This window comes from Nicotiana tabacum, chromosome 22 (assembly GCF_000715075.1).
Source record: "Nicotiana tabacum cultivar K326 chromosome 22, ASM71507v2, whole genome shotgun sequence".
NCBI lineage: Eukaryota > Viridiplantae > Streptophyta > Magnoliopsida > Solanales > Solanaceae > Nicotiana > Nicotiana tabacum.
The window spans coordinates 119,242,369-119,314,457 of NC_134101.1; positions in this window are offsets into that span (position 1 = coordinate 119,242,369).

Here is a 72,089-nt window from a genome sequence, read left to right on the forward strand (position 1 = left end):
CATATTCAACGAGATGATTCACAAGAGATGGGTAACCAGTTCCCAGTGTGTCATAGCTCACAGGAGTCTCATGTGGACCCTAAGCAATGCTCACACTGGGGTGGTTGAGAACCTAAGGGACTAAGAGTGAGGTTTTAAAAATCAGCATATAAAAGGGAGTAGGGGCAAATTTCAAAACAGTTTGATTTCAGAAGAAACAAGGTTTAGAACACAAAATTACATTCAGAAAACAGCAAAGTTTGCAAAGTACATAGTTTCAAACAAGTTAATTCAGAAGAGAGACTTAATTACACTTTGGGAGCATGCTGACATTTAAGACAACCATTGCTTAATCACAGAAATAACTTAGGCAAAGCAGTCAATCATCACATGACATATTAACAGACATGGCACATGAGTTAAGCAACAAATTAGGACAAATTAACTAATTACATGCTTGTAGTATCCTAAGAATGCAAGGTTCAAAACAGGTGCAGGATTCACAAACAGTGTGCCCGGACAAATTTGAATATTAAGGTAACTTATAAGAGGATTCATAGTATTCAAAATATCTAATCTTAAACTAACAGTATTAAGCATAATATTAGAAGAGAATCATAGGAGCATAAAAAGTAGAATCATGCTAAAAGTAAGGTTCAAGACATGCTATTCAAGTAACACTGATTATGAAAAACATGAAAAATGAAACAACAAGGGATTAGGGTTTACCAGTTAAGTAAGAAAGAAAGTAGGTATGCTACAGTAGTAAAGTTCCAGAATCACTTTGCCTTGGCTTTTAGCCGGCCAAGACCAGAAATAATAAGCACAGAATCAGAGTAAAAGAACTAATTTTTAGTGAGAGTATGAGAGTTTGATTCTGTCCTAAAGGGAAGAGGGGAAAAGGTTTAAATAGTGTTCAATTAGGCAGACAAATAAGGAAATAAATCAAACATACACAAATAAGGAAAGAAAATAAATCCAGAATCAATTGAAGTCAGAGTTCAGTCAATTAACGAGTAATCAAACAAGTACTACTTAAAATAAGGCAAGTATCATATAGAATCAATTATCAATCAGCACATAAGGTAAAGAAGTAAAGGAACAAGGTAGGGTGAACAAAATATGAAAAATATCAGTACTATACGAGAAAGAAAAGAGTAAACGGAAGTCAGTAAAAGGTTTCAACTCTAATTTTCAAGTAAAACCATAAAATCAACAGAGATAAAAGGCAAGAGTCTCATGCTTCATAGGATGAACATAGACGGGAACATGTTTATAGAATACACAATCGAAACAGATCTGGCCTAAAAATAAAAAAGTTTGAAATCCTAATTTTAGGTAAGTCATAAAATTGATAAAAACAAAGGTAAAGAATCAAGTATTTTAGTAAAATGAACATAGACAGAGGTTATTCATAGAATCGAACCAGGTCTAGTTCGATTAAAGAAGATTTGAAACTCTAAATTGGGGTAACTAAAAGATTTGACAAAAAATAAGTAGTTTTATACGGAATAACATAAAAAAATGTTAAAACCAATTTTGGGTTTGAATCGGAAAGATCTGAAAACCCTAACCTTAGGGTTAAGTAAGAATCCATAAGATATATGAAAATATTCGTACTTACAAAGGTTAGAGTGAACACATATGGAAATAATCAACAGGTTAGAGATTTTGAACCTGATTTGGTTCGGATCTCTCCAGATTTGCTTGCCATTTTAGGAAAACCATTATAGATTTTAAATACTCAATTAAATCAGTAAATAATTTATAAAAATAATTAATAAATAGTAAAAATGTCGTTTTGTGCACGAAAATAATTTAAAATAATTACTTAACATTATAAAAATATAAAAAGTCATTTTTCGTATAAAAAATATAGAAAGTTATTTTCCGTATAAATAATGTAATTATGCATATATATGTGTTATTATTGCAAAATATGCAATTTTAGCCTAAGGGTGCAAAATACAATTATAATAAGTTTATATAAAAATATTCAAAGCTTAATATGAATATAAATGATAAAAAATTAAATAATAAATCATTATAAAATTATTTGTGATGCAATTAATAATTATTTATGCAAGAATAAATTTATTAAACCCCCTTAAAAATTATGGAAAAATACTTGATGATGCTCATGCACTATTTTAAAGGTATATATGTATATTTAAAAATATATGAGGGAAAAATTGGGTATCAACAGTGATGCCTCAGGTTTGTGCTAAGGAATGATGAAAGAGTTGTTGGGTAAAGACATGATGACCAATTTTGATCGAATAAGGTGATTTGAAAGATATAGGCCGCACTCTGGTTTCTGAGCTGCCTACATATCCCTGGTTTTACAGAAATCAGGCCATGTGTAGTTCTGGATCCAGTGATGAAGTAAACCAATGAATTCGTTGCAAGGATGGACAAAATGTTCCAAGTAGGGTTAATTGGGTTTTGAAACGGTTATGGGTAAATGAGGTTGGGTAACGGATGATGAATGGTTATGTTTGAAACAATTTGAAAGATGTGAATGGGAACTGGAGCAGGATTGCTCCTGTTGGGATAACGGTTGCTTTCTGGATACCTGCAAATTTACAAAAATATACTGCAAGCACATATGTAAAGACATGATTCTAGCGGCAATCAACGGTGAGATAAAGTCCTCAGACCATGATGTCCCGGAACATGAATTGAATGGTAAGGGATTCGCAGGCCATGAAATGATGTTCTCGGGCCATGAAGATAGTGCCTCCAAACCATGATGCCTTTAAATAATAATGTGCAAGATCGAGAAGTCCTCAGGCCATGGCATGATGTCTTCCGTCTATGAGGATGATGCCTTTAGACTATGACGCCTTCAGACAAGTTGACTATATTTCAACCCCATGAAGTGCAAAGACATGATGCTAGTGGCAATCAACAAGACAAGGCTTAGTCTTGGGGGCAGAGCTTGGCTTCGAGAGAAAAGAGAATAATGCGAGGTTTAAGGTAGAGCAAATATCTGTGTTTATGCAAAGAGAGAGACAATTCTTAGTCTCGTGCAAGATTCGAGACATCGCTTAGTCCCATGCTAGGAGAAGGCAGTGTTTAGCCTTATGCAAAAAATTGAGACGGAGCTTGGTCTCATGCAAGGAGAAGGCAATGCTCAGCCTTATGCAGGTGGGAGGCAGGGCTTAGCCTCGTGAAAGGAGAAGGAAATGCTTAGCCTTATGCAAATGGAGGCAGGGCTTAGCCTCATGCAAGGATAAGGCAATGCTTAGCCTTATGCAGATAGGGAGGCAGGGCTTAGCCTTATGCAAGGATTGAGACAAGGCTTAGTCTCATGCAAAGAGAAGGCAGTGCTTAGCCCTATGCAGGTTGGAGGCAGGGCTTAGCCTCATGCAAGGAAAAGGCAATGCTTAGCCTTATACAGATGGGAGACAGGGCTTAGCCTCGTGCAAAGAGCAGGCAATGCTTAGCCTTATGCAAATATAGAGGCAGGGCTTAGCCTCATCCAAGATTTGAGACACGGCTTAGTCTCATGCAAAGAGAAGGCAGTGCTTAGCCTTATGCAAATGGGAGGCAGGGCTTAGCCTCATATAGAAGTTGAGATAGGGCTTAGTCTCATGCAGAGAGAAGGCAGTGCTTAGCCTTATGCAAATGGGGAGGCATGGCTTAGCCTCATGCAGAAGTTGAGATAGGACTTAGTATCATGCAGATGTAAGAGTAAGAGTGAAGTATTCTTAGTAGACAATATGCTTTGTGCATAGCAATTTTGTTGTTGCAACGATACTTATTATTCCTACATCCAAAGAAAAATGTGTGAGTTTTGTGGGGAAGGTTGGTTCGTGTCTTTGCCTGTTTGATCTACTCTGTTCCGCCCGGGGATCCTATTCAAGTCATCGTGGGTAGCATTTGGTTAAAAAGTAAGGTTTCTTTTCAAAAGCATGCATGCATAGTTTTTAAAGACATAGTAATATGATATTTAGAAATCATTTAGATGAACTAGTGACTGTGACATCATTAGAGACATTGCAACTTTCTTTGACATAGAATTTTGAGGGTCCTCCTCAAAATTCTGCCCCAGTTAACTAAGTGACTTTCTGGCTATTCTGTATGTTGTGGTTGGCTGAACTTGCTTTGGAATTTTGGGGGTTCTCCTCAAAATTCTGCCCCAGTTTCTGAATTGTGGGGAAGATGGAAATTTTATTGAATTGTGACCGAACCCACAAGACTGCCTTCGTATCCCCTCTTAAATGGGAATTAGGTCAAGCGTAGTTCAATTTACATCATAGAAAGAAATAGAGATAGTTTACACGTAGTATCTTTTGACTGTATCTGAATTGATAGGATTTAGCCAGATTTCTCTATCCATTTCTATGAGTATGAGTGCTCTTCCTGTCAATACTCTGTGGACCATGTAGGGACCTTTCTAGTTGGGTGAGAATTTCCATTTGGCTTCATCTTGATGTGGGAAGTTTCATTTAAGCACCAACTGCCCTGGTGTGAACTGTCTTGGTTTGACCCTTTTGTTGAAAGCCCTGGATATCCTATTCTGATAAAGCTAACCGTGAAATACTACATTCATCATTTTTCCATCTATGAGGTCTAGTTGCTCATAGTGGCTCCTTATCCATTTTGCATCGCTCAGTTCTGCTTCTTGTATGATCCTCAAAGAAAGAATTTCTACGTCGACGAGAATGACAGCTTTGGTACTATAAACTAGCAAAAAGGGAGTTGCCCAGTTGATGTGCGGACTATGGTACGGTATCCCAATAATGCAAATAGTAACTTCTCATGCCATTGCTTGTGATTTTCTACCATTTTCCTTAGTATCTTCTTGATGTTCTTATTTGCAGCTTCCACGGCTCCGTTCATTTGAGGCCTGTAAGTTGTGGAGTTTTGTGCTTGATTTTGAAAGTTTAACACATGGCATTCATCATATCACTGTTGAGATTGGCGGCATTATCAGTGATGATGGACTCGGGAACCTCGAATCAACAAACAATACGATCTCTGACAAAATCTGCTACAACTTTCTTGGTTACAGCTTTATAAGATGCAGCCTCTACCCATTTTGTGAAGTAATTGATGGCCACTAAAATGAACTTGTGCCTGTTTGAAGTAGTGGGTTCGATCGGACCAATGACATCCATTCCCCAAGCAGCAAAAGGCCAAGGTGCACTTGTTGCATTGAGTTCATTCAGTGGCACTCATTATATATGCATGTATCTGGCATTGGTGGCATTTCTGGACATCCTGGATGCAATTTGTTTCCATAGTCATCCAAAAATATCCAGCTCTGAGTATTTTCTTGGCTAGAACAAAACCGTTCATATGTGGACCGCAAATCCCAGCATGTATTTCCTCGAGCAATTTGGAAGCTTCTTTGGCATCAACACACCTTAATAGTCCTACAAGTGTTCTCCTATACAGAATTCCTCCGCTTTGGAAGAAATGATTGGATAGCCTACGCTGTGCTTTTCTAAGTATGGTTCGCCTGCTCTGGGTAGTCTCATTTCGATTCCTTGATGTCGTGGAACCATGGATTTCCGTCAGTTTCTTCTTCAACATGAGCACAATAAGCTGGTTCACTGTGGATCCTAACTGGAATGGGATCGATGAAATTCTTGTCTGGATGCTATATCATGGAAGACAGAGTAGCCAATACGTCTGCGAACTCGTTCTGGATTCTCGGAACATGATTGAATTCTATTTTTGTGAACCTCTTTATCAGTTCTTGCACATGGTATAGGTATGGTAGTATCTTAGTGTTTTTCGTAGCCCATTCTCCTTGAACTTGATGTACCAGAAGATCCGAATCACTAATTACCAGCAACTCTTGTATATTCATGTCGATAGCCAAATTGAGTCCCATGATGTAGGCCTCATATTCTGCCATATTGTTGGTGCATGGAATCCTAAGCTTTGCGAATATTGTATAGTGTTGACTTGTCTCTGACACCAAAACCGCTCCAATACCCACTCCTTTGAAGTTTGCAGCTTCATCAAAAAACATTTTCCAACCGTCGTAGGCTTCAGCGATGTCCTCTCCTACGAATGAAGGTATTCCTTAATTTTGTCAAAAGCCTTTTGAAAATCCTTAGTCCAACTGGTTTCAGCATCCTTCTTCAACATTTTGAAGATAGGTTCACATATTACTGTGGACTGTGCTATGAAGCGGCTGATGTAATTGAGGCATCCCAGGAAACTCATCATGTCCTTCTTGCTCTTCGGTGGTGGTAACTCTTGGATAGATTTAACCTTTGACGGGTCCAACTCAATTCCTCGGTGGCTGACGATGAATCCCAACAATTTTCTGATAGGAAACCCGAATGCACATTTTGCGAGGTTCAGTTTTAAATTGTACTTCCGTAGCCTGTCAAAGAACTTCCTCAAGTCTGCTATGTGATCTGTGGCTCTCTTGGATTTGAAGATGACGTCGTCAACCTATACCTCTATTTCCTTATGTATCATATCATGGAAGATGGTAGTCATGGCTCTCATATAGGTGGCCCTAGTATTCTTCAAACCGAATGCCATCATTTTGTAGCAGTACACTCCCCATGGTGTAATGAAAGTTATTTTCTCTGCGTCTTCTTTATCCATCCAAATTTGATGATAACCTATGAAGCAATCTATGAACAATTGGAGTTCATGCTTGGCGCAATTATCGATCAAAATGTGTATGTCCGGTAGTGGGAAATCATCATTGGGACTCGCTATATTTAAATCCCGATAGTCAACACACACTTTGACTTTCCCAACTTTCTTTGAAACCAGCACAACGTTGGCTAACCAGGTTGGGTATTCAACTACCCTGAGGACTTTGGTTTTGATCTGCTTAGTGACATCCTCCTTGATTTTTAGGCTCATGTCTGGTTTGAACTTTCTGAGTTTCTGCTTCTCTGGCGAACACATTGGATTGGTAGGCAACTTATGAGCCGATATGGATGTGCTTAGGCCGGTCATGTCATCATGTGACCATGAAAAAATATCCTCATATTCTTTCAGGAAACGAGTGTATTATTTCTTTTTTGACGGTGACAGGTGAATACTTATGCGAGTTTCTTTGATGGTTTCAGAATCTCCCAAATTGATTGCTTCAGTTTCGTCCAGGTTGGACTTAGGTTTATTCTCAAAATTCTTAACTTCTCTGATAACTTCTTCAGGTGTCTCATACTCTTCTTTCAAGTCACTATCCTTATGTTGCGTTGTCCCATTACATGTCACAGTCGTTGGTTCATCAAGGTAAGAAATAATAATGTTGTAGAAGAAAGATATGAAAGATAATGATAATAAAACATCAAATTATTTGATAAATGCTGAAATGTTAAACAAAAAATCGCCTGAATGACTTCAAAACAATTTTTCCAAACCAAAATACTGAAAGGAAGATACTTTAGAAACTAAATGCTCAAAAAGAGCCATGCTACGCTGGGACTCGTCTGGCCCTTGATGATAGTATGGCGGTCCAGTTCCTGAGAAATGCTCTCCTCTCCACCATCTGAATGGTAAGGCCTTCTTCCTCTTCCTCCTCGACTATCACATTGCAATCCATATCTTCGTCTTCTAGAAATAGGTTCTTTAGCCCAGCCAACGCTTCCTCTTCTTCAAATCCACATATTGTGTCGGCCTGGTGAAAGGTATGACTCAGATGCGGCACTGGCTGCTCAAGAGAGTAATAGGGACCATGCCATAGGGGCGACCAATCATCAAATTCTTGCCATGTATACTGATATCTGAGCCCAAAATTTGTACCATGACGTTTCAACTGTATTGGTTTGGTAATGCCCTGGAGTTTTTTCCCAAACCTTTTACCGGGTTCATACCCTGACCATGCCAGTATGCTTTCTATTTTGCTGCTTCACCATTTATCTTTCTCAATTGTATTGACACGCTCGATGCGGTGATAAGTTTCTCCACCCAACTTTCTTCTATTCTCGATAACCGGGACAGTTTGACTGGTGTAAATAGGATTACTTCTGTCTTCGTGAATGATTACCTCCTGATGGTTCCATTCGAACTTCACAGCTTGGTGTAGCATAGAAGCCACAGCTCCGGCGGCATGTATCCAAGGTCGTCCCAGTAAAAGATTGTACATAGTAGATATGTCCAATACTTGGAACTCAACATCGAACCAAGTCGGGCCCATTTGCAAACAAAGGTTGATTTCCCCAATTGTGGCCCTTTGAGACCCATCAAATGCTTTCACATTCATATTTCCTGCTCGTATCTCATAGAAACCTTTACCCAACCTTTTCAGAGTAGTCAATGGACAAATGTTGAGGCTTGAACCCCTATCTATTAAAACTCTTGCGATGAATTTGTCCTTAAACTGTACTGTGATGTGCAGTACCCTGTTGTGACTTAATCCTTCATGTGGTAGTTCATCTTCGTGAAAGGTGATCTTGTGGCTTTCCTGTACTTGCCCTACCATGTTGTCCATCTCTCCACTGGTGTTGTTTTTGGACACGTACACTTCATTTAACACCTTCATCAGAGCATTCCTATGGGCCTCAGTAGCGACAGCATGGATATCTGGATGGGAGTCTTGTTCAGATGATCAATGATAGAGTATTATCTTGCTTGTACTTTCCTCCAGAGATCATCTGGACCAGTTTCAATGACGAGTTGTTTGGTAGCAACTTCCTTTCTTGTTCTTCATAAATTTTCGGGTGTATAGATCCTTCCAGTTCTGGCCATCCCCGGTGCAGCACCAGACTCTTCCATTTTTGCTTTTCCTTTTCTCCTAACTTCGGAAACATAATCCCAAGGTATGGCATTGGAATTAAAGGGTGGTCTGGATGCTATCGTCATAGTGAGGGTATGGCTACTTCTACTTCAAATGGAGTATGTGTAGTCGCATGTGCTGTTATTTCAATTTCAAAAGGAGCTGATACGGCTACCTTAACTTCGAGCGGTGGCTATATCTGTACCACAATAGGAGTGAGTGTGACCGCAGGTTTAAGGTCTACACCTTCCCCAGTAAGCCCAATTGACCCTTCAGGATCCCATTCTTTATTAATTTCTATCACATTTAATCCTTCAACCCTATGATCCGGGAGGGGATTGTTGCGGACATTTGGTGCGACTTCCTTTGCTTGTATGACTTTGGTCTCAATCATGGTTTGAATCTTGTCTTTCAAAGTGCGACATTCTTCAATATTATGCCACTTCATGCCGGAATGGTACAAATATGTTTTGTTCGGGTTAACCCATTGGAAGGAGTTTTCCATGGCGACAACGATAATATGGGTGACATATCCAGCAGCCTTTAGTCTTTCATATAGCTGGTCGATGGGCTCAGCAATAGGGGTGTATTGTTTGGGCCACCTGCGATCAAAATTGGGTCTGGGTTTTTTATAGTTTTGACGGGTTTGAGGTGAATGGTAATAGGTTGGCTGGGTGTTATAAGTGTGATAGGTGGTAGCGGGTTGAGAATGTCTGGGAGGTGAAGGTTGGTATGTAGGTGGGGGTGTTTGGTATGTGAGTGGGGATTTTGGACCTTGGGCTACCATCACTGCCCCTACTTCTTTCTTCTTTGATGTACCCCCTGACTGTAATGCTTTGTTCATAGCCTGCAATGCCTCAAAATTAGTCACCATCCCGCTTTTGATCCTTTCTTCAATCCTTTCCCCGAGTTTGATGATGTTGGAGAATTTTTGATTTTTGATGACCATTAACCTTTCAAAGTACTGTGGATCTTGACACCTGACGAAGAATTTGTTTATCTGCTCTTCCTCTAGTGTCGGCCTGACCTTTGCAGCTTCCGACCTCCATTAAGTAGCATACTCGTAGAAAGTTTTTGTTGGTTTCTTATTGAGGTTCTGTATGTAGAAGACGTTAGGTGCATTCTCTGTATTAAACCTGAATAGGTCCATAAAGTCTGATGCCATGCTTACCCAATTAACCGACTTGTTAGGATTCCGACTGATATACCAAAATAGGGTGTCTCCAGTGAGACTCCTCATGAATAGTTTCATGCGAATTCTTTCATCTTTCCCAACTCCCATGAGCTTATCACAGTACGTTCTCAAATGTACCTTTGGGTTACCCGTTCCATCAAACATCTCGAACTTAAGAGGTTTGTAACCCTCTAGCAGTTCTACGTCTCGCTGAATACATAGATCCTCATAATTCATACCCTCAATTCCTTTGCCTCCTTCAACACCCTGGACGCGGCTTGTGAGCTTCTTGATCTCTTCCACCATACTCTTAATGAGCAAGTCCTTCCCGGCGTATTCTGGAGTGTATGAGATTGGCTGAGTAGACTGGGGTAAGGTTTCCACGTATATGGGATTATTTTGGTGGGTGCCGGGGGTTGGAGTATAGTGGTGATCATTAGTTAAATTTTGCGGATCATGGATAGGTTGTAGGGTATTCTGAGGAGTATGGTAAGTGGTTTGTGGGTACTGAGGTGGAAGATGTTGTTGTTGAGGAGGAGTGGGTATTGGTAGAGGATTAGGATTTTGGGGAGGTGTTGCGTATTGATGGGGTGCGAGAGGATTTTGTGGACATGGTTTGGTGTGTTCTAAGGAGGTGCTGGGTTTTGAGCATTTTGTTGGTTAATTTCTGGGACGTTTAGGGTGAGGGAGAGGTTTTCCAAGTAGCGGACCTGCTCAAGTTCCCCTTGCAATTCCAGTATTTTCTGTTCCAACCATAGGACCAAATCATTCTAGGCTGGAGTACTCCGACCGTCTGAAGTTTCAACATTTTCCACGTGCGCAGCATTTTCTTTCCAGATACCACTCATATCATACATCTTAGCTTTTCCCTTGCCTTTCAGATTACTTGGAGGAGGAGGAGGTGGAGGGTCTCTAGATCTGGTATGATATACTGACGATGCCAGTATGTGAGAACCAATCTTAGGGGGTGGGAATGATTAAAATAAAGAAAAATGCAAAAAGGTAAACAAGTTAGTAAGGATTCTAAAAAGTATTTTCAGTATTTAAACATGTATTGCAGAAATGTAAATTCGCGTCCTAATTTGGGAAACCTCGTTGTACCCGAGGTAAGCCTAGCGACAAGTAGATTTGGAGAGATTTAATGTTGATAAATGCTTCATTTCATTAATGTAATAAATAAGACAAACCTAAAAAAACGACAATAGATAAATGAGTTACTAATGGCATCTGCCTTATTACATTCAAATTTCAAAATGACTCAAAACAGATAAACCTAATCTACTAGGACCTTCCCCATATTTGACCCTATTGGCTCCGTCAAATAGATTCCCCAGGTCGTGCATGTCCAGCAGCAAGTACGCCCTTACTAGGTGTCCTTCTTCGTTGCCCTCTACATTCTGACAGTCTACGACCTTTTTCCTCATCTTCTCGTCCAGTTCATTATACCCTACTCCAAATATTCCAACCTTTCTATTGACCTTGTAGCCATTTCCCTCCACTCGTTAATTCACTCCATTTCTAACTTGTGTTGTTCAAAATGCCTCGCTTCGGATTCAAGGACCCTTCTGCGTAGCCTCTCATATTTCACTTGTGCTTCAGCAACCTCATCTATGACATTGTTTCCTTGACCAACCCCTGCCTCGACTATTCCTGCTATGTTATCTTCTAACCATGATAGGTAGAAGTACACATGACCTGCGTAATATCGATCTAGCTCGATGGTATCTTTTTCCAAGATAATCTTCAAATGCCACATGTATTGGGCCTCACATTTGTATGGAACGACATCATCCAGAAAATCGGCTCTGTAATGACCCATTTTGGAGACTCGTGGTATGACTTGTTTTCTACAAGCTTGTCTTATGACCCTGATAGGAGCATAGGGATGTATTCCTCTTCACCCAATCAACACCAAATGCGGATCCCTGGATCTGATGATGAATTCATTAGTGGGGAACCACTTGAACATCCAGCGAACCTTGTCCTCGATCAAATTGCTGAAAAAATGTGCCCATTCTATAGCATTCTCTGGCTGTGCAAACTTATCTGGGATAAAGGTCAGTCTTTTCTTATGGTGAAAAACTATTTGATCATTCCATGGTCTTCATGGAAACTCTTAGCGGTATTGGCCCCTCTGAAGATGTTCTAACAACCAAATCTACAGCAGCAAGTTACAACCCTCAAATGTTTGAACCCTTTCTTACAACGATCCAGAGCCCGATATATTTCTACGACAATCATCGAAACAATAGTGTATGTTTGTCCCTCAATTCCCTCCACTAAAGCTTTGGTTACCATGGCCAACCTGGTGTGAATTCTGTCCCCTTGACTTGGAAACACTATCATACCCAGGAAGTAGACGATGAATACAAACACCCTACGATGAGTCCAACCTAGGGAGGTGATGGAGAATTCATCATGAAAGATATGTTAAGATTTGTTGTGTCCATATCGTTCATAGAGGAAGTCGAAGGGTATGTAGGACTTCTTCAGGCACTCCAAGTCATCATTCTTTCTCATACCCATCATCTTCAGAAACCCTCTTGTCGTGCAATTTTCTGGTACTAGTAAATTGGGACTATACCATGGTAATCCAGTGAATCCTCCTATTTCCTCCAAAAGAGGAGTCATTTCTATATTTCCAAAATGAAATACAACCCTTTCTCTGTCCCAAAATATAGTAGCAGCCTCGATCAGCATGGTGTTTGGCTGGATGTCCAATAAACAAGGTAAGTTTCCAAGAACCCTTTTCTTGTTGCTTGGCAAATGGTTTTCCCATCTATCCAACAATAACGGTGGTATACTTCGGACCATGCCGAACCTGGGGACTTCGTGCCTCATTTTTTGCAAAATAAACAGAGTTATACCCTTGCCCCCTCCGGATTCGACTACTTACACATTAACAATTAGCATGTTGGCATTTATTTCTCCAAATAATGCACATATCGTGGTTGCACCCGTTGGGATTATGGAAATCTTGGTGGACTTTGGACAAGGTTTTTCTTAGAGAGTTATTATGCGGACAACATTCTAACTCATGCTAGATTTGGACATGATGCATGCAAAGTTACCATCAGAGTAGGGTTTTCTATAGAAGTCTAGACCAGTACCCTCAAGCGGACAACTTGAGAGGGAAAGGCACGGAACCATCGACTGCACCGCTGATCGACTAGTTTTACCGTAAATAAGCCTTTCCAAATTTAAGGGTGTTTTTAGGAAGAGCACGGACACTCATCAAATGCCGCTATGGTATTAGTACGAACGAGTGGAATATGATGTTGAGCATACTTTGTGCAAAATAAAATATTGTCAAGTATTTTCACAAAAATTAATGCAATATTGAATAAACATAAAGACATAAAGGAAAGAAAAACAGGGAAGAAGATAGTTCACGAAATGAAGGAATTGTAATAAAGCAAATAAAGGGGTGATGCTTGGGGAGAGACATGACATAGCAAAATTAAAAGTTGGGAGCAAGTGAACATGATAAGGGGAAACACACGTTGTAATCGAATTAAATGAAGAGTTACATATGAGTTCATATAAAAGGAAAATAGGGAAAGATATGTGCATGTAGCAATAAAAAGGAGAACAAGAGTGGGGTATTCTAATAAAAAAATATGCTTATCGAGAAAGACTAATTCATGTAGATCAAGTTCATAATGGTAAGAGCCTAAAGATATTACCCAGCAGAGTTGACATGCTGTCGTGCCCCCTTTTTTCTCGCAAAATCGGGTTTCGACATTTCTGGGACAACTCTTTTTTGAGAGGGTGGGGAAATGGAATTGAAAGAGTCCCCACCTAACGGATCAAACTACGTTAGGGAACCTAGAGCAGATAACTCATGTTACCAGTTTACATCACCAGAGATAGGGTAAGGGCTCAAATTACTTTGAGGGGAAGGTGTTAGGTACCCCTCGAGGTCCACAACGGTGGGTCCCGGCCGAACTTAAATTAAGCGAATTAGTCTAAGGGGAAGAAAGCAATTTGGACAACTATTCAATTTATTTTAAAATAGGAATAAGAGAGGGAAGTCCTAAGTTTTTTAGCCTATAGGATCATCATTTGCAATACCTTGTAACTCCCTCAAGTTGGGGTGTTACTCATAGTACTTGGCACACGGACTATCATCTCCTTACTGCCTAATTACTATCTTTAAGTTGTTACCTAAAGCTAGTAGATTCTAATTTGTTTCATATGCGTGCACTACCCGTCCCTTACCTATGGCCCTAGAGGTATTAGGACTTCCATTTCGGGTAGTTCTAGACTACACCTAGGTTACTCAAAAATGTAAAAGACTATGCGTCAAACAAAAATAATAAGGAACTTTAAAGAAAGAGGCAAATAAGGGCTCACATTGACCTCCACACATAACAACAGATGCACGCAATTGACAGGCTTAATTTAAAGTCCTATAGGCAGGATATCTAGGCAGGAAATAGTGATTCACATAAGCAGTTTTAGTAAGGTGAGTGTCAAGACCTCTTGTTTGCCTACTGATTTTATTCAGTGATATAGCGGGGCACTTTCGACAGTAAGGAGTTGCAATTTTGGATCCAGAATCATTATTAAACACATTGTTTAATTGATTTACTAAGCCGATTGTACCCAGAGCCAATTGACTGAATACTATGGGCATGATATCTAATGCTGAACTGATTTTAACTCTATAGGCATGATTTCTAATTACTGTACTGACTTAAATCCTATAGGCATGATCTCTAGGTTAGAAACGGTTTTAGTCTTATAGGCATAATATCTATTACTAAATTGATTTAAATCCTATAGGCATGATTTCTAAATTTGAAACCAGTTTTAGTCATATAGACATGGAATCTATTGAACAATAATACGCGCAGAAATGGTGCACATTGCCAGAAATGAAAAACAGTTAGATCAACATTGAGATCCTATAGGTATGATTGCTAACATATGTTTGTTGGACAAGTTAATACAACCTATAGGCATGATTTCTAATGCAATTTAATTTCCTATAGGCAGGATTTCTAATATGCAGTACATCACTCACACGATTTAAATAGAGATGAGGTAAAACAGGGTTAATAGAGCAAATGAAACCCTATTGGCAGGATTTCTACCCAGATTGCCGAAAGAGAATAAAGACCCTTCCTAATTTTACTATATACCCCAGAATCAGTTTGTTACAAACTTATTACAAGCTAGAGTAAATGAACAAATTACATAATAGTAGTAAGACAAACTATAGGGAGCCTTCATTAAGCCCAACTGAACCTGGGAACCAGGCCTTTACACCAATGAACTTTGAGGCTCATTCATAGGTACAACATAGCCAAATATGAGTGATTCACTCATAGAACATATAGAACAAGGTTTCCAGTGTGTCAAAGTTTCCAAGAGCCTCAGGGACCGAGGGCAATGCTCACACCAGAACCATGTATTCAGCAGATGATCCACAAGTTATGGGTAACCAGTTCCTAGTGTGTCAGAGTTCACAGGAGTCTCATGTAGACCCTGAGCAGTGCTCACACTTGGGTAGTTGAGAACCTAAGGGACTAAGAGTGAGGTTTTAAAAATTAGCATATAAAAGGGAGTAGGGGCAGATTTCAAAACAGTTTGATTTCAGAAGAAACAAGGTTTAGAACACAGAATTACATTCAGAAAACAGCTAAGTTTGTAAAGTAGATAGTTTCAAACAGGTTAATTCAGAAGAGAGGTAATTACACTCGGGGAGCATGTTGACATTTAAGAAAATTATTGTTTAATCACATAAATAACTTAGGCAAAGCAGTCAGATCATCACATGACATATTAACAGACAGGGCATATGAGTTAAGCAACAAATTAGGACAAATTAACTAATTACATGCTTGTAGTATCCTAAGAATGCAAGGTTCAAAACAGGGGCGGGATTAACAAATAGTGTGCCCGGACAAATTTGAACATTAAGCTAAATTATAAGAGGATTCATATTATTCAAAATAGCTAATCTTAAACTAACAATATTAACCATAAGATTAGAAGAGATTCACAGGAGCATAAAAAGTAGAATCATGCTAAAAGTAAGGTTCAAGACATGTTGTTCAAGTAACATTGATTATGAAAAATATGGAGAATGAAACGACAAGGGATTAGGGCTTACTAGTTAAGCAAGAAAGCAAGTAGGTATGTTACAGCAGTTAAGTTCCAGAATCACTTGGCCTTGGCTTTCAGCAGGCCAAGACCAGAAACAATGAGCACAGAATCAAAGTAAAAAAACTAAGTTTTAGTGAAAGTATGAGAGTTCGAGTTTGCCCTAAAGGGAATAGGGGAAAAGGGTTTAAATAGTGTTCAGTTAGGCAGACAAATAAGGGACTAAATCAAACATACACAAATAATGAAATGAAAATAAATCCAGAATCAATTGAAGTTAGAGTTAATCAATTAACGAGTAATCAGGCAAGTACTACTTAGAATAAGTATCATACAAAATCAATTTTCAATCAGCACATAAGGTAATAAAGTAAAGGAACAAGGTAGGGTGAACAAAATAAGGAAAATATCAGTACTATACGAGAAAGGAAAGAGCAAACAGAAGTCAGTAAAAGGTTTCAACCCTAATTTTCGAGTAAAACCATAAAATCAACATAGATAAAAGGCAAGAGTCTCATGCTTCATAGGATGAACATAGACGGGAACACGTTTACAGAATACACAATCAAAACAGATCTGGCCCCAAAATAAAAAGGTTTGAAACCCTAATTTTAGGTAAGCCATAAAATCGATAATAACAAAGGTAAAAAATCAAGTATTTTAGTAAAATGAACATAGACAGGGGTTATTTATAGAATCGAACCAGATCTGGTTCGATTAAAGAAGAGTTGAAACCCTAAATTGGGGTAATTAAAAGATTTAACAAAAAATAAGCAGATTTATGCGGAATAACATAAAAGAATAAGGTTAAAACCAGTTTTGGGTTCGAATCGGAAAGATCTGAAAACCCTAACCTTAGGGTTAAGTAAGAATCCACAAGATATATGAAAATATTCGTACTTACAGAGGTTAGAGTAAACACAGACGAAAATAATCGATAGGTTAGAGATTTTGAACCAGATTTGGTTTGGATCTCTCCAAATTTTCTTGCCATTTTAGGCTTGCTTGCCATTTTAGACAAACTATTATGTAACACCAAAGAATGGGTAGCCAGTAAGGAAATAGGACCAAATAAGGTAAGGAATCACAGGTTGATTCCATTTCTGGGGTTAGATTCAGAGGGTAGATGGGAGTGAGTCGCTAGGATTTTAGAAGATAAAGGGGGCGAGATGAGAGAGTTTGAGGGAAGTGGAGTGGGTGAAATGGGGTTAGGGTTAGACCGGGTAGGATATAATTAAAAGGGGTTGGGGTGCTGTGAGCCGTTGATCTTCATAGATCAACGGCTATGATTTTAAAAATGGAATTGGGTCGGGTTTTTAAATGGGTATGGGTCTGGGTTAATGGGTATGTGGGTATTTGGGTATTGGGTATTAGGGTATTAGGATGATGTATTGGGTTAGGGTAATGGGTAGTGTATAGGTCCGAAACTAATTAAGAAAAAGGGCTAGATTTTAAATTCCCAATTAAATCAGTAAATAATTTATAAAAATAATTAATAAATAGTATAAATGTCATTTTGTACATGAAAATGATTTAAATAATTACTTAACATTATAAAAAGCTATTTTCCGTATAAATAATATAATTATGCATATATATGGGTTATTATTGCAAAATATACAATTTTATCCTAAGGGTACAAAATATAATTATAATAAGTATATGTAAAAATATTCAAAGCTTCCTATGAATATAAATGATAAAAAATTAAATAATATATCATTATAAAATTATTTGTTATGCAATTAATAATTATTTATGCAAGAATAAATTGGTTAAAACCCCTTAAAAATTAGGAAACTATATTCGATGATGCTCATGCACTATTTTGAAGGTATATATGTATATTTAAAAATATATGAGGGAAAAATTGGGTATCAACACCATATACTTAGCAGGCACTCTCCTTAACCACTCGGCCAAAGCGGCGCTTATGTTATCTTTCGCAATCGACTAAATTTGCTTGACAACTCTATTGATTAGATATTGTTGAATTTTATCTATGCAACGCAATTAAGGGAATGAAAACGAAGGAAGTGAAGAAATTCTCCCTTCTCTGTCTTGATTTGGCTAGAGGAAAACAACTCTTTCTTTTGGATCACAAAATTTCTTTTATCTCTCTACGATGGAGAATGACTAGTAAAATCAAGATAAGAAGGTCTAACTTATACTAAAGTCGACTTAAGATTAATAAGAAAAATATTTTTCGACATATAAAAGCTGATGGATTCTAAACTTCGTGACAAGTCCATTTAGTTTGAGTTAAAATGCATTGGCACCTTGTTTACCCAAAAAACGGATAACAATTGAATTTATATGTGGTTTTAAGAATATATATGGACTAATTAAATACAAGTGATTAATGATGTTAGATTAAGTAAATGAAAGACATAATAAATAGCCAAACTAATGATAAGAGTGATCTCGGGCTCAGTTAATGGCTCAGTAAAGGACCTGCCTTCGATCCCGAACTTGCACTTATGAAGAACTGATGAACAAAAATAACAACTTTGAATAACAGAGAGAATAGAGGTAAATTACATTAGTATGCATGTTACAATGTGTCCTCCCCTTTATATAGTAAGGGAAATTTACCCTAAGTATAATCCTAAGAAAGGTAAATATCTTCCATTTCACTAATCGCTATTTTTCTACCGATACGAGACGATATTCATGTCATGATATCTGGATGGGCACGGACATCACGTCCCCTTTAGTCGTGTGTGATATCCTAGTAATGCTCTCTGAGGTCTTGAGGCTCGAATCGGCCCCGGGGGACGTAATCCTGATGCCCTAGAAGGCAAGTGTTTTGCTCGAGCCCTAATACGAGAGGCTCCTTGTTCTGACTCCGACTCCTTACGATCACGCTTCTGCTCTGTTTGACTCGGCGGGAAACCGAGGTGCTCAGTGGGCTCAGTTTTATCCGTATACAGATAGTCCCCTCATTTCTCAAAGAGTAGGCTTGCCGAGATGATGGAAAATGACAGATGACTTCAATTTCTTTCTTTTCATTTATGCTTGTGATTGTGCAATTGCCGGCTGGGTTCCGAATACGTTTCCCTAGATAATGGAGTAGATCGAGGGCATCTATATTCAGATGTCGTATTTTGAGAGCACATGGCATGAACTCTCGAAGGGCCGATGGGAGATGCGTTCTCATGGTAGGGTCTCTCTTCCGAATAGGTAACATCAGGCTTTCCTATTTGCATCATACTCATTCTTATTTTCTCCCTTTTCTTCTTGTAGGTTTGCCTAAGATCACTGAACTTAGGCCTTTAAAAGGGGATGAGGACGTGTCCATGTCTGTTGATCCTTCCATTTGGGGACAGCCCGGGGCTGCATCAGGGGAAAAGAATAAGAAGAAGAAGAAAAGGAAGGCGTTGGGCTCCCCAAATTTTGCAATGAAGCCAAAAAAAGAAATTGGCTCGTAAGGGAAAGAAACGTTCCGGCCCCCGAGCACTGGACACGAATTTTCTTCTTCGGCTCAGGGATGAGTCTGAAGAAGAAGATATTTTTATGTCCCACAGGTCGATCTCTCTCGAGGAACAGGCACCAGCCGAGGGGGATATATTGGAGGTCGATCTACCTCAGACTTAGGAGATCGATGTGGAGACGGGGAATGAGACCACCCGGAATGCCGGCTCTGCTTCGAAGGAAGCGTCTAGTGTGATAGAGATTTCAGGGTCGCCCTCCTACACTGAGTACATGCTCGAAGAGGCCCGAGCAGGAAAGGAGAGGTCCACCGAAGGGGTTTACGGTGTGAACGATCCTCTTTGTTCCTTTTTTGATGGCGTGGACTCGTCTATTCTGGAAGGTTTTACTAGGCTAGGTGACCTGGAAGTTCCAAGGAAAGATTCGTCTTCAGAAAATGGTAGGCCGAGTTCGAGCCCCAAGTTGGTCAATCAATTCCTCGCCCCGAGTGTGGATCCCGATCGCAAGAGATTGATAATTCTTACCGTCCCGGAGGATGCCCAAGTTATTTCTGCTCCTGTGGGAGTAGCATGCTACCTCCGATTCCTAGTGACTGAGGACGATCAAGAAAAAATAAATGAGGTGGACGTGTCATGCCTTTTCAATGAGGTGCAGCAAGTGTTGAACCGGGTAAGCCATCATTAAATTCCTTTGAAATTCGCCTAGGTTTTGGTATTTCTCACATTTTTCACCTTTTTTGTAGGCCTCGATACTTCATCACGAGAGTTTCCTTCAGTACAGGGTTGAGGTAAACCAGCTCGAGCTTGAGGTTATGGGCTTGCCCAAAAAAAGGATATCTACAAGCCTTTTAGCGAGCAGCAAGAAGGGGTCATTAAGAACCTTCAGGCTAAGTTGAACGGCTCCCAGAGAGAGGTATCGGACCTAAGGCAGGAGCATGACGACTTGGTTGAAAAGTTAAAGGTCTTCAAAGTTAGAAACGAGGAACTAGTCGTAGTGGCTAATGACCAAACCTCACAGGTCCAGCAAAAGATCGACCAAATTGACCAGCTTCGAAAGGAGATGGATGAGGTCCAAGCCATGGCCAACGGGTGGAAGAAAAAAATGGATCTACTTGCCTCGGAGAAAGAAATCGCACAGGCAAAGCTTTCTTCGGTAGAAGTTCACCTCTGAGTGGCGAAGGAGAAGGCTGATACATGAGCTCAGCAAAATGAGGACCTCCAAGCACGAGTGGGCTCAGCCATCGCTGAACGGGATACTCTTTGCAAGGAGCTCAAAATAATAAGGTCCAGGTTGGAAGCAACCTCGGTGATGTTGACGAGATGGTGGCTCAATACAAGGCCGATGTTAAAGCAATTGAGGCCCGCCTGAAGACTTTTGCTAAGTACATGAGGTCGCTATCTAGAAGGGTGACCCTCAAAGAAATCCAAGCCCGAGGATTCGACCTATCTGCCTAGAAGGCCAAGAAGCTAGATGAACCCCGAAGTGAAGAGGGCTCCGAGGGCTCAAAAGAATCAGAAGGCCCCGACGGTTCTGGTGACGAGTCAGGTTTCGGGGAAGATCAGGCGTAGATGCCTTAGGATTTCTTTTGTTTTTGTATCATGTACATATATTTTATTGAGGCCATTTTTGTTGGGCCTTTCTAAAGATATTCCGGAATATATAGAATTTTTCCCTGTTGGAAATTTTCAAGTCTATCATCTCAACATCTTTTACAATTGCAAATATTTCTAATGTTTTAGCACAGAATCAAACGTGTTAATAAGTTGTTTTATGGAGGTCCGAACAAAACCTGTCCTCGATGCAATTTTTGCTCAAAACTTGTGAAAACTCAGAGTGACCTGAAATTTCCTCAATATGCTTTCTTAAATGATTTTAGACTATGCCTTTGTCGAGGGTAACCTTTGAACAAGTTAAAATTTTGTTGAAGTGCATGTTTCACTCCTTTTGAGCTGATCTTTGACATCTTGTCACCTTGTTGATCAAACCTGCTGATAGCATCAAGAACAAGGATATAGTTAAGGACAATGATAGAGATGATAGAGTTTTGGAAGCTCCAAGGCCATTTACAAGATCTCAAGCTAAAGAGTTGCAAGCTAAGGTTGCTAGACTTCAATGGCAAATAAAGAAGCTTTTAATTGTAGAGGAAGAGCTCAATCCCAAAGGATATGAATTGTCCAAGTTTTACAATTATTTGGTAAGTCCAAATTGAAGTCCAAGAGGAGGAAGATTGGGTTACCAAATCAGCCCTTGAAGTCCACCAATAGGGCTCAAAATGACCTTAAAAGAGGTCCAAAAGGGGGTGTTTCAAAAGGAGCCCAATTGGAGTCCAAACCAATGGCTCAAACTAATAGTTTTAAGGCCCAAATCTGCCCCAAAAGGATTTGGCCGCCCCCCCACTTAATTTTGATGGCTTTTGTTACCCCTTAGGAGCCACCTACCTAAGTTTGATGGCTATTGTGACCCCTAGCAGCCCCCTACCTAATTTAGATGACTTTTTAGCAACCCCCTACATTATTTTAAGTGCTTTTAACTCCTATAAATAAGGAGTTCTTCTCATTCATAAGACAACATTTATTGATTAAGTATATCATACTTTGAGAGTTCTTTTGAACCTTTGTTACTTGTTCTTTAAGATTTATCTTTCAACCTTTACTAGTTCTTAGTTCAAGGTAGTAAGATTACTTCTCTTTTATGATATCTTTGATTCCTTTGTGGTATTCTTAGAAGGCGATTAATACTAGTTATTAATTGTTGTCTCAAGTTACTCGTAAAGTAGTCAAGATCCGAATCTATTGTTTTGATTTGCTTTTTAAGTAAAGGCGTTTGTTTTGTTCCATAAATCAAGACGTTGTTATTTTGATCTTGTCAAGGCTATAGAACTTACGTTCTTGGAAGTTCTTGGAATTCTTTCCTTGAATTCTTCCCATATCCTTTATTTTCATCTCTTTAATTTTAGTTGTTTAATTCCTTGTTGTTATTGCTTCCGCATTTACTTCTCAAATTCTTACTCTAATTTGGATTCCCGGCCTAGTTGTTATCAAGTGGTATCAGAGCGGTTTTTTATCAAGATTTCGTTCTTGGTAAGTCTTGGGATTTCTTGAATACTAAGAGCAAAGAAAAGAAAAGAAAAAAAATTTAAAAAAAATGAAAATCAGTTTTTAGAACAAAAAATAGTATTGAGTGCTCTCCGGGATATTTCTTTTGTATCTAATTTGTTACCAAAAATTAACAAAGGAAACAAGAAGAGAGGATCCTAGATTTTCTTACTCTTTCTAATCTAAACATATAATCCTTTCCTTTTTGTTCGCGTCATGTTTTAACCGAGCCTAATAGTTCTAGGATTTGGTTTTTCTTTCATTAGTTCCCCAAAAATCTGAATTTTACTACTAAGAATTTCATACGAGTTGGGTTTAATTATAAATCTACAAAGTATTTTGTTCAAAGGTTATTCCGAGAAAAAAAAAGAGCTAACTTTTGTGATACAGTTTACACTTTTTTTAAAGATGTCGCGTACAGGTAGTGATGATGAACGAAGGGTTCTCCAAGAAGCTAAAATCAAAGCAAGAAATGATTTTACCTTGCAAGCTATGCATCAACAATTTGAAAGGTTGAATTTGCAACTCCAAGAGATGAGGGATACCATTGCTGATCAAAATGATACAATAGCTGAACTTAGGAGGGAAAATAATGTTAGACCCCAAGCTAGGAGAAATGTACCCCATGCTCCCATTGTAAATCAAGAAAACCCTATAGATGATTTTAATGATATTGATTTTGATAGGGTGGGAAGAGATAGGAGGGGACAAAGAGGTAGAGTAGAAGATGATAATATAAGTAGTATAAAGATGAAGATGCCATCATTCAAGGGAGCAAGGGACCCAGACTTGTACCTTGATTGGGAGAGAAAGGTTGAAGCCATCTTTGATTGTCACAACTACTCTGAGGGTAAGAAAGTTAAACTTGCTGTTGTTGAGTTTTCTGACTATGCTGCTATTTGGTGGAAAAAGCTTGCTAGGGACAGACTGCAAGAAGGACAAGCACCAGTTGCTACTTGGGCTGAGATGAAGAGGGTGATGAGGAAGAGATTCGTGCCATCACACTTTCAAAGAGAGCTACAACAACGTCTTCAAACATTGAAGCAAGGGTCCATGTCTGTGGATGAGTACTTTAAGGCTATGGATATGGCTATGATCCAAGCTAATTGTACAGAGGAAGAAGAGGCTACAATGGCTAGGTTTTTAAATGGTTTAAATAAGGAAATAGCTGATGTAGTAGAATTACAACAATATGTAACAATAGATGAGTTAGTTGATTTGTCTATAAAGATAGAAAATCAAAATAAAAGAAAGCAGACTAGCTCGTGGAAAGGTCGGACAAGCACCATCTCCAAGAAGCCATGGCCATATCATGAGATGAAGAGTTCTTCTAGACCTCAAGAAGACAAGGGTAAAGGTAAATTTGAGAACAAAGAGGGAGGTAAAACCTTTAACCCTAAACCTTTTACACCTTCTAGTTCTATTCAATGTCATAAATGTAAAGGAAGGGGTCATATGATGCATGAATGTCCAAGTAGAAGAAACATCATTCTTAGAGAAGATGGAGGATATGAGAGTGAAAAAGGTGAGGGAGAAGAAGAGGGAGATGTGAGTGATGAAGATGATGTAGAACTACCTAATGAGGGCATGATTGGGGTAGTTAGAAGGATTATGACTATCAATTTGGCAAGCAATAGTGAAGAACAAAGGGAGAATATATTCCATACTAGGTGTGGGATAAAGGGAAAAACTTGCTCTATGATCATTGATAGTGGTAGTTGTGCTAATGTGGTGAGTTCATACTTTGTGGAAAAATTGGGACTTGCATGCATGAAACACCCTACTCCATATAGACTCCAATGGTTAAATGATAGTGGTGAACTAAAGGTAAACAAACAGTGCATGATTTCATTTAATGTTGGTAGATATGAGGATGATATTCTTTGTGACATAATACCTATGCAAGCTTGTCATATCTTACTGGGTCGTCCTTGGCAGTATGACAGGAATGTTTTTCATGATGGAAGAAAGAATAGATATTCTCTTGAACTAAATGGCAGGAAATTTACTCTTGCACCTTTATCTCCTTCTCAAGTGTTTGAAGATCAAAAGAGATTAAGAGAAACAATGGGAAAACCAAGGGGAGAGATAAAAACTGAGCTTGAGGAAAAAGAAAAGAAAGAAGGCCAAGAATTAGAAAAAAAGAGAGATGGCCGAGAGAAAGAGAGAGGGGGCAGCAATTTGAGAGAAGAGATAAAAAGGGTTTGAATGAAAAAATAGACAGTCTTGGTGAGAGGAAAGAGGTTAAGGAAAGAAAAAAAGAGAGTTTTTATATAAAAACCAAAGAGTGTTTAAATGCAAGAAAAGAGGGGCTGCCCATAATACTACTTACTTACAAATAGACTTTGATTAATTTTGAGTTGTTAACTTCTTCTTTGCCAAGTAGTATTTCTTCTCTTTTGTAGGATTTTGAAGATGTCTTTCCAGAAGATATTCCTAATGGATTGCCACCTTTACGTGGCATTGAGCATCAAATTGATTTTGTACCTGGATCACAAATCCCAAATAGGCCAGCCTATAGGAGTAATCCAGAAGAGACAAAAGAACTTCAAAGGCAAGTTGAGAAGTTGCTTGAGAAAGGTTTTGTGAGAGAGAGCATGAGCCCTTGCTCGGTTCCCGTCCTATTGGTACCAAAAAAGGATGGAACTTGGAGGATGTGTGTGGATTGTAGAGCAATCAACAAGATTACGGTAAAGTATCGCCACCCTATTCCTCGTCTTGATGACATGTTGGATCAATTACATGGATCCAAAATCTTTTCTAAAATTGATCTAAAAAGTGGTTACCATCAGATTCGAATGAATCCTAGAGATGAATGGAAAACTGCTTTTAAGACCAAATATGGGCTTTATGAGTGGTTAGTTATGCCTTTCGGCTTGACTAATGCACCTAACACTTTCATGAGATTAATGAATCATGTTTTTAAGGATTTTCATGGAAAATTTGTTGTGGTGTACTTTGATGATATCTTGGTCTTTTCTAACACTTTAGAAGAGCATGTAGAACACCTAAAACAAGTTTTTGAAGTTCTTAGAAAGCAATTTTTATTTGCTAATCTTAAAAAGTGTACTTTTTATGTGGATCGTGTGATTTTCTTGGGTTTTGTAGTTAGTTCTATAGGAGTTGAGGTTGATGAATAGAAAATCAAAGAAATAAAAGAATGGCCTAAACCTAAGAGTGTAACTAAATTTAGGAGTTTTCATGGACTTGCAAGTTTTTATAGGAGGTTTGTGAGAGACTTTAGTACCATTGCTTCTCCTTTAACTGAAGTTATTAAAAAGGATAAGATTTTTAAATGGGGAAAAGAACAAGATGATGCTTTTAACTTATTGAAAGAAAAGTTATGTTCTGCTCCATTGTTACAATGCCTGATTTTTCTAAATCTTTTGAAATTGAATGTGATGCTTCGGGCAAAGGAATAGGTGTTGTTTTGATGCAAGATTCTAAACCTATTGCCTACTTTAGTGAAAAGTTAAGTGGAGCCACATTGAACTATTTCACTTATGACAAAGAGCTATATGCTTTGGTAAGGGCTTTAGCCACATGGCAACATTACTTGTGGCCAAGAAAGTTTGTTATTAAAACTAACCATGAATCCTTGAAATACTTGAAGAGTCAAGGTAAGCTTAGTAGAAGGCATGCTAAGTGGATTGAATTCATTGAAACGTTTCCTTATGTAATTTCTTACAAACAAGGGAAAGAAAATGTTGTTGTTGATGCACTTTCAAGGAGGTATGTCTTAGTTTCGACCCTGACTTCTAAATTAATGGGTTTTGATCAAATCAAGGGACTTTATGCTAATGATGTTGATTTTGGCAAAATTTTTGCAGATTGTAAGTTGAGTCCTTTTGAGAGGTTTAACGTCCAAGATGGCTTTCTCTTTAAGGAAAATAAGTTGTGTATTCCTAATTACTCTTTAAGTGAAGTATTTGTAAGGGAAGCACATTGTGGAGGGCTTATGAGACACTTTGGAGTCCCAAAGACACTAGACATACTGGCCGAAAATTTCTTTTGGCCTGGAATGAGAAAAGATGTTGAAAGAATGTGCGCACAGTGTTTGGAATGTAAACAAGCTAAATCTAAAGTGTTACCACATGGTCTTTACACGCCATTACCTGTTCCTACTTTGCCTTGGATTGATATTTCCATGGATTTTGTGTTAGGTTTGCCTAGAACAAGATATGGTAAGGATAGTATATTTGTTGTGGTAGATAGGTTCTCCAAAATGGCTCATTTTATTCCTTGTTTAAAGACTAATGATGCCTCACATGTTGCTGATATTTTTGTAAAAGAGGTTGTCAAATTTCATGGTACACCTAGAACTATTGTTAGTGATAGGGATGCTAAGTTTTTTAGCCACTTCTGGCGTGTGTTTTGGGGGAAGTTAGGTACTAAATTGTTGTTTTCTACTTCTTGTCACCCACAAACTGATGGACAAACTGAAGTAGTTAATAGAACCTTAGGAAACATGTTGAGGGCTGTTTTGAAAGGTAAATTAACTTCATGGGAAGATCACTTACCTATGATTGAATTTGCTTACAATAGAACAATTCATTCTTCTACATGTATATCTCCTTTTGAGGTTGTTTATAGTTTTAATCCCTTCACTCCCCTTGATTTATTACCATTACAAACTAATGATATTGCTAATCTTGGTGGTAGGACAAAGGCTGAGATGATGAAAAAAATTCATGAACAAACAAGGCTTGCAATTGAGAAGAAAAATGAGCAAACTGCCTTGAGAAAGAATAAGGGACGAAAGCAAGTTATTTTTAAACCTGGAGATTTAGTTTGGATTCACTTTAGAAAGGAGAGATTTCCTTCCAAAAGGAAGTCAAAGTTGCATCCTAGAGGAGATGGCTCATTTGAAGTCCTTGAAAGGATTGGAGACAATGCTTACAAGTTGGACCTTCCTGGTGAGTTCCAAGTAAGTGCCACATTTAATGTTGCTGACTTATCTTTGTTTGATGTAGGATCGAATTCGAGGACGAATTCTTTTCAAGAAGGGGGGAATGATAGCATCAAGAACAAGGATATAGTTAAGGACAATGATAGAGATGATAGAGTTTTGGAAGCTCTAAGGCCATTTACAAGATCTCAAGCTAAAGAGTTGCAAGCTAAGGTTGCTAGACTTCAATGGCAAATAAAGAAGCTTTTAATTGTAGAGGAAGAGCTCAAGCCCAAAGGAGATGAATTGTCCAAGTTTTACAATTATTTTGTAGTCCAAATTGAAGTCCAAAAGGAGGAAGATTGGGTTACCAAATCAGCCCTTGAAGTCCACCAATAGGGCTCAAAATGACCTTAAAAGAGGTCCAAAAGGGGGTGTTTCAAAAGGAGCCCAATTGGAGTCCAAACCAATGGCCCAAACTAATAGTTTTAAGGCCCAAATCTGCCCCAAAAGGATTTGGCCGCCCCCACTTAATTTTGATGGCTTTTGTTACCCCTTAGGAGCCACCTACCTAAGTTTGATGGCTATTGTGACCCCTAGCAGCCCCCTACCTAATTTAGATGACTTTTTAGCAACCCCCTACATTATTTTAAGTGCTTTTAACTCCTATAAATAAGGAGTTCTTCTCATTCATAAGACAACATTTATTGATTAAGTATATCATACTTTGAGAGTTCTTTTGAACCTTTGTTACTTGTGCTTTGAGATTTATCTTTCAACCTTTACTAGTTCTTAGTTGAAGGTAGTAAGATTACTTCTTTTTTATGATATCTTTGATTCCTTTGTGGTATTCTTAGAAGGCGATTAATACTAGTTATTAATTGTTGTCTCAAGTTACTCGTAAAGTGGTCAAGATCCGAATCTATTATTTTGATTTGCTTTTTAAGTAAAGACGTTTGTTTTGTTCCATAAATCAAGACGTTGTTACTTTGATCTTGTCAAGGCTATAGAACTTACGTTCTTGGAATTTCTTGGAATTCTTTCCTTGAATTCTTCCCATTTCCTTTATTTTCATCTCTTTAATTTTAGTTGTTTAATTCCTTGTTGTTATTGCTTCCGCATTTACTTCTCAAATTCTTACTCTAATTTGGATTCCCGATCTAGTTGTTATCAACTACCTAATAGGTTTTGTGCCTCCGGATTTCGATAAACCGAGCTACTTGAACTTGTTTTGTACAACAATCCCCGAGTGGAGGTAGCCCTTTGGGCTCGGATAAGGGTGGCCCTTGGGCTCGATAGTCCCCGGGTAGGAATACCCCTTAGGCTCTATACTTTTAAGAAGAAAAAGTGTGTATTTAGCAAGGCATAAACTTTCTTTCATTTCTGTGTGTAACATACAAGATTTTAAGTGTGTAAAAACTCATATTATGGCTAAAGTGGCCTACATGGGCACGGTTCGCTTGACTGTTTGGCCTTACAATAAATCCTAACTACCGAGCCTAGACTGTTCAAGCATAAAGTCTCCTTCCTCGCTAAAAATCTCTACCTGAGGGTGATGGCCCCCAGTATTCGAGGTCAATCTCGAGAGGGTTCGGATACTATTGATGCGACTATTGACTCCGACTTAAAACTAGTCTTCAATTCTAAGTTAGCACGATTTATTGTTGCCTCATTAAAAACAATGTCAGAAAACCCGTTTGGGAAAAAACCGGTTTAAGGAAAAAAGAGTGCAATGTGTTCTTTCAGACCTAATAGCCACATTCTCATTTGGTTGCTGCCTGCAAGTTTTAATCCAATTTGTAATATTTAAAAAAAGTGAATGAGATCGAACCTTAACAGTAGTACCATTTTAAGTGCGACATGTTCTAGTTGTTCGGTAGTTGTGCACTGTTTCATGCTTCGAGTTTGTTTGAACCTTTACTGGTAATCCCGACGACTTAGTATGGTCCTTCTCAATTCGGTCTCAGCTTCCCTTCATTCGGGTTCCAGGTGTTCAGTGTTACTTTCCTTAACCCCAAATCCCCAATATTAAAGTGTTGGAGGTTGCCTCTTCGGTTATAATATCTTTCTATCCATTGTTTCTAGGTGGCCAACCGGACTAGTCAGCCTTGCACCTCTCATCCAATAGTTCCAAGCTCGTACTCATGGACTCACCATTTGATTCTTCAGTTGCATATCAAAACCTGAGGCTCGGTTCCCCCATCTCGATTGGGTATTAAGGCTTCGGCACCGTAGACCAACGAAAATGGAGTGGCCCTGGTACTAGATTTTGAGGTCATACGATATGCCCACAAGACTTCGGGCAGAATTTCCTTCCATTTTCCTTTGGCATCGGTTAACATTTTCTTAAGGTTTTGAAGTATAGACTTGTTCATAGACTCTACCTGTTCGTTTCCACTAGGGTGATAGGGTGTTGACAAGATCTTTTTGATCTTATGGTCCTCAAAAAATTTGCTTACCTTGCTGTCGACAAATTACTTCCTGTTGTCACACTCTATCTTGGCCGATATACTGAATCGGCATATTATGTGGTCCCAAATGAAGTCGATGACTTCTTTTTCCCGGACCTTCTTGAATTCCTGAGCTTTGACCTATTTAGAAAAATAGTCAGTCATAAACAATATGAATTGAGCCTTCCCAGGAGTCCACGACAGGGGACCAACAATGTCTATTCCCCATTTCATGAATGCCTATGGTGAAAAGATCGAGTGTAGTAGCTCTTCAGGCTGATGAATCATCAATGCATGCCTCCAACAGCCATCCTATCTTCGTACAAAGTCCCTCGTATCTTTATCCATGTCGATCTAGTAATAGTCGGTCCTGATTATCTTCCGAACCAAAGACTCTACCCCCGAATGATTTTCGCAAGTGCCCTCATGAAATTCTCTCAAGACGTATTCAGTGTCTCCCGGCCCCAAGGATATGATGAGTGGGCAATCGAATGTTCTTATATGCAAAGTACCTTTTGATAAGCTAAATCTGGGCAATTTAGTGCGTAGATCTCTCGATTTTTTAGGATCCGAGGGTAACTTCCAGTCTTCAAGTAGTCTATATATTTATTCCTCCAGTCCCAAGTCAAAGTTGTTGAGTTTATTTTGGTGTGTCCTTCTTCTACTATTGATTTCATGAGCTATACGACTGATCCTGAGCTAAATTCATCATCATCAACCGATGATCCCAAGTTATCTAGAGCATCGGCTTTGTTGTTTTGATCTCGGGGTACATGTTGTAGGGTCCATTCCTTGAATCGATGCAGTGTTACTTGTAATTTGTCCAAGTACCTTCACATTCTTTCCTCGTTTACTTTGAATATCCCATTGTCTTGATTTACCACACGAAAGGAGTCATACTTAGCTTTTACCACTTCGGCCCCTAGGCTTTTAGCAAGTTTGAGACCTGCAATCACGGCCTCATACTCAGCTTCATTGTTAGTCAATTTTACAGTTCTAATGGTTTGCCTAACTACGTTACCCTGTAGGCAGCTTCAGCATGATGCCGAGTCCGAACCCCTTAGCATTCGAGGAATCATCCGTAAAGAGGGTCCATATTCCCAAGGAAGTCCCCGAGGTTAAAAAACTATTCCTTTTCGACTTCTGGCATTAAGGCCATTGTGAAGTCGGCCACGAAGTCTACCAAATTTGAGATTTGATGGCTGTCCAGGATCGATATTCGATATCGTACCCGCTAATTTCTATGGCCAATTTGGCCAATCGGCCCGAGATCTCAGGTTTGTGTATTATGTTCCTTAGTGGGTAAGAAGTTACGACACATATGGGATGGCGTTGAAAGTATGGCTTCAACTTTCTGGAGGCGCTTAGCAAAGCGAGTGCCAATATTTCTTGGTGAGGGTACCTTGTTTCGGCCTCGCCTAGAGTTTTACTAACATAATAGATAGGATATTTCATGACTTTCTCTTCCTAGATTAAAACTCCACTTACCGCTATCTCGAATACTGCTAAGTACAGGTACCACTGCTCATCTGCCTTCGGAGTATGGAGCAAGGGAGGACTTGAAAGGAATCATTTTGAGTTCTTCCAAAGCTTGTTGGCACTCCGGGGTCCACGAAAAGTCATTCTTTTTCTTCAATAATGAGAAGAACCTATGGCTTTTATTGGAGTTGAGCCGACAGAAGCGGGAGTTGATGTGAGGTTTGACTCTCAAGTCATTCCCAAGAGGGGTAGTTTCAAGTACCTTGGATCGGTTATTCAGGGGATCGGGGAGATTGACGAGGATGTCACACACCGTATAGGGGTGGGGTGGATGAAGTGGAGGTTAGCGTCGGGAGTCTTGTGTGACAAGAAAGTGCCACCGTTACTAAAAGGTAAGTTTTATAGAGCAGTGGTTAGGCCTGCCATGTTATATGGAACTGAATGTTGGCCGGTAAAGAACTCACACATCCAGAAGATGAAAGTAGCAGAGATGAGGATGTTGAGGTGGATGTGCGGGCATACAAGGATGGATAAGATTAGGAATGAAGATATTCGAGAGAAGGTGGGTGTGGCCCCCATGGAGGACAAGATGCGAGAAGTAAGACTTAGATGGTTCGGGCACATTCAGAGGAGGAGCACTGATGCACCGGTGATGAGGTGTGAGCGACTGACTGTAGTGGGCATGCGGAGAGGTAGAGGAAGACCTAAGAAGTATTGGGGAGAGGTGATCAGACAGGACATGGCGCGACTTAGGATTACTGAGGACATGGCCCTTGATAGGGAATTATGGAGGTCAAGCATTAAGGTTGTAGGTTAGGGGAGAGTGAATATTTCTACAGCACAATAGAGGGAGACTATCCAGTTAGGAGTTAGACTAGGAATGTCATTGGTCGTCTATTGATGCAGGGCTTTCCCTTCTAGTTGTACTATACCAGCCATCTATTTCGTATTTCGTATTTTGTATCCTGTATTTCATATTTCATATCTCTTATATATTGTTGTTGTTATTTTTATTACGCATTTTTATGGCACTAATATATCATCTCCTATTGCTTTTTTGAGCCGAGGGTCTCCTGGAAACAGCCTCTCTACCCTTCGGGGTAGGGGTAAGGTCTGCGTACATATTACCCTCCCCAGACCCCACTTGTGGGATTATACTGGGTCGTTGTTGTTGTTGTGTTGTTGATATCGATCCCTTGGTTGGATACCATGAATCCAAGGAACTTCCCGGACCCGACCCCGAACGCGCATTTCTCTAGGTTCAGCTTCATATTGTATTTCTTCACTATGTTGAAGGTTTCCTACAAATTTTTCAAACAGTCCTCTGCTCGCAGGGACATCACTAACATGTCGTCAATGTAGACATCCATTAATTTTCCTATTTGTTCTTTGAACATCCAATTTACTAGGCATTGATAAGTGGCACAGATGCTTTTTAGTCCGAACGACATTGTTATAACAATAGGTACCAAATTTAGAGATAAACAAAGGTTTTTCTTGATCGCCCGGGTCCATCCAGATTTGGTTGTACCGGAATAGGCATCGACAAAGCTGAGTATCTCATGCCTGGCCGTTGCATCGATCATGCGATCGATGTTATGCAAAAGAAAAGAATCCTTGGGTCACACCTTGTTCAATTATTGTAATCTATGCACTTCTTAATTTATTTCCCTTTTTAGGTACTACTACTACATTAGCCAATCAATCCGGATATTTAACTTCCTAGAGGGAACCTATTCTAAGGAGTTTGGATACCTCGTCTTTGATGAATGCATGCTTCACTTCGGATTGAGGCCTCCTCTTCTGTTTAACCGGATGGAACTTCATATCCAAGCTTAGCTTATAAGTGGTTATTTATGGCGGGATCCTTGTCATGTCTAGATGGGACCAAGCGAAATAATCTACGTTAGCTATAAGGAAATCAATGGGTTTTTTCCTGAGCACGAGAGTTAACCACGTGCCCAGGTATACCTTCAAATTGGGCAAGTGTTCGATCAGTATGACTTGTTCCAACTCCTTGACCATTGAGTCGGTGGTGTCAGAATCGTCAGGGGTGACCAACGACCTAGGAACTCCGTAATAATCATCCTCGCCCACTTTTGCTTCTCCAGTTCGGTCGAGGTCGGTGTCGGTGATTTCTATTTAGTTTATTCCTTTCTAACTGACTCCAGGTTCTTTGATGTCAAGAGTGTGGAAATTGAGATCACTTCGTCGACCGCAAATATTTGTTTTGTGATCGGCTGCTCTCCGTAAACCATCTTGATCCTTCCCGGTATGGGGAACTTCAGTGCCTGGTGTAGTTTCGAGGGCATTACCCTCATATTGTGAATCCATGGCGTTCCGAATAGAGCATTATATCTCATATCCCCTTCAATCACATTGAACTTTGTTTCCTGAATGGTCCTGATGGTATTCACCGGTAGGATTATCTCCCCTTTAGTGGTTTCGCATGCCATGTTGAATCTGTTTAAAACCGGAACTGCAGGCATTATTTGGTTTTGTAGACCCAACTATTTCACGACCCTCGATTTGATGATATTGGCCGAGCTACCTGGATCAATTAACACACACTTAACTCAGGATTTATTTATGAGTATGGATATTACCAGTGCATCATTATGTGGTTGCATAATGCCTTTAGCATCCTCATTGTCAAAAGATACGGTCCCCTCCGGTATGTAATTTCGAGTTTGTTTTTCCCACGTAATGGGCACCTTAGTGCATTTTAGCATTGGCCCCTAGGGTATGTCGACTCCACCAATGATAATGTTAATGATGTCTTGGAGTTCCTATTCCTGAAGTGATTTTTGGCTCGATCACTCAAGAAATTCTCAGAGGTGTGTGTTATTGAATAACTAATCCATTTCTTCTCTTAATTGTCGACAGTCTTCGGTCATGTGGCCATAAGTTCCATGATACTTACACATTAGGCTAGGGTCCATTTGGGCAATGGCTGAGGCCACTTAGTATCTTTAATGCGTCCGATAGAAGATACGATGTCAATTGTATTCCGATAATTAGTGCCTCCCTGGCCCCGAGCGGCCTGTCGAAATCGTGTTTAGTCATGAGTCCCCGACTACTGTGGCCTTGATCGCTCCTTTTTTCCCTTCTCGTGGGGTTATGTCTGGATCCATTACCCCATTGATTTCCGCCATACGGTTGATACTGATCTCTGTTTGGTCTTGACTCATGATCGTTGACTCTTTTAGATCTGTCACTTGTTCTGACAGGATACACGGACCCGGAGGGGGCCCGAGCTGATTGTCTTTGACTCTAATTTTTGATGGGTACCTATTATGGACATCAACCCAAGTTACTACCGAGTATTCTATCAAATTCTATTTTAACTGATGTGAAGCCAATGAGCATTGGGGGTTAAGTCCCTGGGTGAATGCTTGAACGGCCCAATCATCCGTGATCGGAGTCAGATCCATTCGTTTCATTTGAAACCACGACACGGATTTCTTTAGCATCTCGTTATCTCTTTGTCTTTAATTTGAAAATGTCTGACTTCCTGGTCTCGACCTTGATGGCCCCGGCGTGCGCCTTTATAAATGCATCTTCAAGCATAGCGAACGAATCAATAGAATTAAGGGGTAAGTTGTGATACTATATCATAGCTCCTTTTGACAAGGTTTCTCCGAAATTTTTCAGCAGAACAGAATCGATTTCGTCATCTTCTAAGTCGTAACCCTTGATGGCACATGTGTAGGAGGTCACATGTTCATTTGTATTCATTGTTCCATTATACTTCGAAATTTTGGGTTACGGAACTTCTTTGGGATTAGCTTCGGCATCGCGCTCGGAGGGAAAGACTTTTGGATAAATTTCTTAGAATCCAGACCTTTCAATATCAGGAGTGCTCCTAGGATCTGATCAACCCTGGAGTTATAGGTCTACAATTTTTTTTTGTTGGCTTTAATCTTTTTTTTCCCCGACTCCAACCGCTTTGTCAGTTCCTCAAGAATCTTTATTATTTCGGGGTTAGTTCCGAGTTCAATTTCTCCCTGCCTTTTGGAGGTTCGTTCATATCTTTAGGTGTTTTTCTCGGATGGTTCAGGCTCAACTCTGCTAGGGGCACGGCTTTGGTTCTGTAATTGGGCTATCGCCACCTGTTGAGCTTGCAACATTTCGAAGATCACCCGTAAATTGATCCCATCACCTTCACCGTCGTGCGTACCACAGGCTACCGATCGAACTCCTCCATGGACGCTATTCTCTAGGTCAGCAGGCAAGTTTGCGTCGATGTCCACACGCGAGTTGTCATTGATTGGGTCCGCGATCGGGAATCCGTTGGGGTCAGTAGGGGAAACCTCGTTGCTGGGTACTATATTGTTGTTCTCACCATGGTGGCCAGACTCAGCATTAACGTTCAAGTGAGCAGATTGAGAGTTTGACATTCTTAGATTTGACCTGAAATTACAATCTTAGAGAACATGCGTAAAACAAAGTGCATTATAAAAATTTGTATCTAATCACGGTGGACGCCAAACTGTTTACCCTTAAAAGTGGATAACAATTGAATTTATATGTGATTTTAAGGATACTTGGATTAATTCAATACAAGTGATTAATGATGTTAGATTAAGAAAATAAAAGACGTAATAAATGGTCAAACCAATGATATGAGTGATCTCGGGCTCGATTAATGGCTCAGTAAAGGACTTGCCTTCGATCCCGAGCTTGCACTTATGAAGAACTAATGAACAAAAATAAGAACTTTGAATAATAGAGAGAATAGAGGTAATTACCTTGGTATGTGTGTTATAATATGTCTGATGAATAATAAGCCTCCCCTTTATATAGTAGGGGCGTTTTACCCAAAGTACAATCCTAAGAAAAGTAAAAATCTTTCATTTCGCTAATCATTATTTTTCTACCGATACGGGCCAAGATTCACGTCGTAATATCTGTGTCTAATGTCTATATTTTGAATTCTTTCAGTTTTGATGCTCAAAATATAGTTATTAGAAGTTATACTTGAAAGTGAATGTTGCTCCTCCATCATATGAAAAACTATTTTTCTGGAAGCAATAATAGACTAGGTATCACAAAATTTTCATGGGGATGCTTGTCTTGAGAATTCTTTAACTTTGCAAGAAATATCCTCAGACAAAAAATATCATGTGTAGCACAACTTACTGTAGCAATTTAGTCCAGCACAACTAGATACAAAGTAATATAGTTATGTCAAATATTACAAAGATTATGAATAATTCTCAAAAATCCAAACAATGGATTAAGTTTTAAGGCCCAACGTCTCTTTTTTGCAGCCCGGTTCTCGAATATCGATGGAAATTTTAGAAAAAATCTCACTTTATACCAATTAAGTTAAACTATTTACTCTTTAATACCGTCTAAACTATTTACTTTTCCTACCTATGCATCCCAAATTATTTACCCGGCTCACCCATTGGTTAATTGCCTTCTCATTTGAAGTACAGAACACTAAAAACACTCGCTTCATTTCTGCAAGCTTATCTAGTAGTAGACTTGAATGTATCTACTTCTTCTCTGCCAGATCAATCAACATTAATAGGGTCAACCCAAGCTATTGCTCTACCTCCTTTCCTTATGATTTTTGTGTGTGTATGAAGATCCACCATTGTTGAGCATGAAGCTCATGAATTTGAATTTTTTTTTGAAGATTTATTATTTGATTCGATGTGGGTGCTTTACAATATTATTTATAGTATCTTCGAGTAAGCTTCCCAAATCTGTATTTTTATGTGTGTTTGAATATCTACCATTGTTGGCTTGAAGCTCAATTTTTATTTTTGAAGATTTCTTGTTTGATTCAAAGTGGGTGTTATTAAATATTGTTTATAGTACCTTCTGAAAGTTCATACTAAAATTTGATCACATTTGAAGTTGATTTGAGGTGATTGAGATCGAATCTTTCATCTGAAAATCGAAGAAGAATATAGTTACCTAATAGTATTATACAATATGTTGTAGGAATATATAGCTATATTGCAAAAATATACTATTATTTATACAATATACTGCAATAGTATACTTTAATAATAGAAAAAGAACACAGTTACCTAATAGTATACCATTATAGTATACAATATACTGCAACGATATATTGTAATAATGTATAATATACTTCAATTGTAATAGTATACAATATACCATAATAGTATACTATTTTAATGTACTAGTATAATGTTGAATGAAAAACATAAAATATCATTTTCAGATGTTGTATGTTATTTTTGTATATAATATATAATTCAATAGTATATAGTTTACTACAATAATATATTGTTATAACATACAATATGATGTTATAATTGGGTCATTTTTTAAATTTTTAAAAAATTTTAACTGGATGCTTTTTGAATATTTTAACAAAGTTCTCTTGTTTTTTACAATTTTTTTTTAAAAGAGGTGTTAGATGGAATGTCATGGAGATGTTATTTATTGTATTAGAAGTAGATGATGAAAATAATAATTATTTCTCTCTTCTCGATACTTAACTTTTATGGGCAGCCTACGATTTCACCTCTTGTTGGCTTTCTTAGGTTCTCACTTCCCTCCTTCTTATGTAATGTGTCAAGAATAAATTGTGGGCACAATTTAATCTCACGGTTTATCAATAGCCTCTTATAACTTTTCATTTAACTTTATGAAAGCATAGCCACAATCACGATTCCTCTTATCTCCTTTCACTAATAATATTACCCACAAAAGCTGCAATGGATAGGAAGAGTAATTAGTTTGGTAGGTAGAAAAACTAATGGGTAGGTAAAGGTAATTAGTTTAGTTTTTGTGGGTAAAGCTATAAAGCTCCCGAAATTTTGTCTCATATTGCAAATTATTATACCCTATTTATTATAAACCAAAACTATTTTAAAATATTATTATCTATAGCTACCTTTTATATTTTATAGCAAGATATATATTTATTGTATACACTACCATATAGGTATAAAATACGTTATTTATCGTTTTTCTCTCTCTTTCTTTCAGTTAACACACGTTCTTTCTCAAATCACAGCAAGATTTTCTTTTCTCTCCATGATTTCTCTCTCTCTCTCTCTCTCTCAAACAACAAGATTGTAGAAATAAATTTCTCAGAATTGATCCTCAATGTGTTTTCTCCAAAAGTTTATGGTAATTGGTAAAGCTTTTCGCCGGTTCACGCCAAAAAACTTTGCCATTATTTTTTTTTTCTCTCTTTACTCTTTTTTTTTAAATTTTTGTCATTGTTAAGTTTTGAGAAGAAACTTCAAATTTCGTCTTCAATAGTTGATTCAACAACTTCGAAGAGTGTTACATGAGTTATATCCACTAAAGCATTCAATTTTAATCGTCGACGTCAGAATCATTGGCATTATCATCCATTATTGGTTCATCTTCTTAGGCGAACAAATCTGGTCATGGTTATGCCAAAGAAGATTTGAGGGCCAGATTTTTGTCCGTCTTTATTTCTAGTTTTAACACAATTTATATATTATTTTGCTTGGCCGAAAATGCCATCTCCGGCGAACTTTCTTTATTTCTTTGCTTTAGTCACATACAATGATACAAATACATTGTATTATGTACAAATACTCTCAAATACATTATATTTTTATATAAATATATTATTTTTTTGTCTGTATTTATGTATTCTGAAGGTCTGTAATTTTTGAATACAATCGAATATTATTGTGTTTTGTGATTTTTGTTGTTTGAATATAGTCGAGTTGAATATAATGTATAATAGTGAACAATAAATATCTGTGAATTGAATACAATGTATACAGTCGGATTGAATAGAACAATATACATCCTATTTCTTGATTACATCACCATATTTATAAATACAGTCCCGCGAATACATGGAATACAACACAGTAGCAGCAAAATTTATGTAGAATTGATTTTGTTGGGTTAAATTAGGAGTGATATACGCTAATTGATCCTCTTTCCATTATTAAACAACTGGATTCCCTTATTTTTTTAGGTGAATATCACTACTGTATTCATGAATAATATAGTAGCGCGAATACAGTCGCACAACTAGACTCCCCTATTATTGTATTCATGAATACAATAGCGCGAATACAATGAATGTAGCCGCGTAGCAGTGAATTTTATTTATTGATTTTATTGAGTTAAATTAGGAGTGATACATGCTAATTGATTCTTTTTCCGTTATTAAACAACTAGATTCCCCTATTTTTAGACGAATTCTGCTACTGTATTCATGAATATAGTATCGCAAATATAGTGTATACAACCGCATAACAACTAAATAATAGTTATAGGAAATTAGTAGCCATTAAACAATAATGGTTTATGAAAATTTCTCAATATCGATAAGAACTAATCGCTACGGAAATAATCATCCATCCAAGGGAAATTAACTCAAATAGACGTCCATTCCAACCACTTAAACTAAAAATAGTCGGTATAGGTATAATATATGCATAATTTATATATATATGTGAATAATCAATATATAATATATGTATATGATTAGAAAAAGTAAATAATAAATATGGCGAGCTATTTGTATAAAATCCCTTTTTCAAACTAGACCCAGCAAGAAAATAGACCTACGATTTGACTATTCATTGTCAAGTTTTTAGGCTTTAGTTGCTAAGTCAATATCTTCCTAATAGCTGTTAGGAATTGGTATGTACATTGCCTATTTCTCTAATCCATACTAGGCTCAATTTCGAGAACTGCAAAATCGGATGGAACATAAGGGAATTTAGTGAAGGCATCTCCAAAACAATAGCTGGTCGGGTTCACTCTTTAGTTAGTGATATCACAATGCAAATCCATTACAACAACGTCAAGGAAAATCACGATGAATATGTAGATTGAAATGGTAATAATGATGATTAAGTGTGATGACCCAAAAGGTCATTTTTTGTTTTAGAATCCGTTTTCGTGTTTCGAGATCTTAAAAATCTTTTTTTATTTCTCCTCAATTTGTGCGCGCAGTCCGGGCGCGATACCCAAAAGCTTTTGTGTGAAAAATTTAAGAAATAATAATTTTTGGATTAAAAAAATAATTTTAGTTGACTTCGGTCAATATTTTAGATAAACGGACCCGGACCCGTTTTTCAACGGTCTCGGGAGGTCCGTAGTAAAATATGGGACTTGGGCGTATGCCCGTAATCGAATTCCGAGGTCCCTAACCCGAGAAATGAATTTTTAAAGAAAATTATTTGCTGGAAAATATAAGGATTTTAGAAATGGAAATAGTGTGTGACCTCGTTGGTATCGGGCTCGTATTTTAGTTCCGGAGCCCGGTACAGGTTTGATATAATATCTAAATCGTATCGGTGAAATTTGGTGAAAAACGGAGGTGATTTGATGTAATTCGGATCTTTGGTTGAAAAGTTAAAATTTTGAGCTTCACAGGCTTGGCAATTGCGAGCCTTTCATCGCAAATGCGATCCAAAGGCTGGGCCAGCATGTTCGCATTTGCGAACATTCCTTCGCATTTGCAAAGTCAACAGGGAGGGTCAACATTCGCAATTGCGACAGTAGCAGACATGCAGAAGGTTTTCATTTGCGAAGCCTGGCTCGCATTTGCGAGCTTCGAAACCTGTCGCAAATGCGACATCTACAACTGATCAAAACATCACTTAGACGGGACTTTGAACTCATTTCTCAAATTTTCAAACCCTAAACCTCCCTAAAAAAAATTTCAAAGACTCAAACTTCTCCAAATCATAGGTAAGTGATTTCTAACTCAATTCTTTCAATCTATTTCATCTTTTTGTAAGATTTCATCACAAAATCTAGGGATTTTCATGGGAAATTAGGTGTTCTTAGGTGAAATTTGGGAAATTAGACCTCAAATTGAGGTCGGATTCCAAAACCAATTGCATATCCGGGCTCGGAGGTGAATGAGTAATCGGGTTTTGGTCTGAACTTCGGGTTTTGACCAAGCGGGCCCGGGGTCGATTTTTGACTTTTTGGGAAACATGTTGGGAAATCTTTGATTATACATTGGAATTGGTTTCCTTAGCGTTTATTGATGTTATTAAGTTAATTATGGCTAGATACGAGTGAATTGGTGATAGAATCGAGAGGTAATGCGGTAACTGAGCTTTGAAATACCCGTTGGCTTGAGGTAAGTGTTTGATCTAACCTTGATTTGAGGGAATAGGACTTTCCGACTTATTTGCTAAGTGAAATTCCATGTGTATGGCGTATAGGTCTGGTGACGAGTACCTATGCACCACCAAATTACCATTTTTAGCTGTTTCCCTTCCCCGTTCCCTATTATACTATTTTTTGTCTTAATTGCTACTTGCTCATAAATGTTTCCATGCCTAATTGTGTCATATTAACTGTTGTTCTCTTGATTGATGTATTTAATTGTTTCATGGTTTTGCTTTATTACTATGTTGGCTTATATTGGTTTATTGGTGCCTTATGGTTCATCTTGGTTGGTCTCGCTGAGTAGTTTACACTGGTGAAGTTTCATAATCGTAGAGATATTTCATTGTGTGGATTGAGGTATAAGTGTTGTGGAGGATTTGAGTTAGCTTGTGAAATACTTATCTTTATTTTTGTGATTGGTGTTGATATATATATTGGGATTAGGTTGCACGCCGCAACAGGAGGAATAAGGGTGAATGTGATTGTCCGGTGGGATCAGGTTGCACGCCGCAACAAAGAGTAAGAAGGATGGACATGTGGGATCGGGTTGCGCGCCGCAACATGAGGAATACATGTGATATGTGATGAGGAGTAATAAGGGTGGACTGGTGGGATTGGGTTGCAATCCGCAACAAGGAGTAATAAGGGTGAATATTGATACTGTTATTGTTTATATGGTGGGATCGGGATACACGCCGCATCAGTTGTTGTTTTGGCATTCATTTCTGTTGAAGTTCATTACTGAGATGTGGAAACTCCCTTAAGGATTGGTTATAGCTGAATGCTAGTAGAACAGTTGGGTTCCGGATTTATTTAATTCTAGTTATTGCTTTATTACATTCTGTATTTCCTTTCTGTTTAGCATAAACTTTTGCAGGTTGTGTACGTTGTATGCCACGTCGTAGCCTCGTCACTACTTCATTGAGGTTAGGCTCGGCACTTACCAGTACATGGGATCGGTTGTACTGATACTGCACTCTACACTTTGTGCAGATTTCGGAGCTAGTGGTTGATCAAGAGGTTAGTTGTTGTTGCTGCGTTCCGGAGACCCAAGGTAGTCATATAGGCGTCTGCAGGCCCTGGCGTCCCTTTCTATCCTATTTCATCTCTGTTTTATCTACTTTCGAGATAAATGTAAACTTTTTGTTCAGACCATTATTTGTAGTACTCGTAGAATGTTCGTGAGTTCTAACACCAGTTCTGGGTGGATTTTATTTCGGCTTTCGTCATTAGCTTAAAGAAAATCTTTTAAATCGTGTTCTTCCGCATTTATTCCCGCTGATTTACTTTTGTTAAATTTTAACTATTTAAAGATAAAGGAAAACGTGAAATATTCTATAACGTTGGCTTGCCTAGTGGGTTCAATATTAGGCTCCATCACGATCTCGACGGTGGGAAATTCGGATCGTGACAAGTTGGTATCATAGCTCTAGGTTGCTTAGGTCTCACAATTCACGGACAAACTTGGTAGAGTCTGAGGGATTGGTACGGAGACGTCTGTGCTTATCCCCTAGAGGCTATAGAGTTAGGAACAGTTTCACTTCTCTTCATCTCGGTCGTGCGGTTTGATCTCTCAATGCTAATTGAACTCTCTACTCTTTTCTTTTGCAGATGGGGAGAACACGTACCGCTTTATCAGTTGATCAGCAGCCCGAGCCCCCAGTGGCAACTCCTACGAGGGACAGAGAACAAGGCCGAGGCCGTACTAGATGGCGAGGTAGGGGCAGAGCTCAGCCCAGAGCCCGAGCAGGAGCACTAGCAGCGGAGCCTCAAGTAGAGTTTGATGATGAGGTTCCGGCCCAAACAGTTCCAGCAGGGCCATCTCAGTTTCCAGAGGGGTTCATAGCTACCTCGGTACTTCAAGATACTTTGGTCCGTCTAGTGGGCCTTGTGGAGCGCGTTACTCAGTCCGACAAACTTCCTATAGCACCAGCCGTCTCTCGAGATGGGGAAGGAGTACAGACTCCCACTTCTCATACTCCGGAGCAGATGTCTCCCCAGTTTCAGACTCTAGCAGCTCAGCCAGTTGGGGTAGTCCCGCTGGGTGTTGTAGGACAAACCGGCGATGGAGCAACTATGTCTACAGATACTTTGTAGAGGTTGGACATGTTCACCAAGATTTTCATTACTACATATAGCTGTACATTTTCAGAGGATCTCTAGGACTATTTGGATAGTTGCCATGAGGTTCTACGGAACATGGGGATAGTGGAGACCAATGGGGTCGACTTTGCTGCTTTTCGCTTACCAGGTTCCGCCAAGAAATGGTGGAGGGATTTTTTTTGGCTACACCAGCAGGGTCCCCTGCTTTGACTTGGATAAGTTTTCTCAGCTATTTCTGGAGAAGTTTCTCCTTATCACTCAGAGAGAGGACTATCAGAGGCAGTTTGAGCGCCTTCAACAGGGTTCTATGACCGTCACGCAATATGAGACCAAATTTATTGACTTGGCCCATCATGCTTTTCTTATACTCTCCACCGATATAGAGAGGTCGAGGAGATTTATTGAGGGACTCGCTCAGCCTATCAGATTGCAGATGGCTAAGGAGACAGGGAGTGAGATTTCTTTCCAGGATGCAGCCAATGTGTCCAGACGAGTTGAGATGATTTTAGCTCAGGGTAGTGGTCAGGGGTGTGACAAGAGGCCTCGTCATTCTGGTAGGTTCAGTGGTGCCTCGTCTGGAGGCAGGGATCTTTTTTGTAGGGGACATCATCCCAGGCCATTTCATTCAGCACTTCAGGCATCTCATAGAGCTTCAGGGGGTCGTGGTCCTTATGTACCTCCTTTAAGACAGCTAACGTATAGCGCACCGCCCGCTCCTATCAGAGAACCTCTCTTTAGAGTTATTATCGTGGTCAGCCAGCCCATTAGGGTCAGTCTCAGTTTCCCCAGCCGTAGTATTCAGATGGATGTTTTGAGTGTGGTGAGTATGGGCATATCCGAAAGGCTTGTCTGAGATTAGTGGGTGTTCACTCACAATAGCAGAGTTCTCGTGCCATGATTCTGGCACCGCCTCCCAGCTAGCTAGAGGTAGGGGTCAAGGAGCTAGAGGTAGGGGTCAGCCCGCTAGAGGTGGAGGTCAGACCATTAGAGGTGAAGGCCAGGCCTCTAGAGGTGGAGGCCAACCAGCAGGAGGTCGTCCCAGAGATATAGTTCAGGGTGGTGGGGCCCAGCACCGATGTTCTGCTTTTCTAGCCAGGCCTGAGGCTGAGTCCTCCGATGCTGTTATCACAGGTACTGTTTCGGTTTGTAGTAGAGATGCTTCAATTCTGTTTGATCCAGGATCTACATACTCATATGTGTCTTCATATTTTGCTTCATATTTGGTTGTGCCTCATGATTCTTTGAGTTCTCCCATATATGTGTCCACGCCAGTGGGTGATTCTATTATTGTAGATCGAGTTTAACATTCGTGTGTCGTTATTATTAGGGATCTTGAGACTAGTGTAGATCTCCTACTTCTCGATATGGTAGATTTCGATGTCATTTTGGGGATGGATAGGTTGTCACCTTATCATGCTATATTGGATTGTCATGCCAAAACCGTGAACTTAGCTTTGCCAGGGTTGCCTCGATTAGAGTAGAAAGGGACTCCTGGTTATTCTACTAGTAGGTTTATCTCTTATATGAAGGCTCGGCATATGGTCGAGAAGGGGTGTTTGGCTTATTTGGCTTATGTCCGCGATTCTAGTGCTGAGGTTCCTTCTATGGATTTTGTACCAGTTGTTCTGGAATTTCCCGAGGTATTTCCTTCAGACCTGCCGGGGATTTCACCCGACAAGGATATTGACTTTTGCATTGATTTGGCTCTAAGCACTCAGCCCATTTCTATTCCGCCATTTTGAAAGAATTGAAGGAGCATTTGCAAGACTTGCTTGATAAGGGCTTTATCAAACCTAGTGTCTCGCCCTAGGGTGCACCAGTGTTGTTTGTTAAGAAGAAGGATGGATTGATGAGGATGTGTATAGACTATCGGCAGTTGAACAAAGTCACCATCAAGAACAACTATCCATTGCCGAGGATTGATGATTTATTTGATCAGTTTCAGGGTGCCAAAGTGTTTTCAAAGATCGATTTGAGATCTGGCTACCATCAGTTGAGGATTAAGGCATCTGATGTCCCTAAGACAGCTTTTCGAACTCGATATGGGCATTATGAGTTCTTAGTGATGTTATTTGGGTTGACGAATGCCCCAGCAACTTTTATGGATTTGATGAACCGGGTGTTCAGGCCTTTTTGGATTCCTTCATGATTGTCTTCATTGATGATATTTTGATCTGCTCCCGCAGCCGAGAGGAGCACGAGCAGCATCTTCGAGTCGCTCTTCAGACTCTGAGAAACAGTCAGTCGTATGCTAAGTTTTCGAAATGTGAGTTTTGGTTGAGTTCAGTTGCATTCTTGGGTCATGTTGTATCAGCAGAGGGTATTCGGGTGGATCCTAAGAAGATTGAGGCAATCAAGGACTGGCCTAGACCCACATTGTGAGCATGTGATTTTTACCCTATTAGAAATACTCCTACAAAATTAAAGAAAATAGATTTTTTCCAAATTATTTGCAATTTTATAGGATTTTATTAATTGTTTGCATTTTTTGTGCACGTGTAATTTGTTAAAATCATGAAAAATGCCCCAAAAATGTCAAAAATATTATGCATTGCATATTAAGTTTTTGTGTTCATATTTTAGTATTAATTTGTTAATTAATTATTTTATTAAAATAAAAATCACAAAAAATATCATTCATTTTACATTTTTAGCTTTTAATGCTAAATTAGTAATTTTCTCTTCTTTAATTTAGGATTAACCAATTTTATAATTATTATAAATAGACAATTAGTTTGATTTTATAGGTAATATTAATTTAGGGCTTAATTAATTTAATTAGTTTTTTTTAAAAATTAATTAAAGAAAAGGAAAAACAAAGAAAAAGAAAAATAGGAAGAATGTATTTTGTCTTGTTTCTTTAAAATTGGGCCAATCTTTAAAATTGGCCCAATAAATATCATCCCAATTCCGCCCAGGCCCAGACTATCCTTACCCGGTCCAATATCCCCTCACCAAAACGACGTAGTTACGCCTTAAAACTACGTCGTTTCAACCCCTTCATCCCCTTAAATGATCAGACCTTAGGCTATGTTCATTAATCCACCCCAAAAATCAATTGAGCCAAGCCCTAACCTAAATCCATGTCTCTCCCAATACCACTGCCCCTTCCGCCGTTCCTCCGCCACCCGGAAATCGTCTCACGGCGGCGGACCATCTCCAAATCCCCTCAAACTTCAACCACACAATCTCCATCACCCCCTCGTTCATATCCCGCCATTGATTTCTCCAAAAGACCACCCATTTTCTCCGAATTAGGGATCTAAGAATAAAAATCCTAATTTTCTGTTCTTTGTTCGATTTTTCTTGACCTAGCCCTCCATTCATAGTGAAACCCGTTTGAATCCCCCATATTCAACCTGAAGAATCAACTCACTTACAAAGTTAATCCACCCTTCTAAGTTTGGTCGGATTTTGGGCATTTAAACCTTTGAATGTCCAAATTTCTTCAAACCTTTGCCTCATCTTTTCTTTGGCATGTGTTGAGAATTGTTGCATGAAGCACTAGCTATGGAAGAGAGTACAGCCAGTTTTCATGTTGCAATTCTCACCATTTGGCTGAGATTCTTTCCCGCCAGAGTTCGAGTTGATTCGTCATTGTTTCTCAAGGATATCGAAGATTTGTTCGATTCAATTGGTATACCTCTCCCCCTATTTTCATAACCCTTCATGTGTTAACAATTTTTGTTTAGAAGTTTTTTTGTTTGGTTCATGATTGATTCATCAGTGGCAATATCTCAATAATTAGATTTAATTGCATTTGTTAATGTATAGTCTTTTTGAATGCATCGTTAATCTGTTTTTCCGGTTAGTCAGAATGTTGTTTGCTTAAGTCTTCACAGAACTGTTTTGTTTTTAGGGGTGGGTTCAGATTTGGGTCTATTAGTGCAAAAGCCCAAGTAAAATATTGGGCATGTGGTTTAAGTGGCCTAGAGGTCCAATATCACTTAGGATAAATGTCAGAACAGTAAGATATGGGTAATTACAAGGGTACTAAGGGTTTCAATTTGGATAGGGATTGAGAGAATATTATCCTAACAAAAGGGAAGCTTCTAGATGAGGGTTGACAAGGATCATTTTAGGAAGAAAAGGGGGAAATTCTGTTGGGCAGGGGTGCAAGTGAATTAAATAAAAGGTTTAAGGGGTGTATTTGAGTTAAGAAAATCAGATCTGTTTGCCCTAAATTCCTTCTATAAAAGACCCTTTTTCCAATGATTGGGGTAGAAGAAAAAAAAGGAGGAGGACGGGAAAACATAGGTAAACGGTTGAGAACTAAAATTTCTCTTCAAAAGAGTGTTCTTAAGAAAATTTCGAGCTTTTTTTTAGTCTTAAGGTATTTTGTTGGTTCTCAGAAGTTAGAGCAGAAATTGTGGGTTTATTGATTGCTGATTTTGCTAAGATGAACCATGAATATCAGATTTCTTTTGTTCTTCTTGCTATATTTCTTTACTGGTTGGAATATTGAAGTTATTTCTCCTACTAATGCTGCTGTTTTGTTCCTGCTGTTGGTTGAGCTGCAACTTGTGAAGTTCAGATTTCTCTTAGTTTTTCTTGTTGTGGTTTCTCTGCTAAAGGTGTGTTTATCCACCCTATTAGTTTTATTTGAACTATAAATGAAGTTGGATTGTTTATGTTATACTCTTGCAATGTTCTTGAATTTTTCAGCTTGTTTAAAGTCTTAAATCTGTTTTAGTTTTTTTTCGTCTTTGTTAATTTGTGCAATGGTTGGAGTGTTAAGATAATGAAAATGGTCTATTGATATCTAATAGTTGATATAACATGCTATTTGAATGTCAGGCAGTCTTTTCCTTTTCTTTTCTTTCTTCTTTTCCTTTTCTTTTCTTTCTTCCAGAAACGTTGCTATTCTTGTTCGATTTGTGAGTAGCATGAGGCATCAATTATTAAATGTCTTTTAGTTTTAGGGTTGAAGTTGTTATTTAGATCATGCAGACTTGGCAGTAGTCTAACAGAAGCTCTACTATAGTGTTCTGTATATAAAATATGTAGATTTGTGTTAATTTGAGTATGTAAAAGTCGCTTGCTACTGATTACCTAGCTGTAGTTCGCAGATCTGACCATTAGTTGGTTAGATTGGTAAGCTCTAAAGCTAAGGAAGAGATTTAAAGTCGCTGGGAAAGGATTTTTGGGCTGAAGATTTAATCAGATCATGCATTAGTTTAGTTGTTATTGTAAATGAATTTTGTATACATTAGAAAGCATTAATTGTTAAGACTTGTGATTGAAATGGCCAAAACTATAAATGCTAGAGTTTAGGTAGTCTTCTTTTCAAGTTTGGAATGCCAACGATTTTCTTTTATGTGTATTTGTTGTGTTGGATTTTTGTTTCGCATGGAAAACTCTGTGTCTAAGCAGGTGTATTAGTTTATTTTCAAAGTGAGTGTTCATGTAATTGTTTGCAATGGAGGCCATAATTTTTTTTTTGAGTTACATAAAATTGGAATTCAAGTTCAGCTTACCTGTATTTTGCACATAGCTTGTTGAGATTTGAATATGTATTAAATGACAGGCATTGTTTCGCCCCTTCCCCTCACCTAATATTTCATTAATGGATTATCTGTTTCTTTTACTTGTATACACCCATCCAAATATTCCTACAATGAACAACCTTTCCAAAATAATTAAAATTCAGTATATCTACCCAATGCATATCTTTAATTAGTAGTCTTACTTTGAATTTCAAGTTAGTTTTAAGAAGTAAATGTGGACATTTGTAGTCTGCTTTAGGCGAGAAGTTGACAAATGTCAGTTTTAACTAATGAATTACTAGTAGTTGAGTACAATCTTTTGAAATAAATTGAGGCGCGCCATCCACAAATAAATTCCATAATCTATGGCCTTCACATTAATACCAAAACTAGTGTAAAAAATACTTGGAACATTCATAACTAGTGCAGAAAATACTTTGAACATTCGTAGTTTTCTTTAGGTGTGTTTATAATAAAATTATCATAGCTACGGGTACGGTTCCCGTGACGTAGTTGTGATAAATAATTTTCAAATTCGGAGGTACATTTATGTGACCCGGCCGTAACTTCTAATAACGTTAATAAATTAAACATGTTGTAAATTGTGGGTACGGTTCTCGTGACATGATTCGCAATGTGTATCAAACAAACAAGTGTACGACAATCGTAACTTGTTCTAGAAAAATTCCCTAAATAGTTAAAAGCGGTTATAAAGTTAAAATGCACAATAGGTTTAAAACATGTAGTAAATCAGATAATAGGCCAATTATTAATAGTTAAGTGACCGTGCTCGAACCATGGAACCCGTAAATACCTAACACCTTCTCCCGGGTTAACAGAATTCCTTACTTAGAATTTTTGGTTTCGCAGACTTTTAAATAAAGTCAAAATTCTCCTCGATTTGGGATTTAAAATAAACTGGTAACTTGGGACACCAAATAAACTATTCCAAGTGGCGACTCTGAAATAAATAAATAATATCATTTCGATTTATATCACTTAAATTGGAAAAACTCCCTTATATCCCCCTCTCGGGTGTAAAAAGGAGGTGTGACAGCTCTGGCGATTCTACTGGGGATAAAAACCCAGAACTTCTGGTTCAGGGTTCAAGAATTCGAGCTTAGATTAATTGTTATACTTGGCTTTATTTATTATCTGATTTTTACATGTTTGGGCCTAATGTGCTAAATGCCACTTTTTACCTCTTTGATATTATGTGAAATGTATATAAATTGTTGTGAAACCCTTCTCTTCTAATCTTTTGGGAAGTGCACACTGGCGTGACTTCTTTTCTGTTAGTATCATACCCTAATTTAGAACGAGGTTCGGACAAGTTACAAAGTCGGATTATCTTTTGGTTACCGGTACGGCGTCCCTCTCCCGGCTCGAGTTGTCCGCTCGGGTAAGCCAGGTCTAGAAAGATACACCCAGGTTTTAAACCTAAAATAACATAGCCTCATGCCGGATACCTAGTAGGAACGCTTGTTTGCATCATGTGCATTTGGCTTTGGGGACTGAACACAGGGGTTGGTCCGTCTAGGACAAGTGTACCCGAAATCAAAAGACCATCCTAATGCATTTTACTTGCTACTTGTACACTTATTTGCTTCGGATTGCATGTTGACCGGCTTCTAGAATAAGGGAGAAAAGTTGGAAAAATCAAATTAAGGTAGGAGAGAGGAAATTACCCGCCTTTGAAGAAAAAGAAAGCTTGGCATCCAAAATATCCCAAAACTCAACCGAAAATTTTGAAAAAATAAATAAATAAAAAGAAAAAAAAAGAAAAAAAAATTATTTCAAAGTGTTTATATTTTTCTGTTGCGTCAAAACTGATCAAACTATGTGGGTTTGATTCTCACCGGATGTGGAATACGAGGCAACCCTCATTGGGTTTAGCCTCTTTTTTAAAAAAAATAACCAAAATTTGAAAATGTTGTCATTGTTGTCATAAATAAAGTGCGTGATGCCGTTTTTGTCTAAATAGCCGAACGTCCCAGCAGGGCGCCGGAAGGCCGTTTTTGCAAGAATAGTTACCGACGGTTTCTTTGCCAATTTTTGGCCACCTAGCAAACACAACTCTAAAATCTTCCCTTTTGAAGTGTTGAAAGGCCATATTTGGAAAAGTAGATGTGTTTATTTGAATTTTGCAAAATGACCCCTTTTTATCAGCTTTAATAAACTTCACTTTATTTTAAACCAATCACCTTAATCTAAATGTGCAGAATGAGCACAAGTCAAAATTTACCAATAAAGGTTATGACCAAGATTCTGTTGGAACTATACATATGGTGGGAAGATTTGGGTGAGCAGGGATGAGATATGGTCAACCATTACTTGGGGGCGCTCACCGGATTACTAAAGATCAGGCCTAGGAGAGACATAATAAAAGCACCGGTGACATTTTGGGACCCAGCTCATAACATTCTGCATTTCTCGGACTTCGAACTCAGACCTACTTTGGAGGAGAGAGCGAGTTATGCTGGGAGTACCGAGGGTCTAAGACATAAATACCTGGTCTCTCCAAGGGCCGTCACTCCTCACAAGTTTCTGGATTTGCTAAAAATAAGCAAGCAGGTCCATTATGCAGATTTGGCGGATGGGTTTTCCACTTTACACTTCATATACCAGCGGTACACGCATGTAAGAGGATTTGACAACCCGGAAGGTGGAATATGTAGCAAAGGGAACCGATCAAAGTGGGAAGAGCATAGACGCTTCACTTTCATGGTGGCATTCTTAGGTCTTCTAGTGTTTCCCAGGAAGGACGGAAATATTGATCTACGGGTAGCTGGAGTCATCAATGTTTTGATTACCAATGCCAAGAGCACTCTTGCACCTATGATAGTGTCTGAAATATTTCGAGCTCTCACAGCTTGCAAAACCGGAGTAGATTTTTTCGAAGGGTGCAATTTGTTACTACAAATGTGGATGATTGAGCATCTATGTCATCATCCTCGGTACATGAATTACGGACCTACAGGGAAAACCTGCATTGAGGAGTTCGGCACAAGGGTCTCAGGGTTCAAAATTCCAGAAGGGGTTGGAGATTGGATATCCCGCTTTCGTTCTATAACTACCAGGCAGATAGAGTGGACACTGGGTTGGCTTCCTGTTTAAGAAATTGTATACATGCCTTCCACCGGTCCTTACTTCCTCCTAATGGGCCTTCGAGGTATCCAGCCTTATGCCCCATACCAGGTGTTGAGATAGTTGGGAAGATGCCAGGTAGTTCCCCATGATGAAGATCTTAGTGTTCATGCAGTTGAAATCCACGCGGATGGCCAATTTCATGAAGAAGTTGTTCGCCACATTTGAAACGAGTGCTAATATTTGACGGCAAACACCCGAGTACGTGACTTGTCCAGGGGCGAGGTCTCTCCTGATTATCTTGCTCAGTATAGAAAGAAAGTCACTTCAAGGGATGAACCTGAAAGGCCAACCAAAAGGCCTTACATCCAAGAATTTATTGGAGCGTCGCAGGAACAATGGGCTTAGTTGACAAAGGAAAATGAATACAGGGCCACCAAAAGCAAGTTGGAAAAGCAAGTCAGAGATCTTAAATTTGATAGTGGGTTGCAAGCCGCTGCGAATGAAGGTGAAAAGAAGAAGTTGGCCCAAGAAAATGAAGTCCTCCGAGCCCAGATTCAAAGAATGAAGATAGCTGCTGAAAACCCGGGAATGAGCCAAATAGATGAAAGACTCATAAACGGTCTTAGGCGGAAAGTATGTGAGTATGGGACTGATTTGGAAAAGTTTTAAGTTATATTGGCAAGAGCCCAAGCAAAATTGGCGAAGAATGCAGAAGGACGGGCAGAGTTTGTTCAGCAATTAAAAATAAAATATGATAGAGAGGTCGCATATCTAAAGAAAAAGCTAACCACCCTCGAGAATGAAATGGCTCAACACATAAAGAACTTCAAGGCAGATAGGGAACATTTTTATGCATTGATGTCTCGACTGGAGGAGGACATGCAACAGTTGCAGGAGCAAAGCCATAATGACACCCAAGTTCTGGAAGCTAAATCTTAACAAATTGGGCGCCTACTCCAAGAGAAAGGCATCATTAGAGAAAGAATTAGAGGAATTGTTGACTACATCGTCATGAAATGGCGTGAGTGTGAGGATATGACTAAATCCACTTTCTTCGCCGTAGTGATGACTTTTGTTCGCCAGATAATGGATGACCTGGATTTCCTCCAAGGAGATCTTGCACGTAGGCCCGCGTCGAGACCGGCTGACGTCTCGCGGGCCCCTGGAGTAGTATTGGAGGCACTTATGTATTCCTGTTTTTTCTTTTCGAGTTTGTATTTCAGTTTCTTTTAGAGTCTGTTAGCCTGCTTTGTGTCTGTTTTAATCTTTCAGTCCTTAAGTCTGTATGATGGAGTCGTTGTAATAGAGAAAATTAGAAGTTTCTATTTTTATGAAAATTTGAAAAAAAAACAAAAGTTGTTTCTTTCTTTTAAAGTGGTTGGTTTTGTGGTAACCTGGCTTCGCACCGTTACTTTACAAGATCAAAATAAAGTGTTGAAATGACGTCAGAGAGTCATTTACCAACAATTCCCCCCTTAGAGGACAGCCCATTGTCGGTTATCCCTGCGTCAGAGTCAGCAACTACTGAAGAGAACAGGGCATTGCGCCTCCGCATGTTGGAAATGTGGGACACTTGGTCTAACGGTAGAGAGCCGCCTAGTGCAATACCTGGTTTTCCCAAGATGATTCCTAAAACAAGTATAACTTCCAACATCCCTATAAGTTACTCGACCACCCCATTTGGATACCCCACTATGTCAGCCCATTTCGCCGGAACACCTTCTGAGGTTCGCCCCTAGGCATTCATTTCTGGAGTGTCTTCTAACATATTCACCACACCACCAACCTCAGCTACGGCACAACCAACATTTCCCAGGCCAAGCTTTGAGTCATCATCCTTTACTTTCCAAATACCACCATTTCTATCGGATACGGCTCATGTCACCACAAACTCCTACCCTCAACAACCTCGGTATGCGTTTATCGCGGGACAAGAGAGAACTATAAAGAATCCCGAGCAAGAAGAGATCACTCGGAAAATGAAAAGCATAAAACAAAGTCTCAAGAACATACAAGGCCTGAGTGGCCAGAAGAGTGTCTCCTATGCTGACTTGTGCATGTTCCTGCATATTCATCTGCCCATCAGTTTCAAGACTCCCAAGTTTGAAAAGTATGATGGACATGGAGACCCATAGCCTACCTGAAAAGGTATTGCAATCAGTTAAGAGGAGCGAGTGGAAAAGAAGAACTCTTGATGGCTTACTTCGGGGAGAGTTTAGTTGGAATCGCATGCAAATGGTATATGGATCAAGACATCTCCCGCTGGCACATATGGGATGACTTAGCTCGAGACTTTGTCAGACAGTTCCAGTACAATGTGGACATAGCTCCAGATCGAAACTCTTTATCCAATTTCAAGAAAAAAACCTTCAGAGAGCTTCCGAGAGTACGCTATTAAGTGGCGTGAACAAGCTGCCAGGGTGAAACCCCTAATGGATGAGACCGAGATGGTCAGTGTCCTCTTGTAAGCCCAAGAGGCTGATTACTTCCAGAACATGATGCCTGCTATGGGTAAGCCGTTTGCAGAAGCCATAAATATTGGGGAAATAGTAGAGAATGATTTGAAAACGGGTCGCATCCTAAGCCAATCGGCTATAAGAGCCACCTCCCAAGCAATCCAGAGCGGGTCAGGGGCTGCAGCAAACCGGAAAAAGAATGAAGAAGTGGAAATGATGGCCTCAAGTTTGAGAAACCCCTGTCAACCCTGAGGTTACTTTGGTTCCTCTTCAAGCACCCCACAACATTACTAACCTCACCAAGATGTGGCATATGCCATAACTTCTCAGCCTTATGCAGTAATGAATGCCCATCCATACGCTCGGTCGCAACAACATTATAACCAAAACTGAGCTCCACCTCCCAGAAACAACCCTCCTCACCAAGCTCCATATAATCCCCATCCACCACAGAATAATTTTTCTTGTAACGCCCATGCCCGTGAACCACCCAGAAAAACCAACTTCACACCCATCGGTGAATCATATTCCAGCCTCTTCCCAAAGTTGGTCCAAATGGGTTTGTTGCAGCCCGTACATCCAAATAGGCAAAACCTAGAGTCACCCTCCTACCGACTAGGTACCCGATGTGCTTATCATTCAGGGGCAGAATCATACGATACTGAAGATTGCTGGACCCTTAAGAGAACGGTCGAGAACTTAATAGAACAAAAACGGGTAGTGTTGAGGAGGTCCCCAATGTAACCAATAACCTATTACCAGCTCACAACAACGGGCCAGTTATTAGGATGATTTTTGAAGACAGAGAGTTCGACCCAGCTTTGAAGCCTATCATTGTTATTGTCGATGTTGAAAAGAAGCCCAAAGCAGCAAAGCAAACTAGGATGAGAAAAAGAGCAACTCCCCTCCTCAAAGCATAGAAAAGGATGTAGAAGCCAAGACAGGGGCAGTACCTCCTAAAGATGTCGTTCTTTATGTTCCCAGGGCCGCCAGAAAAGAACAGTTCATGTTGAATCCCCCGAAAAGGTTTGAGCAAAACAAGGTTACACTACAAGTACCAAAGATGTACGTACCAAAGGGGACTTATGTGGCGGGGGGCCGATAATTTCACCTAGGTTGAATGAGCTCGTGGTTATCAGCCGTGCACCATAGAAGCCCATGAAGGACCCCACTTCCGTCCCCTGGAACTACAACAAAGCAGTGGTGACTTACAAGGAAAAGGAAATCATGGGGAAAGTAAATGAAACGAACCCATCTGGAAAGTACCTTAACTTGGAAGAATTGGAAAAGACCAAACAGAAGCGTTTTCTGCTTAAAAAGCCAGTCAGTGCTGAAGAGGCAGAGGAATTCTTCCGAAAAATGAAAACCTCGGATTACGCTGTGATTGATCAACTCAAGAAGTCCCCCTCTCAGGTCTCACTTTTGTCCATGTTGATAAGCTCGAATGAGCATCAGAAAGTGTTGTTAAAGATGTTCAATGAAGCATATGTTCCGGTCGAGACCACGATTGAGCAATTGGAAATAATGGCGGAACAATTTTTTGAAGTCAACTGGATCTCCTTCAGTCGAAATGGCTTGCCACCAGAAGGGGATGCCCACAACAAAGCTCTTCATTTGACCGTTAAATGTGAAGGATGCTACATGAAAAGTGTTATGTTGGATGGCAGATCTGGGGTTGACATCTGCTTTCTCTTGACCCTACAGAGAATGGAAATTAGGAATGAAATGATTAGGCCCAACAATGTTTGTGTGTGTGCATTTGACGGCGTCAAGAGGGATACGATATTGGATATTGATTTGATCCTAACCATCAGCCTTGTGGATTTTGAAGTAACATTTCAGGTTTTGGACATGGACACCTCCTACAATTTTCTCCTAGGAAGACCTTGGATCCATGCAGCAGGGGCTGTACCTTCTACTCTCTACCAAATGGTCAAGTTTGAATATGAAGACCAGGAAATCGTGGTCCATGGAGAAGATGAGAAATCAATTTACAGGGACCCGTCAGTCCCATGTCTGGAGGCTAAGGAAGGTAGTGAGCACATAGTCTACCAAGCTTTTGAGATCGTGGTCGCGGACCAGTGTAAGAAAAGAACCCCGTGTCCTCAACCCTTCTTGTCAAACGCGTCAATCATGGTCGCTAGTGAAATGATCAAACATGGCTACAAGACCGGGAAAGGGCTCGGGGCATCTTTGCAAGGCATTACAGAGCCTATCATTTTGATTGCCAGTGAGAACTTATTTGGTGTCGGCTTCCGAGATATAGAAGCCGACATAAAATGGGCTAATAAATGTAAGAATGATGGGTAGGTTCTGCCTCAGCCGGTCCCGCATCTCGCCAGAATGTTTGTTAAGCCAATATACATAGAGGAAAAAGATGAGGCCTTCACAGCCAAAGAAATTGAGGACATCTGTGGGGCAATGAGGCAAATGTTATATGAGGCTCACATGGTCTAGCCGGGTGAAGGCTCAAGCACTGTTGAGGTGCAATATATGGGGCCCAATGCCAAGCTTCAAAATTGGAAGGCTACTCCGTTCCCAGTCAGGCGGGAATCCCGTTCTAATAATGCAGACTTAAATAATATGACATGTTTGTGGACTTCATGCCTAGATCCTAATATGCTGTCTAACTGTGAAATAATGAATCAAGAACCAGAATATGATGAAGATGAGGCTTTTAAGGAAATAAACCGAGAACTGGAATAATTTGAGAATAGGCCTAAGCCAAACTTAAATGAAACTAAGCTAGTTAATTTGGGTAGTTCGGAAGAGGTCCAGGAAACCATGATAAGCATTCACGCTGATGAAAGAACTAGGGATGCATTGATCCAACTTTTGTTCAAATTTAACGACATGTTTGCCTGGTTCTTTGATGATATGCTAGGACTGAGTGTTGATTTAGTGGTGCAAAAATTGCCAACTTATCCCGGTTATCCACCTATCTAACAAAAACAGAGAAAGTTTAAAACAGACGTCAGTGACATGATCAAAGAAGAAGTCACCAAACAGTTAAAAGCCGGTGTGATTCGAGTGGTCTGATACACCACGTGGTTGGCTAATGTGGTCTCAGTGCCAAAGAAAGATGGGAAAACTCGAGTATGTGTTGATTATTGGTATTTGAACAAAGCAAGCCCCAAGGACAACTTTCTATTACCAAACATCCAGATCCTTGTTGACAACTGTGCCAAACATGAGATACAGTCTTTCGTGGATTGTTATGCTGGGTATCATCAGGTTTTGATGAATGAAGAAGACGCAGAAAAGACACCCTTCACCACACCTTAAGGTGCTTATTGTTATAGTCTCATGCCGTTCGGTTTAAATAACGCCGGTAAACTTACATGAGAGCTATGAATGCCATCTTTCACGACATGATGCACCAGGAAATTGAGGTGTACGTGGATCATGTGATCAGTAAATCCAGAATGCAGGACGACCATGTGCAGGATCTGAGAAAGTTCTTTGAGCGTCTGCATAAGTATGACTTGAATTTGAATCCAGCTAAATGTGCATTTGGAGTACCATCTGGGAAACTTTTAGGGTTTATAGTCAATCGAAGAGCATCGAGTTAGATCCAACAAAGATAAAGTCCATTTGGGATTTGCCACCTCCGAGAACCAAGAAAGAGGTTATGAGTCTATTGGGAAGGTTGAATTACATCAGCAGATTTATTGCTTAGTTGACTTCCACATGTGAGCCCATATTTAAGTTGTTGAAGAAAGATGCAGCGATTAGATGGACAGATGCGTGTTAGGAAGCTTTCGACAAAATCAAAGAATATCTGTCGAATCCACTAGTGTTGGTTCCTCCCGAGCCTAGAAGGCCTTTGTTCTTGTACTTGGCAGTGTTGGAGAATTCTTTTAGGTGTGTTCTCGGGAAACATGATGTGATCGGGAGGAAAGAACAAGCCATATACTATTTAAGCAAGAAGTTCACTAGTTATGAAGCCAAGTACACTTTGTTGGAAAGAACTTGTTGTGCCCTAACTTGGGCGCTCAGAAGCTTAGGCATTATTTATTGGCTTACACCACCTATCTCATAACCAGATTGGATCCTTTGAAGTACATATTCCAAAAACCAATGCCCACAGGAAGGATGGTGAAATGGCAAATCCTACTCATCGAGTTTCACATAGTCTATGTCACCCGCACGACGATAAAAGCTCAAGCCTTGGTGGATCACCTAGCTGAGAATCCTGTTGATGATGAATATCAGCCTTTGAGTGCCTACTTTCCGGACGAGGAAGTAAATTCAGTTGAGGTAATTCTAAAAGACACTAATTCTTGGAAAATGTTCTTCGACGGAGATGTGAATGCGAAAGGTGTTGGGATTGGGGCAATTTTGATTTCACCCACTAGTCAGCATTATCCAGCCACAACCCGGCTTTGGTTTTTTTGTACGAACAACACTGCCGAGTATGAAGCCTGCATTATGGTCATGAACATGGCAGTCGATCAGGATGTGGAAGAATTGTTAATCATGGGAGATTCTGACTTGATTATCCGACAAGCTCAAGGTGAATGGGAAACTCGGGACATCAAACTTATCCCATACAGGCAACATGTGGAAGATCTTAGCAAGCGGTTCAAATTCGTCGAGTTCAGGTACATTCCTCGGTTTCACAATGAGTTAGCCGATGCATTAGCTACTTTGGCCTCGATGCTGCCGTATCCAGGCAATATCCACATTGACCCAGTGGAAATTCAAATCCGAGAAAGACATGGTTATTGCAATACAGTTGAGTTAGAACTAGATATCCAGCGATGGTATCATGATATCAAAAGATTTTTGAAAACAAAAGAATATCCCGAGCAAGCTAATGGAGACCAAAAGAGAACCATTAGAAGGCTCGCAGTGGTTTCTTCTTGAGCGGAGAAGTCTTGTATAAAAGGACTCTAGATCTGAACTTTTTAAGATGTGTGGATGCCCAAGAGGCTGGAAGAATCATAAATGAAGTGCACGTAGGAGTGTGTGGGCCCCATATGAATGGATACGTCCTTACAAAGAAAATCCTTCGGGCAGGTTATTATTGGATGACCATGGAAAAGGATTGCTTCAGTTTTGTCCGAAAGTGTCATTAGTGTCAGGTACATGGCGATTTGATTCATGCACCGCCTTCAGAACTGCATCCTATGTTAGCACCGTGGTCGTTCGTTGCTTAGGGTATGAATGTCATTGGGCTAATCGAGCCGAAAGCTTAAAATGGGCACATATTCATCTTAGTTTCCATTGATTATTTCACAAAGTGGGTTGAAGCAGTCACTCTCAAAGCCGTCACCAAGAAAGCAGTGGTGGACTTCATGCATTCCAACATTATCTATCATTTTGGTATTCCTAAAACAATTATTACGGATAATGCTACAAATTTGAACAGTCATTTGATGAGGGAGGTATGCAAAAAAATTAAGATAATGCATCGGAATTCTACCCCTTATCCTCCCAAAGCTAATGGCGCTGTTGAAGCAGCGAACAAAAATATCAAGAAAATCCTCAGGAAAATGATTCAAAGTTCTAGACAATGGCATGAAAAGTTGCCTTTTGCATTGTTGGGATATCGCACCACTGTGCGCACATCAGTTGGGGCAACACCCTATCTATTGGTTTATGGCACTGAAGCCGTAATACCCATAGAAGTTAAAATTCCATCTCTTCGAATCATCGTTAAAGCTGAGATTGAGGACAATGAATAGGTCAAGACCCATCTAGAACAGTTAACCCTGATTGAAGAAAAATGGATGGCCGCAATTTACCACGGGCAGTTGTACCAACAAAGAATGGCCCGTGCCTATAAAAAAAAGTTCGGCCTAGGAACTTTGAAGTGGGGCGACTCATCTTGAGACGCATTCTCCCGCATCATAAGGAAGCAAAAGGAAAATTCGCTCCAAACTGGAAGGGTCCGTACATTATAAGACAATTGTTGCTAAGAGGAGCATTGTACTTGGGAGACATTGAAGGAAATGACCCTGAAACAACTGTCAATGCAGACGCGGTCAAAAGGTATTACGTTTAACCCTTATATGGTTCTGATATTCTCCGATTGGGATGACGAAGGTTTTCATTCTCGCTACCCAAACATTGTTAACCGTTTGCAAACCTTTTGAGCTGGTTACCCTTCTTTGATTACCCTCTTTGGAACCCAAGAATGTTGAAAAAAAGAAGAAAACAAAGCAAAACAACAAAAAACAAAAAGAAAATCGAAAAACAAAGTTTCCTGATCTACGTTTGACTTAATTCCAAAAGGATACGTAGGTAGCCTCTCTCTGGGGTTCAGTTACACCAAAACAAAAATCCAAATTCCCCCAAAAAGTGATACTAGGGCAGATGTTATAATGGTTCGACGATGATCCCGCCTGAATGGTTCCAAAGTTGTAACTCAATCCAAATTCTTTTACCCCGAATCTTGTTCAAGTCTTTCCGATCAATTGTTACAGATGTTCAAAATTGGATGATGTTGGTTACTTGGATCTGATACAATCAAATGAGAGAAATAAAATGAGAGAGTCTTATTGGTGAAAACCTACACGGGCTCCGTAAGGCGGCGGTGAGCAGAGAAATTGAAAATGAAAGAGTCTTATTAGTGAAAACTTGCAAAGAGCACTATAAGGCGATGGTGAGAAGAGAAATGAGAGAGGTCAGTTGGTGAAAACCCGCAAAGGGCACCACTGATCGAAAAAGGGATCCCTTACAACCATCGGCACTGATAGAGTCCTAGCAAGGTTTCTCGGTTTTGAGGTATGAGTTATGATGGGTTTATGAGAGTTGGATGGTTTGTACAGATCGGGTATCTAGTCCAAGAAGCATGTCATGTCTATTGAAGTCTGCATGCACTCCAGATAAGTCCTTCTTTCCTTTCCCAGAAAGGGACACTTCTCGTTTAAATTCATTATCCTGTCCGTTGTTTACTTTTCTTTGAATCTCTTTCGGCCTAACTCTCCTCCAAAACTAATATAAAGAAAAGATGACAAGATTGGTTTTACAGGGTTTTGTCTGACAAAAGTTAATATTCAAGAAAGCACCCAGCCTCAGCAGGTGCATCAAGTCGACCTCGACTGTCCATGATACCAACTTATCACGACCCGAATTTTCCGCCCTCGAGAGTCGTGATGGGCCTACTCGTGGAAGCTAGGCAAGCCGAATATTGCAAATTCATCTCCCTTTTTATTTAAACATATTAAATAATGTAAAATACTAAGTGATTAAACAACAAAATAAGATTAAACAATCGGAAATACGGAAGCCGAAACTTAATATTCCAACCAAACACTGCTACATCATTTGAAGTACAATACTATCCAGAATTTGGTGTCACAAGTCACGGACTGTCTAAGAATACTACAAACAAGGTCTGAATGAAATACATAAGTCTGTCTCTGAATAAGTAAAAAAAAAAGAGAAAAGATAGGAGGAGACGCCAAGGCCCGGACGTCTGCGGTACTACCTCGGGTCACTTGTGTGGACTGAAGACAGCGCCTTTACTACGGTCCAGACACTCTGGTATCAGTACCACTGCCCCTGACCTAAATCCCTGTCTCTCTCAATACCACTGGACCTTCCGCCGTTCCTCCACCACCCGAAAATCGTCTCGCGGTGGCAGACCATCTCCAAATCCCCTCAAACTTCAACCACACAATCTCCATTACCCCCTCATTCATAGCCCGCCATTGATTTCTCCAAAAGACCACTCATTTTCTCCGAATTAGGGATCTAAGAATAAAAATCCAAACTTTATGTTCTTTGTTCGATTTTTCTTGACCTAGCCCTCCATTCATAGTGAAACCTGTTTGAACCCCCCACTTTCATCGTGAAGAATCAATTCACTCATAAATTTAACCCACCCTTCTAAGTTTGGTCGGATTTTGGGCATTTAAACCTTTGAATGTCCAAATTTCTTTGAACCTCTGCCACATCTTTTCTTTGGCATGTGTTGGGAATTGTTGCATGAAGCACTAGCTGTGGAAGAGAGTCCAGCCAGTGTTCATGTTACAATTCTCACCATTTGGCCGAGATTCTTGCCTGCCGGACTTTGAGTTGATTCGTCACTATTTCTCAGGGATATCGAAGCTTTGTTCGATTCAATTGGTATACATCTCCCCCTGTTTTCATAACCCTTCATATGTTAACAATTTTTGTCTAAACGTTGTTTTTGTTTGGTTCATGATTGATTCATCAGTGGTAATATCTCAATAATTAGATGTAATTGCATTTGTTAATGTATAGTCTTTTGAATGCATCGTTAATCTATTTTTCCAGTTAGTCAGAATTTTGTTTGCTTAAGTTTTCACATAACTGTTTTATTTTTGGTGTGGGTTCAGATTTGGGTCTATTAGTGCAAAAGCCCAAGTAAAATATTGGGCATGCGGTTTAAGTGGCCCAGAGGTCCAATATCACTTAGAGTAAATGTCAGAATATTAAGTTAGGGGGTAATTACAAGGGTACTAAGGGTTTCAATTTGGATAGGGATTGAGAGAATCTTATCCTAACAAAAGGGAAGCTTCTAGATGAGGGCTCACAAGGATCATTTTAGGAAGAAAATGGGAAAGTTCTATTGGGCAGGGGTGCAAGTGAATTAAATAAAAGGTTTAAGGGGTGTATTTGAGTTAAGAAAATCAGATCTGGTTGTCCTAAATTCCCTTTATAAAAGACCCCTTTTCCAATGATCGTGGTAGAAGAAAAAAAGGAGGAGGAGAGGAAAACATAGACAAACGACTGGGAACTAAAATTTCTCTTCAAAAGAGTGTTCTTAAGAAAATCTCGAGCTTTTTTTAGTCTTAAAGTGTTTTGCTGGTTCTCAGAAGTTAGAGCAGAAATTATGGGTTTATTGATTGCTGATTTTGCTAAGATGAACCAAGAATTTTAGATTTCATTTGTTCTTCTTGCTATATTGCTTTGTTGGCTGAGATATTGAAGTTGTTTCTCCTAGTAATGTTGCTGTTTTATTTCTACTGTTGGTTGAGATGCAACTAGTGAAGTTCAGATATCTCTTAGTTTTTCTTGTTGTGGTTTCTCTGCTAAAGGTGTGTTTATCCACCCTATTAGTTTTATTTGAACTATAAATGAAGTTGGATTGTTTATGTTATACTCTTGCATTGTTCTTGGAATTTTCAGCCTATTTAAAGTCTTAAATCTGTTTTAGTTTTTTTCATCTTTGTTAATTTGTGCAATGGTTGGAGTGTTAAGACAATGAAAATGGTCTATTGATATCTAATAGTTGATATAACATGCTATTTGAATGTCATGTTGTCTTTTCCTTTTCTTTTATTTCTTCCAGAAATATTGCTATTCTTGTTCGATTTATGAGTAGCATGAGGCATCAATTATTAAATGTCTTTTACTTTTAAGGTTGAAGTTGTTGTTTAGATCATGCAGACTTGGCAGTAGTCTAAACAGAAGCTCTACTATAGTGTTCTGTATATGAAATATGTAGATTTGTGCTAATTAGAGGATGTGAAAGTTGTTTGCTACTGATTACCTAGCTGTAGTTTGCAGATCTGACCATTAGTTGGTTATATTGGTAAGCTCTAAAGCTAAGGAAGAGATTTAAAGTCACTGGGAAAGGAGTTTTGAGCTGAAGATTTTATCAGATCATGCATAGTTTAGTTGTTATTGTAAATAATTTTTGTATACATTAGAAAGCATTAATTATTAAGAATTGTGATTGAAATGGCCAGAACTATAAATGCCAGAGTTTAGGTAGTCTTCTTTTGAAGTTTTGAATGCCAACGATTTTCTTTTCTGTGTATTTGATGTGTTGGATTTCTGTTTCGCATGGAAAACTCTGTATCTAAGCAGGTGTATTAGTTTATTTTCAAGGTGAGTGTCCATGTAATTGTTTGCAATGGAGGCCATAATTTTTTTTTTGAGTTACATAAAATTGGAATTCAAGTCCAGCTCACTTGTATTTTGCACATAGCTTGTTGAGATTTGAATATGTATTAAATGACAGACACTGTTTTTCCCCTTCCCCTCACCTAATATTTCATTAATTGATTATCTGTTTCTTTTACTTGTATACACCCATCCAAATGTTCCTACAATGAACAACCTTTCTAAAATAATTAAAATTCAGTATATCTACTCAATGCATATCTTTAATTAGTAGCCTTACTTTGAATTTCAAGTTAGTTTTAAGAAGTAAATGTGAACATTCATAGTCCGCTTTAGGCACGAACTTGACAAATGTCGGTTTTAACTAATGAATTACTAGTAGTTCAGTACAATCTTTTGAAATAAATTGAGGCGCGCAATCCACAAATAAATTTCATAATCTATGGCCCTCACATTAATACCAAAACTAGTGTGAAAAATACTTGGAACATTCATAACTAGTGTAGAAAACACTTTGAATATTTAGGCGTGTTTATAATAAAATTATCATAGCTACGGGTACGGTTCCCGTGACATAGTTGTGATACATAATTTTCGAATTCGGGGATACATTTATGTGACTCAGACACAACATCTAATAACGTTAATAAATTAAACATGTTATAGATCGTGGGTATGGTTGTCGTGACATGATTCGTAATGTGTATCAAGCAAACAAGTGTACGACAATCGTAACTTGTTCCAGAATAATTCCCAAAATAGTTAAAAGTGGTTATAAAGTTAAAATGCACAATAGTTTTAAAATGTGTAGTAAATCAGATAATATGCCAATTATTAATAGTTAAGCGACCGTGCTCGAACTACGGAACCCGGGAATGCCTAACACCTTCTCCTGGGTTAACAAAATTCCTTACTTAGAATTTATAGTTTCGCAGACTTTTAAATAAAGTCAAAATTCTCCTCGATTTGAGATTTAAAATAAACTGGTGACTTGGGACACCAAATAAACTATTCCAAGTGGCGACTCTGAAAGAAATAAATAATCTCATTTCGATTTATGTCACTTAAATTGGAAAAACTCCCTTATATCCCCTCTTGGGTGTAAAAAGGAGGTGTGACACATATCAGCTACAGAGATCCAGAGTTTCTTGGGTTTGGCGGGTTACTACCGTCGGTTTGTAGAGGAGTTTTCATCTATAGCAGCCTCGATGACCAGGTTAACCCAGAGGGGTGCCCAGTTCAGGTGGTCGGACGAGTGTGAGGTGAGCTTTTAGAAGCTCAAGACAGCTTTGACTATGGCATCGGTGTTGGTGTTGCCCACAGGTTCAGGGCCATATACAGTTTATTGTGATGCATCTCGTATTGGGCTTAGTGCGGTATTGATGCAGAATGGCAAGGTTATTCATATGCTTCGCGGCAGTTGAAGATTCATGAGAAGAATTATCCAATTTATGATTTGGAGCTAGAAGCTATTGTTCATGCGCTGAAGATTTGGAGGCATTATTTATATAGCGTGTCATGTGAGGTGTTCACAGATCATAAGAGTTTGCAGTATTTGTTCAAGCAAAAGAAGCTCAATTTGAGGTAGAGAAGGTGGTTGGAGCTATTAAAAGACTATGATATCACCATCTTGTATCACCCCGGAAAGGCCAATGTGGTGGCCGATGCTTTGAGTAGGAAGTCAGCCAGTATAGGCAGCCTTGCGTATATTCCAGTCTGTGAGAGACCGCTTGCTTTGGGTGTTCAGGGTTTAGCCAATCAGTTCGTGAGATTTGATGTTTCTGAACCCAGTCGTGTTTTAGATTGCATAGTCACTCGGTCTTCATTAATTAAGCGTATTATAGATCGGCAGTATGATGATCCTCACTTGCTTGTCCATAGGGACACAGTGCCAAGAAGGTTATAGTTGGAGATGATGGAGTTTTGAGAATGCAGGGTCGTGTTTGTGTGTTTAATGTGGATGGACTTCGTGAGTTGATTCTAGAGGAGGCCCATAGCTCCCGGTACTCTATTCATCCGGGCGCCGCTAAGATGTATCAGGATTTGTGGTAGCATGATTGGTGGAGGAGGATGAAGAAGGATATTGTTGCACATGTAGCTTGGTGTTTGAATTGTCAGTAGGTAAAGTACGAGCATTAGAGACCTGGTGGTTTGCTTCAAAAGATTGAGATTCCTGAGTAGAAGTGGGAGCGTATCACTATAGACTTTGTTGTTGGACTCCCCCGGACTCATAGAAAGTTTGACGCATTATGGGTTATTGTGGATAGGCTGACTAAGTCAGTGCATTTCATTCATGTGGCAGTTTCCTATTCTTCGGAGCGGTTGGCAGAGATCTATATCCATGAGATTGTTCATCTTCATGGTGTGCCCGTGTCTATCATTTCTGATCGAGGTACGCAGCTTACCTCGCATTTCTGGAGGGCAATACAGCGTGAGTTGGGTACGCGGGTCGAGTTGAGCACATCATTTCATCCTCAAACGAACGGACAGTCCGAGCGTACTATTCAGATTTCGGACGATATGCTCCGAGCATGTATTATTGACTTTGGAGGTTATTGGGATCAGTTCTTACCGTTAGTGAAGTTTGCCTACAACAAACCAATCGAGCATCCAGATGGCTCCCTATGAGGAATTATATGGTAAACGGTATTGATCACCGGTCGGGTGGTTTGAGCCGGGGGAGACTCGATTGTTGGGTACAGATTTAGTACAGGATGCCTTGGACAAGGTTAAGATCATTCAAGATAGGCTTCGTACAGCTCAGTCCAGGCAAAAGATGATCGTAAGGTTCATGATATAGCATTCATGGTCGGAGAGCGAGTGTTGCTTTGGGTGTCGCACATGAAGGGCATGATGAGATTTGGGAAGAAGGTCAAGCTAAGCCCTAGGTTCATCGGACCTTTTGAGATCCTTGATTGTGTGGGAGAGGCGGCTTACAGACTTGCGTTGCCACCGAATTTATCAGTTGTGCATCTAGTATTTCATGTGTCCATGCTTCGGAAGTATCATGGCGATCTATCCCACGTGTTAGACTTCAGCACTGTCTAGTTGGACAAAGATTTGACCGATGAGGAAGAGCTGGTAGCTATTCTAGACCGGCTGGTTCGTCAGTTATCGAAGAGTTATCCGTCGGTTCATGTGGAGTGGAAAGGTCAGCTACCTGGGAGTCCGAGTCTAATATGCGGAGCTGATATCCCCATTTTTTCATCGACTCAGGTACTTTTCTATGTTCGTTCTAGGACGAACGATTATTTTGGAGGTGGAGAATGTGATGACCCAAAAGGTCATATTTTGTTATAGAATCCGTTTTCATGTTCCGAGGCCTTGGAAACATCCTTTTATCTCTCCTCAATTTGCGTACGCAGTCCGGGCACGATACCGGAAAGCTTTTGTGTGAAAAAATTAAGAAATAATGATTTTTAGCTTAAAAGATGATTTTAGTTGACTTTGGCCAATATTTTAGGTAAACGGATCCAGACCCGTGTTTCGACGGTCCCGGGAGGTCCATAGTAAAATATAGGACTTGGGCGTATGCCCGGAATTGAATTCCGAGGTCCCTAACCCGAGAAATGAATTTTTGAAGAAAATTATTTATTGGAAAATAAAAGAATTTTAGAAATAGAAATGGTGTGTGACCTCGTTGGTATCAGACCCGTATTTTAGTTCCAGAGCCCGGTACAGGTTTGATATAACATCTAAGTCGTGTATGTGAAATTTGGTGAAAAACGAAGGTAATTTGATGTAATTCGGATCTTAGGTTGAAACGTTAGAAATTTTAAACTACCTTGAGAATTTCATGAGTTTTGGTGTTAAATTCATTGTTTAAGATGTTATTTTGGCGATTTGATCGCACGATCAAGTCCGTATAATTGTTTAGACTTGTGTGCACGTTTGGTTTAGAGTCCCAAAGGCTCGGGTGAGTTTTGGATAGGCCACGGGGTTGTTTTGGACTTAGGAAAAATATTGTTCGTATGCTTCAGCTGTTGCAGGCCTCTAATCTCGCAATTGCGAGATCAGGCTTCACAATTACGAGTTTCACATGCTTGGCAATTGCGAGCCTTTCATCGCAAATGTGATCCAAAGGCTGGGCCAGTATGTTTGCATTTGCGTACATTCCTTCGCATTTGCGAAGTCAACAGGGAGGGTCAACATTCGCAATTGCGTCAAATTGTTCGCAATTGCGACAGTAGCAGACATGCAGCAAGTTCGCATTTGTGAAGCCAGTCTCGCATTTGCAAGCTTCGTAATTGCGAAGCTCATATCGCAAATGCGACATATGCAACTGATCCAAAAATAACTTAGACGAAACTTTGAACTCATTTCTCAAATTTTCAAACCCTAAACCTCCCTAGGCGATTTTCCAAAGATCCAAACTTCTCCAAATCATAGGTAAGTGATTTCTAACTCAACTCTTTCAATCTATTTCATCTTTTTGCAAGATTTCACCACAAAATCTAGGGATTTTCATGGAAAATTGGGTGTTTTTGGGTGAAATTTGGGAATTTCGAAATTCAGGGAATTAGACGTCAAATTGAGGTCGGATTCCAAAACCAATTGCATATCCGAGCTCAGAGATGAATGGGTAATCGAGTTTTGGTGCGAACCTCGGGCTTTGACCAAACGGGCCCGGGGTCAATTTTTTGACTTTTTGGGAAAAATGTTGGGAGATCTTTGATTATGCATTGGAATTGGTTTCCTTAGCGTTTATTGATGTTATTAAGTTAGTTATAGCTAGATACAAGTGAATTGGTGGTGGAATCAAGAGGTAAAGCGGTGATTGAGCTTTGAAATACCCGTTGGCTTGAGGTAAGTCTTTAATCTAACCTTGACTTGAGGGAATAGGAATTCCTGACTTATTTGCTAAGTGAAATTCTATGTGTGTGGCGTATAAGTGTGGTGACGAGTACCTATGCGCCACCAAATTACCATTTTTAGCTGTTTCCCTTCCCTATTTCCTATTATACTATTTCTTGTCTTAATTGCTACTTGCTCATAACTATTTTCATGTCTTAATTGCTAATTGTTCATAAATATTTCCATGCCTAATTGCTTCATATTAACTATTGTTCTCTTTATTGAAGTATTTAATTATTTCATGGTTTCTCTTTATTACTCTGTTGGTTTATATTGGTTTATTGGTGCCTTATGGTACACCTTGGTTGGTCTCACTGAGTAGTTTACACTGGTGAAGTTTCATAATCGTAGTGATATTCCATTGTGTGGATTGAGGTATAAGTGTTGTGGAGGATTTGAGTTAGCTTGTGAAACACTTGTCTTTATTTTTGTGATTGGTGCTGATATATATATATTGGTATCAGGTTGCACGCCACAACAGGAGGAATAAGGGTGAATGTGATTGTCTAGTGGGATCGGGTTGCACGCCGCAACAAGGAGTAACAAGGGTGGACAGGTGGGATCGGGTTGCGCGTCGCAACAGGAGGAATAAGGGTGATATGTGATGAGGAGTAATAACAGTGGACTGGTGGGATCGAGTTGCAAGACGCACAAGGAGTAATAAAGGTGAATATTGATACTGTTATTGTTGATATGTTGGGATTGGGATGCACGCCGCATCAGTTGTTGTTTTAGCATTCATTTCTGTTGAAGTTCATTACTGAGATGTGGAAACTCCCTTAAGGATTGGTTATAGCTGAATGCTAGTAGAACAGTTGGGTTCCGGACTTATTTAATGCCAATTATTGCTTTATTACATTCTGTATTTTCTTTTTCTTTAGTATAAACTGTTACATGTTATATATGTTATATGCCCCGCCGTAGCCTCGCCACTACTTCATCGAGGTTAGGCTCAACACTTACCAGTACATGAGGTCGGTTGTACTGATACTGCACTCTGCACTTCTTGTGCAGATTTTGGAGCTAGTGGTTGATCGAGAGGTTGGTTGTTGTTGCTGCGTTCCGGAGACCCAAAGTATTCATGTAGGCATCCGCAGGCCCTGGCGTCCTCTTCTATCCTATTTCATCTATGTTTTATCTACTTTCGAGACAGATGTAAACTTCTTGTTCAGACCATTATTTGTAGTACTCGTAGAATGTTCCTGAGTTGTGACACCAGTTCTGGGTGAATTTTATTTCGGCTTTCGTCATTAGCTTAAAGATAATCTTTTAAACCGTGTTCTTCCGCATTTATTCCCGCTGATTTACTTTTGTAAAATTTTAATTATCTAAAGATAAAGGAAAAAGTGAAATATTCTGTAATGTTGGCTTGCCTAGCAGGTTCAATGTTAGGTACCATCACGATCCCGATGGTGAAAAATTCGAATCGTGACATTAAGTGAATCGAGAGGGTTTGAACAAAACATCTACAATAAACGTTAACCGTCGATGTGGAGCACATACCCTTGTATTATATGAAATGTTTAATACTGGGTAAATCACAAATAACAGACACATCCTCGTCCCAATTGTATTTTACGACTTATACATTCTAGTACAATTGATAATGAGCATTATTATTTTCTTAAAAAAAGGGATTTGTAAAGTTCCTTTTCTTTATTTTTGTATAAATAAACGAAAATGAATGTAAAATGCACAAGATAAATATCTTACATTTTTTTTAATAATATATAGGTGGGTTGAATGATTTCTTTGTAATAAAGCAAGATCCAATGCCATCCTTTGCTTTATATTTTTGGATGGTCTCATAATCAACTCTAATCATAGCAACCATTAGAAATCTTGCAGGTCAATTCATTTACTGCCTTCAAAAGCAAGAAAGATCTATTTTTACTATTTCTTATTAATATTACATGCACCTCCCCCCTTTCCATAAATCTAGAATTATAGCAAATTATAGAGAAATCAAGTGTTTTATGGCCAGTAGTTTTTTCAATTTGGGAAAATATGAAATATGTCTGCGCTCTGCTGCAAACACTGATGAGTAATAGCTCCAAATTATTGATAGTTTCGTATTTTCTTGTTCTTTTTATCATTCTTTATTAAAAATAATATAATAACAATAATAGTAACAAAACATGTAAAATAAAATAAAATATATAGTAAGCTTGCATCTAAAAAGTGCAAGGATACATTTTCACTCGACTCTTCTCCTTTTTCTTTACCCCAGAGACAAACAAAAAATAAAAAATAAAAAATAAAAGAACAAAACAAAAGGTCTGTTGGGGCTCAATGCTAAACGTGAGACATGGAAAATAAATAAATTGGAAAGGAAGCATACCGTTAGATGCTGAAAAAGCGTGCTTAGATTGTCATCATTCCCTCGGACATAAAAAGGGGAAACAATTCGGTCTAAAGCATACAATATAATAGTATAGTCTATTTATAGGCACTAGAGGTTAATTAAATCAATTTAATTATGACAGACAGGGGCCCTTCCGTAATTTTCGGCAAAGCATCGTAACAATGGGATTACCAGCTGCATATAATGGAGGTGGCTTACACTAGTAGCTCGATTAATCTTAATTACTACAATTTACAGGAAGAATTTAGTTTACACAATATCAAAAATAAATTTATTTTTAAAATTTTATTGAAAAGCTTATACTAATGGTTAGAATAGCAAATTTCTTTCTGTTTTTATTGAAAATTGATGTCGTGAAACCTTCTCATAGCGATCAAGATTATTGATAATTTTTGGACACTATTAATTATTTTTAATCCCTGCTGACTATCAAGAAAGTCATTTCACTTTTAGAAAAACATGAAAGAAATCTTATAGTT